This window comes from Balaenoptera ricei, chromosome 20, assembly GCF_028023285.1.
Source record: "Balaenoptera ricei isolate mBalRic1 chromosome 20, mBalRic1.hap2, whole genome shotgun sequence".
Taxonomy (NCBI): Eukaryota; Metazoa; Chordata; class Mammalia; order Artiodactyla; family Balaenopteridae; genus Balaenoptera; species Balaenoptera ricei.
Genome location: NC_082658.1, coordinates 35,848,424 through 35,920,512, shown reverse-complemented (window position 1 = coordinate 35,920,512; position 72,089 = coordinate 35,848,424).

Below are 72,089 nucleotides of genomic sequence, written 5' to 3'. Positions count from 1 at the left end.
CATGGGACTCAATCCAAATGAAACAGATAGGGAGAACTGCTCTTGTTGAAGAGCTGAGAGGCTTTAGTGGATAGCTTAGAACACTGTTCCCTTAGCTTCCCTCTCATTCTTCTCAGTACCTCTCCAGAACCTTGGGCTCCACAAAATGTGGTTGAAAACATTGAGGTCTTTCAACGCTTCCAGTGTTAATATTCGGGTATTGTTTTTTATATTGGCCCACACTGCTAAAGAACACTCTGGCCTCCCAAGAGCTGAATTTTGTTCAGTAGTATAGTCCGGTAATTATTAACATATCCCAAGGGCATGAACAACCACGGAGCTCCAGCAAAGTCACAGAACAGTGAGCAAAGCAATTAGATTTTTGCCCTCCTCTCCCAAGAGTTTCTACTAGCCTCCTGAAAGTGTCAATTTCACCCCTAAAACCAGCCTTGCTGAAGCTGAAACTACCCTCAGATGGGATCATTAACCTTTCGTCAGAGGTAAGGCTGTGTGACAACAAGGTTCAGCTTTGGTCTGGTCTTTTCAGATTGGGAAGCTTGCTTTTTTAATACAAGAAATAAAGTTGTGCTTATGCTTTTCTGAAGAATTTCATAACATAGAAATTAGGTCAAATGGGCAATTCTTCCTGGGCTGTGTAACATTTTGTTCCTTGCCAAAACCAGAGACAAACATCAATTCCCCAGTTCAATGGGGCCCTAGTTTTTCATTCTAAGGGGATAAGTTGTGCAACCTCTGAGAGTTATGCAAAGGTTTGGTTTGACTGTCTTTCTGGCATATCCTTTGTAGAATGTGCCTCTGAGGTAATGGCCTATATCTCAAAATCATAATCTGCCCTATGAACCAAAGCCTCTTCTTTCCTGGAACCCAGAAGGGAATGGGGTGGAACTAATCCTCCTTTCCCTTGCCTATACTATATCCTGGAAATCCTAGTGCTCTCCCAAGATTTCCTCAAATTCCCAAGGGAACTTAGATTTTCATGATTACCTATGGTTCTAACTTCCTGCCTCTCCCAACTCTCATTCTCTACTCTGCCCCAGGGCATTGTCAAAAATAGTAGAGGAATCAGCCTGCAATTAGTGCAGTCAAACATTGATTTCCCTATTTCTCCTTTCAATTCTATTGACTTACTTTATACATTTGAAGCTCTACTGTTGGGTGCATACATATTCAGAATTTTTGTATTTTCTTGGAAAATCAAACCCTTTATCATTACCTACTGTTTCTTTATTTTCCTGATAGTATTCCATGCTCTGATTTCTACTTTGTTTGATGTTATTAGTATAGTTATTCCCACTCTATTTTGCTAGTGTCTATTCCAGCTCTTTATTTTCAATGTATTTATGTCTTTATGTTTAAATTGGGTTTCTTTTAGATAACATAGAGTTGGGTCTTGTTTTTTATCCATTCTGACAATCTGTGTATTTTAACTGGTGTATTTTGACTATTTACATTTAATATGATGCCAATGTGACTGGATTAAATCTACCATATTGTTAGCTCTTTTCTATTTAGTTTATCTGATTTTTTTCTTTCTGTTTTTCTATTTTTATAGCATCCCTTGGGTTAATGGAGCATTTTTTTATAATTTGATTTTATCTTCTCTCTTGGCTTATTATTTAAATATTTTTACTTAAATTTTCTTTTTGTGGTTACTCTAGGGTTTACAGTATACAACTTTAATCAGAGACTACCTTCAAATAATATGCCATTTCATGTGTAATTTAAAAAACACAGAATACCTTATATTCCTTCCTTTCATTTTTGCTCTATTGATGTCATAATTTAGTTTTGCATTTGTTATAAACTCATAATACATTGCCTCTATTTTTCCTTTAGACAAATTAATTTTGAGAGTGATTAAATATAAGAAGAAATCAATTTCATTTTACCTTTATTTATTCTATTTGCAGGGCTCTTCCTTTCTGTTAATCCAAGTTTCTGTCTTATAGCATATGTCTTCTGCCTGAAGAACAACTTCTTTGAACATTTTTTTTGTAGAACATTAATTCTGCTGGCATCGAATTCTCTCAGTTTTTGTTAGTCTGGATAAGTTTTTACTTCTATTTGAAGTCAAAGTAGTCTGTCTGTAATTCTTATATTCTTTCCTCTGTGTAAATATGTATTTTTTCCTTTAGCTGTCTTCAAGAACTTCTCTTTGTCTTTGTGTTCAGTGGTTTGAATATGATATGAATGACTAGGGGTGTGTGTGTGTTTATGTTAGGTACTTATTCTGCTTAGCTATTTCTGAGTTTCTTGGACTTGGAGTTTGGTGTCTCTCAGTAATTTTGGAGCATTCTAATTAGAAATGCTGGGTCTGATGGTGCTATGTTCACTCTCAGTGCACCGCAGGCTTCAGATTTCTCTAGTGATATCTTGTGTTTAGGGTGTGGGCTATTTGCAAAAGGGTGTATCTCAATGTCTGCTCTACCATCAGTTTTAGGTCTCCTTTTTGCACCATGACTCAGAGAAGGTTTCGACACTTGTGATTCTCTTCCATCCTTCTCCCAGCAATGTTCCATTTTTACTTGTTACTTCACACTAGTTTGCCTGGTAGTGGTGGGAGAGGTGTATTCTCTGTACTTCTGACTAAGCCTCAGTCATTTAGCAGGCATCATATCCCAGGGTCTCAAAGATGTGGTCTCCTCCTCTTCTAGCTATAGCCTGTTCCCCATACCAGCCCTGCTTTCCCTCAGGTTGGGAGTTTTTCCTTTCTATTCCTTTCCCCCAGCTGTGGTGAATTTTCATCAATGCCCTAAAGTGTGTTTTTGTCCTTCCTGCTACAGAGTTAGGCTTTTGCTCTACAGTGAGACTGGAGAGAAGGGTCTCAGTAGAGTTCCATGACCCTCCTTCATTGGCTGTTCTTCCCTTCCCCCACATTTATACCTCAAGGGACACTTTCATAGGACTCTCACCAATCTTTTCTGAGAGCACCCAGTGGAGTTCATGGAGAAAAACACAGGAAATTGTAGAATCCTCCAGTTTCTGCAGTTCTCCAGTGGTTTTGCAACCTCCCCTTGGTGTCCAGTTTCATCTTTCCTAGCTAACCAACTGCTAATGAGACAGGAAGGAAGAGGGCAGGGCACAACAATGAAAAGAATGACACAGCTGTTGAGAAAAACAAGATAGGACAAAAACTGGTTAGAACTCTCACTAGGCCCAAGATGGTAGAAGATTTGACTTTCAGTAGATCTTGAGCCTCATTATATGCTCATTGTAATATATTAGCATATGCTAAATGGCACACCCACCAGCATCATGACGGTTCCAAGGCTGACCATAAAAGGCCAAAAAGTGGGCAGTGGCCCAATTCCTGGAAATCCCTTCCCCCTTCCCCAAAATAGTTAGAATATTCCTCCCACTTGTTAACATATGCAATTACCCAGCCCATTAAAAACTAAACACCCCCACAACCCTGGGCTGCTCTCACTTTTTGAGAAGGTCTACCTTCTTCCTATGGCATGTGTATCTCTCTAAATAAACTTGCTTTCACTTTGGTTCACTCTTGAATTCTTTCCTGTGCAAAGCCAAGGACCATCACTTGGTGGTCCATCCCAGGGGCTCGTGTGTGTCCCAGGATGTGATATTTTCTTCTCCTGCATCACTAGCATACCTCTATCATGGCTGGCATCTGTTTCTTCTTATATTTTGGGGCCAGTTGGTTGGCCTGCAACCTCAGTGCTCCTGTAGAGTCAAGAAAAGTCATGAAATTGTCTGTTTTTTTAATTGTAAGATTGAGAGTGATTTCTTTTCAGTTTTCTATATCCTCCAGTAAAAAACAGGAAACCAGTACTTTTAATTCTTGTCTATAAATTAATTCTTTGGGGTATAAAATAGTTCCCCCATTTTACAATTAAGGAAATGGATACAGAAATGTCCTGTGTGTTGGTATACTGGTGGGGGGTGGGGGACGTGAGGAAGCAGATGATAAAGCAGAAGCAGGGTAGAAACTTCCAGGTGTGTTGTGCCCAAATCCATGTGGGTCTACTTAGCTGAGGAGAAATGATGAGGACGAGGATGATGAGGATGATTAAGGATGATGATATTAGATAAGATATGGAGGTATTAAAATATGTCTTTATTTTCTGCATATTTTATTCTTCACCACACTTTTGCCTTTTCCCTTTTTGGACAATGACATTCAATGCCTCAAGGACAGAATGAAAATTTTAAAATTATCATATTTTTGGTCTTTGAATTTTAAAAGTGATGACAAAGGATAAGAGAAAGACTTAGAGTAGGCAGAACTGATTTTGTCTGTTCTTGAAATGACATAAAATTAGCCTGGGCTGTGGGGAGGAAAACTGACTCAGAGCTTGAGATGCAAGTATTCAGAGAAATGGGCCCTTCCCTTGCTTCCCTCATTCAAGCTTCCAAACCAGCCTAGAGGTGCACAGAAACTACAAGTGCCTTGGTGATTTCAAAACTGGTTCCTCTCTTTCTGGGTGGCATCTGGGAAAACAGTAAGACCTTATAGCACCCCTTTGCCCACATCCCAGCAAGGTCCAGGAGAAGTAGAATAGAGATGGCACAGTGCCTCTGTGTGCATTGGACTGAGGCATATTCCCAGAGTTCCATGCACCCCAGTGAGAAGCTAAAAACAGTGAAACAATTTCCTGTGCTCCCTAGGGAACCACAGGAGCAGGCTCTTACACAAATTCAATGTATTTCCATGGTTCAAAGTAGGTCAGGACAGACCTGATTTTCTCTTGGGTCCCCAAGGGTGGCAAGGAAGCTGAATGGGATGTGGTCATATGGTTTGGAATGACATAGCAGTGACCTGCTTGGATTCATGACTGAAGGCCAGTCACAAATACAATCTTGGTGGATACAAGTGTAGATAGTTAATGACCAAGAACTAATGAGATATCCCTGAACACCATGCTAAGCACCACACAAGTCCCTAGAAAGTAGATGTACCTTGAAGAAAAGGTGGTTGGATGGGGACTGAATTGACTTGATTTTCTTTTTTGTCAAGTGATAGAATATATACTCTTAAGAGAAATTGAGTCATATAAAAATAGACAGATTACAGTTTTTGCCACTGATTCTGTTGACCAAGTTTCTTACTTGTTAAGATTTTAATGACATTACTTGTTACACTTCAGCTATGTTTCAGGCGTCTAGCTAAGCACATTGTTTTATCCTCTCAACAAACCTAAGAGGTAGATCTTACTACCATCTCCATTTGAAGGACTTTGGCTTATTGAGGTTAAGCTAGTTGCGCAAGATTTCACAGGTAGTAAGTGGCAAGGCTGGAACTCAAAAATAACAAAGCCCATACTTTTTTCCTTTTCTTTTTCCCTTTTTTTAAAAAAATTGAAGTATAGTTGATTTAAAATATTGTGTTAGTTTCATGTGTACAGCTTAGTGGTTCAGTTGTACATATACATATATTTTTTTCCAATTATTTTTTATTACAGATTATTACAAGATATCAAACATAGTTCCCTGCACTATACAGTAAATTCTTGCTGTTTATTTTATATATAGCAGTGTGTATCTGTTAGTCCCATACTCCTAATTTATCCCTCGCCCACCCCCCACTTTTCCTTTTGGTAACCATAAGTTTGTTTTCTATGTCTGTTAGTCTGTTTCTGTTTTTTAAATAAGTTTATTTGCACTATTTTTTAGATTCCACATATAAGTGATATCATATAATATTTTTCTTTCTCTGTCTGGCTTACTTCACTCAGTATGAGTGAGATATATATATATATATATATATATATATATATATATATATATATACACACACACACACACACACACACATATATAAATAATGGAATATTACTCAGCCATTAAAAACAGAATAAAATATTTCCATTTGCAGCAACATGGATGGATTATCATACTGAGTGAAGAAAGCCCATTCTATTAACCACCATAACTTTAGAACTTAGTAACTATTCAGGGTCAGAGATAGGTTTTCTTTTGTTTTCTTTCTGAACTCAAGAGTATAAAAATGTATTCCCTAAGATAATCATATTCCTTCTGTAAAATTGCTCTAGCTTCTCTGGTCTGCTTAGAAACAAAATAATCACTTCAAATAGTATTATTTTGGATAAAATTATTTTGAATTATAAAAAAATGCCTTACAGATGTTTATAATACTCAATATCCTTTGATATCACAGCTAAAAGGGTTTTTTAGATAATCTAGCTCAGAAGTTCTCTAGCCCAGCAACATCAGCATCATATGAGAAATGGATATAAATGCAAATTCTCAGGCTCATCTCCAGACCTACTGAGTCATAAACTCTGGAAGTGAAATCCATCAATCTGTTTTAACAAGCCCTCCAGCTGATTCTAATGTACCGTGAGGTTTGAGAACCACTATTCTAGTTCAGTATCATGCATACACCATTTGAGATATACTGTGCACCAGAATCTATAAGTGTCAAGAAGTGAACTTAGAAAGATTTTTAGGGGCCTCTTTGGGTCTCCTGGACCCAATTTCAATGTGTGGAGGGGGTTCCCCTCACCAGCAAGCAATTCTCAGGGCACCAACTGGGTGTCCTACAATTCAAATCATTCTGACACTACTTACCTGGAGATAACATCAGATTCCACAAGTTAGTGGTTATTTCCTCCAAGACTGCTCCACCCACTGACTTCAGATGCCAGTCGAAAGTCGAGGTTGTCACCTGCATTTCTGACCCACTGTTTATAAATCAGAGGTTCCCATGATGCCATCCTTGGGGTTGGTTTATTTGCTAGAGCAGCTCATAGAAATCAGAGAAACATTTTACTTACTAGGTTTACTATAAAAGTATATAGCTCAGGAACAGTCAGTTGGAAGAGCTACATAGGGCAAGATATGGGGAAAGGGCCAAAGCTTTTATGTTCTCTCCAAGTGTCACTCTTCCCAAATCTCCACGTGTTCACCTTGGAAGCTCACCAAAGTGTCCTTTTTGGGTTTTTATGGAGAGTTCATTACATAGGCATGATTGATGAAATTGTTGTTCACTGGTAATCGATTCAACCTACAGCCCTTCTCCCATCTCTGGAAATCAGTGGGTTATAACTGAAAGTTACAACCCTCTAATCACACTGTTAGTTCTCCTGGCAACCAGCCCCCTTCCTGAGGTGGAGTCCAAAAGTTACTTCATTAACACAAAAAAAGACACCTTCATCCTCTCAACACTTAGAAAATGCCAAGGGTTTTAGGAGTTCTTTGCCAGAAACTAGGATGAAGACCAGAGGGTCCCGATTTATGATTTTTCAACTTTAAGATGGTACGAATCAACAAGCATTTTGTAGAAATTATACTTCGAATTTTGAAATCTGATTTTTTTCTGGGCCAGCAATACACAGCACTATACCTTCTCCTGAGCCTGGCAAGACAGCAGCCCTGTCACAGGATCACAACAGTAAACAACTGATACATTGAGAACCATTCTATTTTTCACTTTCAGTGCAGTATTCAATAAATTACATGAGATATTCAACACTTTATTATAAATTAGGCTTTGTGTTAGATGATTTTGCCCAACTATAGGCTAATGGAAGTGTTCTGAGCACGTTTAAAGTTGTCTTGGCTAAGCTAAGATGTTTGGTAACTTAGGTAATTAAATGCATTTTCGACTTATCAGGATGGAACCCCCTTGTAAGTTGAGGAAGTTCTGTATATGTCATTATAAATCACAATAACACAGAGCCAGATCAAGTTAGAGGATTTTAGCTTTAACACGTACATAAAGGGGGTGGGGATGGGGGGCTTTAAGCAGGGGAAGGCATCGTTTGATTGGCATTTTATTATTCATTAGATGTACTTATCCATTCATTCATCCACCAAATATTTATTGAGCACTTATAAAGTGTGAGGCTCTGAGCTACAAACCCAAGATAATCTTTCTCTCAATAAGGTTGGGTGAGTAAGAATAACAGCATTGGAAGCTAATAAGAAGGCTATTGTGATAGGTCAGTGGAAGATGACAAGAGCCTGAAGGGCATGGCAGTGGGAGAGTGGATTGACTGGGAAATTCTTGGAATACTACATGCATTTCCTAAAGTTTTCATTTGTACCCAATTTTCTATGAGAAGGTGGAATAAGACTAAAATGCCCTTTCGACTCCCAATTTAGGCAAATGGACAGTGTGTAGTGATACCATTAGCTAGATCAGAATACTGAAGGAGAAACGTATGGGATGGTGAGGTGACCAAATATTATGTAGTATGGGAGTTTCATCCACCCAATTGCAGTGGCATGATCTCTCATGGGTGCAGAAGGTAACCAAAGCCATTGAAAATATTTTTAATGGCTAGAAAAAATTACCTTTACCTTGAAATGAAATACTGACTCTTTGAAGCTTCTACTAACTGATCTTATTTTCATAAGCAACTCAGAATCAATCTACTTTGCAGGGTCCCTGCAGCTGAATTCCCAAAGAAATGTCTATTAGTGAGTGTTTACATATCTAATCCTACTGATTTCTATTCTCATTTGTCTTCACTTCTGAGAGTCTGAAATTTGGCAGTGATTCTCCCCCACCTTATTTGTTCCTTTTTCCATCTAGTTCTTCTTGACAGTCTTAATGATTAAAAAGTGAACATTATGTGAATCAATAAAGCTTGCTCTTAAGGAACTCTAGAATCATCTTTTTGAAAAGTGAGACATCACCCCCTTCTATAGGGATTTTGCAAACTTCTCTTTTAATCAGGCTTAAAATTAACAAACAAACAAAACCCTATGCTCAACCTCATTGAATTGTAGGCTGTTTTCTCATCCTTTGGCTTTTTAACATGCACTTCTCTTAGGTTTTTATTCACACCAAGAGGTCTGTGTCTGACTGACTCAGAAATATCATTATCGCAATTTTTTCTTTCAAAGCAGCTCAGTGCAGACCTCAAGTTACCATTTATCCTTCTATCCCTAACATTATTTTTACTGTACTCCTCATCCCTCAGCCAGAGTAAAATCAACAGTTAAAGGTCTGCCCTTCACTTTCTCTCAGATCTATGGGTTATTCAAGTTTAAAGGCCAATTTTTTGCTGCCTCATTTTGTTTTTGGGGAAGCTACTAATACTATTGAATAGAACTCCCATCTGAAAAACACCTATTCCTCATACTTTTTCTTGTTTTTAAAACAAATGTTATTTTCTGAGATTAATATTGACACATACTCATCGGAGAAAATGTGCAAATTGAAGGGTAAAGGAAAATGTCAAGATTGCCCATAACCCCACCACAAAGAAAAACAACTACATTTTATTGCATTTTCTTCTTACATTTTATTGAATTTCTTCTAAAGCATATATTTTTACAGTTAAGACTAGGTACCTTTCTATTTCTGGCTTTTTATATGACACTGTATTTTTGCATGTCCCTTAAAATTCTTTTTCAACATTATTTTTAATAGCCGAAAAATAATCCATCATATGAATATGTCAAATTTTATCTTAACAGTTCCCGAATTTCTGGTTATTTAGTTAGTTTCCAGTGTTTTAGATGTAACAAATAATGCTGCAGCAAATAATGCTTCAATAATGTCTACCCTTTGGATGAGAAAATTCAGATTCCCAGGTATGGAATTTCTGATCTGAAGGAAATAAACTTTTTAAAACATAGAGCAATTTCTGTGCCTTTTTCCTATGCATTTTTACTAAGTTGAGATCATACTACACATATGTACCTCTTTTGCTTTTTTTATTTCACATTATATTTATTTTACTTATAAGTTCCCCAAATGTGGGACATTCCACTTTTTTTTTTTTTTAACATCTTTATTGGAGTATATTTGCTTTACAATGGTGTGTTAGTTTCTGCTTTATAACAAAGTGAATCTGCTGTACATATACATATATCCCCATATCTCTTCCCTTTTGCATCTCTCTCCCTCCCACCCTCCCTATCCCACCCCTCTAGGTGGTCATAAAGCACTGAGCTGATCTCCTTGTGCTATGCGGCTGCTTCCCACTAGCTATCAGTTTTACCACTTTCGATGATACTTTAATGAAAATCTGTGAGCATAAATTTTGTTACATCCTTATTATTTCCATAAGATAAAAACAACAGAGGTGGAATAATTTAGTAAAAGGGCCTGAAAGAGAGAGAGCGAGAAAGAGAGAGGTGGTTTTATTGCATTCTCATTGTTATGTCTTTAGTTTCTATAATCACTAAAAAAAATTGGACATATTTTTCATGAGTTTATGGTGTATCGTTTCCCAGTCTGACTTTACTTTTACTTTAATTAAGATATGGTTCCTGGATGTCAGAACACATAGAACAATCATATTATTTTTTAACAGCTGTGTAGTTAACCCTTTGTATGACTATACTATAGTTGATTTAACCATGAATCTACAGGTTGACATTTGTTTCTAGTTTTTGATATTTCAAGTAATGCTGCAATGAAATCTGTATATGTATGGCATATGTATTTTTTTACATTCCTGATTATGACATCTGCCTATAGTTTTTTCTGTGGTTTGTTGTTATTCTACATTGATTTGTAAGAGCTCTCAGATACACACACAGAAACACACACACAGAAACACACACACTTCCCACTCTGTTCTTTTTTTTAAAAAAGTATTGGTTTATAATATGTTTCACTGGATAAATGTTTAAACTTCTATGCAGTCAAATCTGCTGGTTTTTCCATTTAAGGCTTTTAGTTTTGAATCATGTTTGGCAAAGATTTCCCCTTTTCAAGATTATATTACTATTCTCCAGTACTTTATTCTAGCACATTTATAGATCTAATTTTATATTTACATACTTGGAATATATATTTGTGCATACATAAAATAGAGATCTAACTTTATTTTCCTCCAAATGGTTAGCCAATTATCTCCACATAATTTATTGAATAATACATCCTTCCCTCACTCTTTATTATGCCTATATTTGCATATACACTTGGACTTTTTATTGGGCTCTTTTTTCTTATCCACTAATCTATTTGTCTATTCTTTGTACTTCTTTAAATCATATAAGCTGTAGAGTCATTTATAATCTGATTAGGCAAGTCTTGAAGTTTAAATATTCTGTTTCAAAATGGTTTGCCTAGATCCATCAGGGAGTGCTAAAATTAGTAAGCCAAATTTAAACAGAAATAGAATATTTGCATGGTCTCAAAGTATCTCCTCCCAAATATTTAGTAATTGAAGGAGGCAAAAAATAAATTTATAGTGGAGAATCCTGGCAGATAGCACTTACCCAAGTGATCAAAGTTCACATCACCAATAATACATGTCAACATCACATACCCCAATATGACACACAGAGAAGTGCAAATCACCTCTGAAGCATCCTTCCCATTAACGCATAATCTCAATCTAATCATGGAAAACATCAGACAAACCCAAATTAAGGGGCATTCTAGAGAATAACTAACCAGTAGTCTACAAAAGTGTCAAGATCACAAAAGATAAGGAAAGACTTAGGAACTGTCATATGTTGGAAGAAAGTAAAGACACATGCACATAAATGCAATGTGGGGTCCTGAAAAAGCAAAAGGATGTTAGTGGAAAAACTGGTGAAATCTGAATACATTCTGAAATTTTAGTTAATAATATTATAGCATGGTTAATTTCTTAGTTTTGGTAACTGTTCTATGGCTATATAAGTTGCTAATGTAAGAGAAAACTGGATGATGAAGGCTATAAAGGAAAAACACCACTATTTTTGCAACTCTTTTGTAAGCTTAAAATTATCTCAAAATGAAAAAAAAAATTTTTCTCGTCTATTTTAATTCGTGTATTCTTTCCAGTGAAATTTTACTATCCTTTGTAAAGCTCCCCTCTCACTAATGCAAAGTAAACACATAGGCCTTAACATTCTCACTGTGACTGTGTTGAATGTGTATGCTGATTTAGGAATATTTGGCATCTTTACAGTGTTTAAGCTTCTATTCAGAAGAAGCATATTTATTCTTCAGATTTTATTTTATGTTCTTCAATTGAACTTTCATCTTCATAATACTACTGTATGCTTCTTTTTAATTTACTTATATAAGTTTTGCTGTAATTTTAAGTTGAATAACAGTAGAGAGTGTAGGTATTTCTGTGTTATTTATGACTTTAATGAGAATTCTTATAGCTTTAAACCACTAAATAAGTTTATTATTTATTTCTGATGAGACATTATCTTCTGTAAGAGGTTTCTTTCTATTTACCTAGAGATGTAACATGAGTTAATACCAAATTTTATTTTAAAAATTCAGCTTCTATTGGATAGGATCACAGTCTTCATTTTTCTCTTTCTTTTTTTAATATAACAAATTATGAGACCAGATTTTCTTTTCTTTCTTTTTTTTTCTAGTCACGCCTTGTGTCTTGTGGGATCTCAGTTCCCCAACCAGGGATTGAACCCGGGCCATGGTAGTGAAAGCCCAGCATCCTAACCACTAGGCCACAAGGGAACTCCCCACATTTTGTAATGTTGCACCTCTGGGATAAAGCATCGTTAATCAATTTAATCACAGTGTTCTGTTCGTTTCACATTTTATTTAGGATCTAGGGAACTTTGTTTATATGTGATAGATATGCATTAGTGCTTGCTTTTAAAAACTTGCTCTTGAATAAAACTATCGGTTTCTTGAGGGCAGGAATAATATTTGGCAAACAGACTCCAGACAAATATTTTGTTAAATATTGAAGAGTCTCCCAGTTTTTTCCAGATGTGGGAATTGGGGGCATTTGCTGAGTTATTGAATGGATGTTTGTTCCAGAGACTTTCTCACTTCCCAAAACATAATCTTCAAATTTTTAGGGATTCTCTCTTTCAGAGGTCTCAAACACAGCCCATGAAATAAATTTGTCTTGTCAATGTGTTACATGGCCACACGGTGTTTTGAAAATGTTTGATCTAACTGCTAACATTTAAAAATAAGAAGATCTTACAAATAAATCTAGATCTCTGGTTTCTCTTGAAAAATCATAGATATGGAATGTAAAATTACTGGACTCCTATTATTCAAGAAATTGTAGTCCAGCTGAAAAATCTAAGTGTCATGCACAGGGACACTTAGTCGTAACTGTCAGTGGTAAAGGTTTGCAGAAGAGAGAGATTGTCCTGGACAGGAGAGGTGAGACAAAATTTCATAGAGGAGGTCAAATTTTGTAATCAACAGTGGGCATGAATAGAACCTCATGAATAAATAACTTCTTCATCATATGGCTGAAAAAAGCAACACATCCTAGATGAGCTACAGATAAGACATTTGCTGATTTATAAAATTTGTGATTAAATGGCCTTTAATGTATTGAATAACAGTGGAATGCTTAAGTTAGTCTTGATTTGGGCTTTAAATATTTTTTAAGCCACAGGATATCCAACTGGTTGACTCTCGTTCTCATGCAGCTGTACCCAAAAAGGCATACAAGACTAAGACTGGAAAGGGCTTTTGAGGTCACTTATTCTAATTCCTTCCTATTTTACAGATGAAGAAACTGACAGTCAGACTGGTGGAATGACGTCAGTTCACACAGTTTGTGTGTCGTAGAATAAGGCTCGTGATTTTATTGCTAACCAGTCATTATCCATTCCAATGACATCATTGCTGCTCTACAATGGGGGTGGAGTAAGTAGATTTCTAAGGTCCCTTCCATTCTAAGACGTGGAAGGAGAAAGCCAACCAAAATTGATAGCTCAAGCCTTTATTAAAATCTTCGACATGGGAACAACTCAAGATGACTGTTCCGCAGAATGCCAGTGGTTTGAAGAGTTTATAAGGAAATCAGGGAAGGTCAGTGAGTGTTCATTTTTGTTCCAAGAATTTTTCACTGAGGAAAATAAGATTGTCTTGGTCTTGGGACAAGATGTAGGGATGGCAAGACTAGGGCTGTAGTTTAATAGTTCTTGTGGGTCAGTTTGGGTTTAGTGAGCAGGGGGCTAGGTAGAAATGTTCAGTCCTTCAGTATATTTTTACAATGATAAGAAGCACTCAGGACTGTGTTATATTATGTACTTATTTATGTATTTTCTCTTTCCCTGACTAGAATGTACATCAGCAAGGGTGGAATATATTTGTTTCCTAGGACTGCTGCCACAAATTACCACAAACTTGTGGCTTAAAACAACAGAAATGTTTCCTCATCACTCTGGAGGTCAGAAGTTGAAATCAAGGTGTCAACAGGGTTGACTCCTTCTGAAGGCTTTGGGGGAGAATCTGGTCCATAGTGGCTACCAGCAGCCCTTGGTGTTCCTGGCTTATGGACACATCACTCCAACCTCTGCCTCCATCTTCTCAGTGCTCTCTTCTCCCTGTGTGTTTGTGTGTCCCTTTCTGTCCCTTATGAGGACACTCTCATTGGATTTAGAACCCACCCTAATCTAGTATGGTCACATCTTGATAATTACAACTACAAAGACGCTAGTTCCCAATAAATTTACCTTCTGAGGATCTGGGTGGACATGAATTTTGGCGAAGACACTATTCAACCCAAGACAGAAGGGTTTTATTTTCTTAACCATGGAAGTCTCAGTGCCTAGGAGACTGGCAAATATTTGCTAAATGTTGAAAAAAACTTAATTGGAGCCAGGTATTGGCTGCTCCCTATACATGACATTGTCTATGGACCTCCTTGTATGACCTGCATCTCTCATTCATGTCACCTGATGGGCCTTACAGGCTATGGGTTTAAGACTTCTGTTCATCAGGTTTAAAGTACTGCTCACTTTTTCTCCCAATAAAATAGAGAGAAAGGATGAAGGGCAGTGGAGAGGGGAGGAGTACATTTGAGAACACAGGAGGGTCATTGTAAACCACAGCCAGACAGCCTGGAATCATATCCTGACTCTACCACTAACTCATTGTGGGTCTCACCCATCTCAGTTTCTCCATCTGTAAATGGAAATAGTAATAGCATCTTGAGTTTGGTTGTGAGGATTAAAGAAGTTGATAGACAAAGTACACAGTCTAGAGGTACTAGTAAAGTGCTATAAAAATGTTAGCTATTATCCAAATGTCTCAGTGCCCAACTTTGAGATAATCTCACATCCTTCAAGCAACATTTACATTTTAAATGAGGACCACACCAGCTTGCTTCCTTATAATCACCTCCAAATGAGAAAGGGATTTTCCTTTTAACCAAATAGTTATTCATATTACAATCATATTTTAATTACTCTAGGGAAAGGTTTTTGTATAAGAAACCAGAGAGCAAAGTGGTTGGATGATGTGTTTGTATTTCCTATTGATATTTTCACCTTTTAAATTTTTCAGTGTCTATCTCATCCTTTTTTTTTTTTTTTTTCACCTCTCACTCCCAATTTGCCAATTATTAACTTTAGAAGCAACTTGGTGGAGGCTGAAAGGAAGGAGAAGAGAATAATATTTGAGTACCAGACATTCTGTTTAACAGTTTGCTAACATTTTTCATTTAATGCTATAAAATGTGTATTATTACTTTCATTTTACAAATGAACAATGTAAGACTTAAAGTTGCTCTGAGATGTAACTTGCCTGAAGTTAGCCAAATATCATGTGATGAAGCTGTTCTTTGCTATAGTCTGTCTGATTCCAAAATCTCTTGTATTCCTAATATAATGCAATGCCCAGAGGTTATGATATAGTGCTATAGGTGTAATTACACACACACACACACACCCAGCATGGATTTTACCCTAGTATTTTGGTGCATTGGAATGCAACTTCTGTTATTAAGCTGATTTCAACCAGTTGCCTTATATTTGAATAAAGATAAGAAAACACAAGAAAGGTTAGAATGCTAGCTCGGGCAATATTTATTTTGCAAAGAAGATAATGCGCATTTGAGATTAGCTCTTTTTGTCAAGGTGAAACTAAGCTAGGTCTCATGTTCCAAAAGCTTTATCACATAAACAGATTAATTTTAATAGGGCACACCGGCACATATTGCTATTATTGTGCAAATATGTTTTGGGTTGCCACTTTAAAAGGAAACAATCTGGTTTTCTTCTCCCTATCCTTCTTCTTAATTTTTTTTTTTTAATTTTTATTTATTTATTTATTTATTTATGGCTGTGTTGGGTCTTCGTTTCTGTGCAAGGGCTTTCTCCAGTTGCGGCAAGCGGGGGCCACTCTTCATCGCGGTGCGCGGGCCTCTCACTATCGCGGCCTCTCTTGTTGCGGAGCACAGGCTCCAGACGCGCAGGCTCAGTAATTGTGGCTCACGGGCCTAGTTGCTCCGCGGCATGTGGGATCTTCCCAGACCAGGGCTCGAACCCGTGTCCCCTGCATTGGCAGGCAGATTCTCAACCACTGGGCCACCAGGGAAGCCCCCCTTCTTCTTAATTTTCTCTATGCTGGAAACAAATGTGCTAATACTGAATATATAAAGGAATCAGAGAGAACCCCAGAACCACACCTTTCTAAACTTCCAGTTAGAGGAGCCAAACTCTTGGACCAAAAATGAGCAAACAATATAATTAATACAAAGAATTACAAGCGATGGGATAGCTGTCTGTAAATTAAGTCATGTGGAAAAGTTGCTTATATTTATTTCCTGAGGCCTGCCAAAGAGGACAGACTAGGAATACTAGTTGAGCTAAATTTACTGGGACTCAGAGTCCTTATTACATGTATATGAATATTTGTACTCAATAAAAGTACACATTTAATGAAAATTATCTGTCCAACAATAAAATAGGCTGCCTCGGGAAACTGCCAGTGTCCTACCATTGAAGGTGCTCAAACAAGGGCTCTTTACCTTTTGGGAATGTCCTGTAGGGGAAGCAAATACTCTGTGAAGGTTATTCAAGGCCAACAAAGACTCTGAGATTTCTTCCAACCATAAGATTCTCTAATTCACACACCAGTGGGCACATGGTCATCTATGCCAGTTTTTAATTTATCACTCCATTTTCATTAGCAACCAACTGCCCCTAATGATTTGATCCCTTCACTGTTAAACCTCTAGATCAGGGACCTGCACACTAGAGCCCATACTCCCAATTTGGCTGGCCACTGTTCTGGTACAACCTACCAGCTAAGAATAGCTTTTACATTTTCAGATAGAAATAAATCATAAGAAGAACACTATTTTGTGGCATGTGAAAGTTAGGTGAAATTCAACATTCAGTGTCCATAAATAAAATTTCATTGGAACACAGCCATGCTCATTTGCTTATGTATTATCTATGGCTGTTTTTATGTTACAACAGAAGGGTTGAATAGTGGTGAAAGATACTGAATGTCCGGCAAAGTGGAAAACATTTATTATCTGTCCCTTTACCAAAAATGTTTGTTGACCCCTGCTTTAGAAAATCAACTTCTGAGAGCAGGGGTGTAGTCTTTTTTGTTTATCTCTGTAGCCGTAATGTTTGGCACAGAGTGCCTTCAATATTTGGTTGTTGAATGAATAAATGAATAAAGGATGATTGTGTTCAGAATTTATGGAAAGTCATTAAATTTGCCTATAAATAATTTCTTCTTCTAGAGACCAACAGAGGTTTATATCCCTGTTCCCAAACAATGCAGAGGTACATTGTATGTGAACAAAAGACTCAACCAGGGCTAATATTGAGGTATAATGGACCTGTACAGAATAATGTCTACCTTCTATTCTGATTGGTCTGGACCATACTTCCCTAGTCATTAATAATTTTGGAAACCACCTCTGGACACACTATAGGTTATTACCTTCAAAACTTATGACTTATTCAGACTTTGGTGAATTCCTAAAATAACCTTGAGAAACTTTGTCTTTTCTTGTCTTAATCAGTTGGAAAATGTAATGCTCCTTGGAGGAATAATCGTGGGGAATTAATCTTTCCTTTCAACACAAAGAAAGCCAGCTCAGCAATTCAATGACATTTGATGCAGGTTAGATGAATGTCAACACCTTGCTCCCTCCTCCACACAAAGAGAACATTACTACGTTAAGTCACATTTAGAAAAAAATCCCCCAAACATTTCATCTGCAACATAGTTGGAAACCCATTTTAGAATGTTAAAGTTTGTTAAAGATGCTTAAACTGATTCTCATCCCCCATCCCATATTTTTTAAAACTATTAGCCATACAGTACTAATTATCCAGCTGGAACTTCTTTCAGCAGAGGGTTTCCAAGTTGCCTCCCCAATTTGAAGCTGTCAGGAGAAAGTCTGAAGACTTGTTCTTCCTCCTACAGCTTCATGCTCTAATTAAAGCAGTAAATATTGTTCCCTCCAAGGGAGAAGTAGGCAGGGAGGAAAGTAGTTGTAGGATTTAAATTCCAATTGGCATAGAACAGTGCAAGAACCTGTACACACAGACAGAAGAGGAAATAGAGGAAGCTGGTGGGGTGAGGAAGGAGCAGAGCAACCTCAGTCCCAAGGCCAGAGCAGAAAGTAGATGGGATGCCCTCTGAGGGGCAGAGACAGATGTCTCATGTGTTTTCCCGTTTCTCATCAGTTAAGACCAGCCTGATAGGATTTAGAATTAGAGAAGTCTCGACAGTCATTAGGTCACAATTTAGCCTGCGGAATAAGCCACACAATTTTATTTATGTGTTTGTTTCATAATTGGCTTATTTTAATTTTGAAGAAGAAGGAAACTTGGTTAAACTGCCTGTAAAGTTATTATGTGATTATTATAATAATTTAAGCCATGGAGAACAGTACAAAGAAGAAAGTTCCCATGTCATCTTAAATCTTCCACCAAGAAATAGCCATTGTTATTAGGGAAATACCATTTCAGATATCAGTTTTTATATATACAGAGAATAAGAAATAGATATGAAACTTTATAAGAATAGGAACATGCTATGATATTTTTGCATAAAAGCCTTCACTTAATTTAACTTGATTTTAATGGAAAGGAGAAAAGTACAAAGTGACCTTATTTCTTATTTTCCCCAAATATCTCTGTCAGGCTGATAAAAGATATTATGAAAATTATTAAGTTGTTGGAGTCATTATGTCTTTGATTTTTTAAAATAAACTTCAATTTTTACCCTATTAATCAACTCTGTCAGAGAACAATCTCATTCCTCCTCCTACTTCCTCTGCTTCTTTAATTTTAAATGTAATTTTATTATCTTTATTATTATTTTTATTATATTTTGTCATATGAGTAATCTGTTATGTAAATACAATTTACATAATTGCTCATATTAGTTTTAGTTTTAAAATAATTCATTATACACACTAATATTTTTACTGTGCCTCTTTCAGTTCTGATTTAAATTTTTTGCTTCATTCTTTTCATTAGTTGAATTTGTCATCAAGCATATGTGTGTGTTTGTTTGTGATAGGAAGTGTCGCTGGGTGCTAAAATGCTTCATGTTTGAATATATCTAATTGTTGTCTTTATATTTGAAACAAATCTTGGCTGGATTCACTTTTCTTGGTCACGCCCTCAGAAACTTTGTAGGAGGCTTTTACTGTTGAATGCTGCCATGGGAAAGAGTAATGCCAATGTGATTTCCCCTTCTTGGCTCCTGCAGATATTTGAGTTTGTGACATGTGACTTTAGTCCAGCTTTTTCCTTAAACAAAAAATATAGAAGCCAAATAATTTTCCATATGGATTCTCACCAAGTGTATAAAATACTTAATCTATGCCATTCTGATAAAGAAAACCATTTAACACTATTGGTTTAATTTGCACGTTGTTGATTCCTAGGATGGGATGAACATCTTTTAGATGTTCAATTATAATTTTACAGTAATTGATAACTGACTATAGATCTTTACTAAATTTAGCAGATCCCTGTCTGATCATTCACACATAGATTATATATGTAAATTAACATAATAATAATGTAACTGGATCAATTTAATGGAGCCACTTTGTGAAGGTTAGGGTGCCACGTTAACCTGACAAGATCATGCTGACCCTTACAGGGTGATTTGGGGTTTTGCTAATAGCAAAATACATAGAATAATGGTATTCCAAAATTGGAAGAACGGCAGGATATTCAAGTTTACTGGATTAGAAACAACCAAATTCTTTTTTAAACAAAAAACTTTTAATATAACACCTAATAAATAAGCCAAAGTGGAACTGCTCTAGATAAAGTGAAGTAGGGCAGGGGGTAGAATAGAATTCAGCCTGTGTTTTTTTTTTTTTTTTTTTTTGACTCCCAGGTGACTTGGAAAACCACAAGACCCAATGTCTCACAACCTGAAAACCAACCAAGATGGCATGATAGTTTTTTTTTTTTTATAGTAATCTTTTTAATTTATTTATTTATTTTTAGATTTATTTTTTTTGGCTGTGTTGGGTCTTCGTTTCTGTGCGAGGGCTTTCTCTAGTTCCGACAAGTGGGGGCCACTCTTCATCGCGGTGCGTGGGCCTCTTCACTATCGCGGCCTCTCTTGTTGCAGAGCACAGGCTCCAGACGCGCAGGCTCAGTAGTTGTGGCTCACGGGCCTAGTTGCTCCGCGGCATGTGGGATCTTCCCAGACCAGGGCTCGAACCCGTGTCCCCTGCATTGGCAGGCAGATTCTCAACCACTGCACCACCAGGGAAGGCTGGCATGATAGTTTTATACTTTGAAACTGTCATCTGCTTGGAACACAGAAGAAGGATAGATAAATCATTTAGAACATGTTCTCTGACAACAGTAGAATGAAGTAAAAAATTAAAAAGAAACATCACTAGAAAATTCCCACTCTTTGAAAAATAAGCAATGTGTCTAAATAATCCAAATGTCAAAGAAGAAATAACAAAGAATATTAGAATGCATTCTGAACTGAATAATGATGAAAGTACAGCCATCAAACTGTGTGAAATACAGCTAAAGCTGTGCTAAGTGTGAAATTTATAGTCAAAGTGCATACATTAGAAATTATGACAGGCTGAAAATCAATTACCTAAGTATCCAAACCCAAGAAACTGAAGAAAAAATTAACCCCAAGAAAGTGAAGGAAATCATAAAAATAATGTGAAGAAATTAATAAAGTAGAAAATAAATTTATTAATACAAAAATAAAAAAACAAAAATTGTTCTTAGAACAGACTAAGACAATTAATAGACTTCTAGCAAAGCTGATCAAAAAAGAGAGATGGGAAAAATCCCCTAATATCCAGATATTAAAATGAGGACATCATTACAGATATTGCATATATTAACAGATAATAAAGGGATATTATTAAAGATTTCACGTGAATAAATTTGAAAATCTTAGTGAAATTGACACATTTTTAGAAGTTTCCTAATTGCCAAACTGAAACAAGAAGAAATAAAAGATACAAATAATCCCATATGTATTAAATAAATTGAATCTAGTATTTAAAGCCTTTCCATTTTAAAATCTCAAGGCCTAGGAGGTTTTACTAGTGAATTCTCCCTAACATTTAAAGAAGGAGTAACAATTTCTCACACTCTCCTCCAGAGATTAGGGGGAGAAAATATTCAGGGTTGGGGGTGAGTGGGAAAATTCTCTTGTCAATTTGTTTACCAGCATTATTTGATATTAAAACTTAATAAGAATATTACCAAAAAAAGGGGAATTTAAAAGCCAACATCCCTAATGAAGACAGGTACAAAAATCTTGATCTAAATATTATCCACTTGAATTCAGTGATACATAAAAGGCTAATATAGTATAATCAACTAAGGGTAATCCAAGAATGCAGGCATATCAGTTATAAATTGTGACAATAATGATGTTTAACAAACGACCCTGAAATTCAATGGCTCAAAGCAATAACATTTGTTTAGCTTACAAGTCTGCTAGTGAGTTTTGTAGTTCTTCTGATCTTGGCTGACTTTCTAAAATGTCTCCAAAAACTGCTGGTGGGAGTGTGGATTGGTAAAAAGACTGATTGTTCATAGCCATACTAACTGCAATAGCTACATCATATAAATTATCAAAATACCCATCAAATGTAGAATGAACATATAAATTATGGAATTCATACAAGAGAATTCTATTTATCAATAAAAGAATTGCTATAAACAACAATACCTATTATTGAACAAAGGAAGTCAGACTACATTTCTACCCCCTAAAAAAAGAAGAAAAGAAAAAAAGTATCATTTCATTTATATTACATTCAAAAACACAAAAATTACTCCATGGATTGAGAAGTAATGTTAGTGGTTACCTTTGGAAGCCTGTGACTAGAAAGGGATGCAAAGGAGACATGATTTACTCATAATGTTCTGTCTTTTATCTGGGGTCTGAGCCCATGGTTTTGTTCAGTGTGTGAAAATTTGAGTTAAATATTTACATGTGCTTCTCTGCCTATGTGTTATGCTCAATTTTTAAAAGGTAATTTTATATCATTCAAAATACATGGAAAATATAAAATAGAGAAATATATAGAAAAAGTCCTACAGAGTAAAAAAAGAAAAAAAAGATGCTATGAGGGATTGAAATGGCAAAGCACCAACTGAAGGAAGACCAAGTGAGGAGGAGGTATATTTTCTGAAATATACATCTGTTAAAGAACTCATGTCTAAAATATACTAAAGAACTCTCACACATCAAAAGGAAAAGACAGAAAACTCCCCTCTCAAATAGCTAAAGACTTGAACAGGCCCTTCACAAATGAAGAAATCCTCATTCCAATAACATGAAGAAGATGTTCAACTTTATTAATCATCAGGAAAATATGTATTAAAGTCACCATGAGATTCTACTACACACATATGCCAGAATGGCTCAAATGAAAACAATTGTCAGTATCAAATGGCAACAAGGCTGTGGAGCAACAGGAACTTTTATGCATTGCTGGTGGGAGTGTAAATTGGTACAAAAATATGGAATACTGTATAGTACTATCTAGTAAAGATGATATATGCATATCCTATCACCAGCAACTCCATTAGTAGACATATGTCATGCAGAAGTGTTTGGCTTTGACAATTTCTCCAAAAATACATAAAAGAATGTTCATAGAAAAACTATTTGGATTAAACAAAAGCCATGTCCATTAATATTTGAAGGGATAAATAATCTGGGTATAGTTAAAGGACAAAATATTGCATAGTAATGAGAAGGAACAAGCTATTACTCCAAGCAAAACACAGATGCATTTCACTAGATGTATTGAATGAAATAAGTCAAAGGAAAATAATATTGTGCTTTATTCCATTTAAATGAAGTGCAGAAGACAGACACAACTAATTAACAGTGTTAGAAGTTTGAATAAGGGTTACCTTTGAGGGGAGGTCATGATTGAGAAGGAGCAGGATGAGGCCTCTGGGGTGCTGGCTACATAGGTGTGCTCATAATGCTCTGTTCAATTTCCTGCACATAGTGTTTCAACAAGATTTTTTGAAAAGTAGATACTTGTGTAGGAACACACACACACACACACACACACACACACAAAATTAAAAGACAAGCCATGAACTGAGAGATAATATTCATACATATAATCGACCACAGTTTAATATCCACAACATATGAAGAATTCTTATAAATCAATAAGAAAAAGACAACTACTACTCTAAAAATGTACCAAATATATAAACAGGTAATTCACAGAGGGTAACCAAAGGGGCCAAAAACATATTAAAGAATATTCCATCTCCCTGGCTATTGGGGAAATGTAAATTAATACCATAATTAGGTATCTTTTTATATTGGTTAGATTGGCAACAACCAGACAATGCCAAGTGAATGTGGAATGAAGATATGGGGCAATGAGAAGTTTCATAAATTGCTGGTGTCTTAGCTTGAGGTGCTATAACAAAATACCATAAACTGGGTGGCTTAAACTACAGACATTTATTTCTCACAGTTCTGAGGGCTGGAAGTCCAAGATTAAAGTGTTAACCTACTCAGTTCTTGGTGAGGGCTGCCATCTTGTTGGGTGTTGACATGACCTTTACCTTGTGTGCATGTGGAGAGAGAGAGAGTTCTCATATCTTTTCCTTTTCTCGTAAGGGCAATAATTGCATCATGAAGGTCCTACCTCCATGACCTAATCTATACCTAGTTACCTCTCAAAGGCTCCACCCCAAATACCATTACATTGGAAGTTAGGGCTTCAACATATGAATTTTAGGGTGGGGGGGAACACAAGTATTCAGCCCCTAATGGCTTGTTGGATTATAAATTGGTACAACCACTTAGAAGAGCAATTGGCAATATTTAGCAAAGTTGAAGATGTGCAGGTTTGTTTATTCAACCAACAGTTCTTCTACTCTTAGATGAAGATACTAGAGAAACACTCATATATGGGTAGAAAAAACATAAAATGATGTTAAATACACTAGGAATAAGTGATTGGAAACAACCAAAATGTTCATCAGTAGAACAGATAAATTAATTATGGTATAGTAAAATCCCTCTATAACAATAAATGATGTCCAAATATTCAGCCAGGTAAAATGAGGCAGCTAAGCTATGAGGTCTTGCAGTTCCTCGGATCTACTGTCTAGTTTGACAGTACATGCTGGAGTTGTCTGATACAGTTTAAATATCAATAAAAGTGATTCGAAGTCCTATGTTTGGAGAGGAATTCCGGGAGAGTGGTCACAATGTTGAGATCTTCCCAGTTAACTGTAACATTTTATGAGGACCATGTTCAAGGAAATTAGGCTGAAAGAAACTGGAGACAAGGGGGCATATTTTGGTCTTATTCTTCAAAGATAAATCCCATTGTACCTGAATTTCACACTTATTCCAAGGTTTCCATGTATATTAATGAAACAGAATACTACACAACATTTAAAATGTACAACTAGAGCTGCAAATGTCAACATGGAAATATTTCAAAAACATAAATTTGAGTGAAAATAGAAATTGCAAAATAATATGTAAAGTTTGATACAATTTGACTCAAATGCTAAAACCAGTAGAATAATACTGCATTTTGTTTATTGATCCGTAATGTGTAATCAAGTCTAACACAATAATGGAAGGACACATACTACCTCCAGGATTGTGAAGAAGAGCAGGAAATGAGATCAGGATAATACATAAAGGAATTTTCAACTGTAGTTAATTACATGTCACTTCTTTTAAAAAGTCAGATGTCAATTAGGTTTGTTGATGCAGATGAGGACTATACATGGGTTCATTATATCATTTTGTATGTTGAAAATATTTTGAAATTAAAAACATAATCAGAAAAGAAAACCATTGCTTTGATCCAACACACCCCTTAATTTCATCATGAAGGAAACTGAGAACCCAAGAAGTAAAGAGTTTCCCCCAGCCTGTATTTTATTTTCTGTCATTCTTTAAGGAGACATGTCATATGTATGCATTTTAAAAGCAGCTACCATTATATGTTCATTGTATAACAGGCAGTTTAACAAGCACTTATGTTCATGATTTTGTTTAATCTTCCAAAAAGCCACACTCCTATGAGACATATACTATCTTTTATTTTATAGATGAGAAAACAGATTGAGATATTAAAGTGATATAATTTGATCAAGATTACCAACTAATTATAATCTATATAATTTCAGAGCATGGTTGCATTATGAATTAGCTATTAATCTTATTATTCACCTATATGTGGTAATTCTCCCCACCCCTTATCCCCAAGTCATTTATAACTTTCTCTTTATTATTCTTTTTTTTTTAAATAAATAAATTTATTTATTTATTTATTTTTGGCTGTGTTGGGTCTTCATTTCTGTGTGAGGGCTTTCTCTAGTTGTGGCAAATGGGGGCCACTCTTCATCGCGGTGCGTGGGCTTCTCACTATTGCGGCCTCTCTTGTTGCGGACCACAGGCTCCAGACGCGCAGGCTCAGTAGTTGTGGCTCACGGGCCCAGTTGCTCTGTGGCATGTGGGATCTTCCCAGACCAGGGCTTGAACCCGTGTCCCCTGCATTGGCAGGCAGATTCTCAACCACTGCGCACCAGGGAAGACCTTTATTATTCTTTTAAAAACGTTTTTCTCTTTGTCTTTCAGCAATTTAAATATGTTGTGAATGTGTGGTTCTCAGCCCTTCTTCCTGCTTAGGATTTGCTAGTTTTAATATTTAAGATTTGCTATTTTCATCAAATTTGAAAAGCTATTATATAAAAATATCATGTGAGTTTTTTCAGATATTATTCTGTCTCATTCTTTTTTTGGGACTCTGATTACACGTATATTGTACTGCTTGATATTTTCTCATAGTGATGACATTCTGTTCTGTTTTTATTTCAGTCTTTTCCCTTTGTGCTTCATTTTGGGCATTTTAAAAATTGGACTGTCATCAACTTCATTGATCCTTTCTTCTGCAGTGTTCATTCAGATGTTTAATCCATCTAATGTATTCTATAGTTTAACATTTTTTTGTTTTGATTTATAATCTTTTTGGGTTAATTTTTGTATGAGATGTAAGTTATTATCAGGGTTCATGTTTCTTATCTATGAATAATTGTTTCAACACAATTTTTTGCCACTGAGTTGCTTTTGCAACTTTGTCAAAAGTCTGTTAGCCATATTCATATGAGTCTATCTCTGGACTCTCCTTGTTCTATTGATCTATGTATCTAATGCTCTACCAAAATTATACTGTCTTAATTGCTTTAACTATATAGTAAATCTTATAATCATATAGTGGGATACCTTCAAATTTATTCTTCTTTTTCAAAATTGTTTTCAGCTATTCTAGTTTCTTTGATACACATTTTAGAATCAGCTTGTCTTTATCTGTCAATATGTTGCTGGAATTTTTCATAGGAATTGTATATCAGCTTAGGGAGAATTGACATTTTTACTGTGTTTTATCCATTCATAATCACAGTATGCTCTCTCCATTTATTCAGGTTTTCTTTTACTTCCTCATTTAGTACTTTGTAGTTTTCTGCATATGTATTCTGTACGTATTTTTTTATATTTATATGTAAATATTTTATTTGGTCAGGGCTATTGTAAATATTATTGTGTTTTAAATGCTCATTTCATTTTGTTAATAATATTAGTATATAGAAATATGTTTATTTTATACACTCACAACAAACTATCTAAAAAGGAAATTTGGAAAAGAATCCCATTCACAATAGCACCAAAAATAATAAAATATGTAGGAACAAACTTAACTAAGAATGTGAGGCATGCGCCCTCTGGTCGGCGGCGGCTGCCGCTGTGGCGGCTCCGAGCGACTCCGTTTTTTTTTAAAGGGAAACGCTGAGGCACCGGGGGTGACTGTGGGGGAGGGGGAAAAAAAAAAAGAATGTGAAAGCCTTGAATACTAAAAACTACAAAATATTGATGCAAGTAACTAAAGAAGACACAAACAAATGGAAAGACATTGCATGTTCATAGATTAGAAGACTTATTATTGTTAAAATGTCCCTACTACCCAAAGCGATAAACAGATATACAGATGCAATTCCTATCAAAATCCCAATGGCATTTTTTCAAAAATTGCAGCACTATTCACAATAGCCAAGATTTGGAAACAACCCTAATGTCCACTGACAGATAAATGGGTAAAGAATATGTGGTATATACACACAACGAAATGCCATTTGACTTTCAAAGGGAAGGAAATTCTGAAATATTCAGCAGCATGGATGAACCTTGAGGTCATCATAAGCCAGTCATAGAAAGACAACTACTACACAATTTCACTTATATGAGCCTAAAATAGTCAATTCATAGAATCAAAGAGTGGAATAATGATTGTTGGGCTGGTGGGAGAGGGAAATGAGGAATTACCAAACAATTGACATAAAGTTTCAGGTAAGGAGGGTGAATAAGTTCTAGAGATTTGCTGTAAAATACTGTGCCTATCGTCAACAATACAAGACTATGAGGAAACTTGCACAAGCCTCTTAGATAGCCTAATCCAGAAGAAGACAGACAGCAGAAGCAAGAAGAACTACAATCTTGCAGCCTGTGGAACAAAAACCACATTCACAGAAAGATAGACAATGTTAAAAGGCAGAGGGATATGTACCAGATGAAGGAACAAGATAAAAACCCCAGAAAAACAACTAAATGAAGTGGAGATAGGAAACCTTCCAGACAAAGAATTCAGAATAATGATAGTGAAGATGATCCAGGACCTCAGAAAAAGAATGGAGGCAAAGATCGACAAGATGCAAGAAATGTTTAACAAAGACCTAGAAGAATTAAAGAACAAACAGACAGATATGAACAATACAATAACTGAGATGAAAAATACACTAGAAGGAATCAATAGCAGAATAACTAAGGCAGAAGAACGGATAAGTGACCTGGAAGACAGAATGGTGGAATTCACTGCTGCAGAACACAATAAAGAAAAAAGAATGAAAAGAAATGAAGACAGACTAAGAGACCTCTGGGACAACATGAAACACAACAACATTCGCATTATAGGTGTCCCAGAAGGAGAAGAGAGAGAGAAAGGACCCGAGAAAATATTTGAAGAGATTATAGTCGAAAACTTCCAAACACGGGAAAGGAAATAGCAACCCAAGTCCAGGAAGTGCAGAGAATCCCATACAGGATAAACCCAAGGAGAAACACACCGAGACACATAGTAATCAAATTGGCAAAAATTAAAGACAAAGAAAAATTATTGAAAGCAGCAAGGGAAAAACGACAACTGACATACAAGGGAACTCCGTTAACAGCTGATTTCTCAGCAGAAATTCTACAAGCCAGAAGGGAGTGGCATGACATATTTAAAGTGATGAAAGGGAAGAACCTACAACCAAGATTACTCTACCTGGCAAAGATCTCATTCAGATTCGATGGAGAAATGAAAAGCTTTACAGACAAGCAAAAGCTAAGAGAATTCAGCACCAGCAAACCAGCTCTACAACAAATGCTAAAGGAACTTCTCTAGTGGGAAACACAGGAGAAGAAAAGGACCTACAAAAACAAACCCATAACAATTAAGAAAAAGGTAATAGGAACATACATATCAATAATTACCTTAAACGTGAATGGATTAAATGCTCCAACCAGAAGACACAGGTTTGCTGAATGGATACAAAATCAAGACCCATATATATGCTGTGTACAAGAGACCCACTTCAGACCTAGGGACACATACAGACTGAAAGTGAGGGGATGGGAAAAGATATTCCATGAAAATGGAAACCAAAAGAAAGCAGGAGTAGCAATACTCATATCAGATAAAATAGACTTTAAAATAAAGAATGTTACAAGAGACAAGAAAAGACACTACATAATGATCAAGGGATCAATACAAGAAGAAGATATAAGAATTATAAATATATATGCACCCAACATAGGAGCACCTCAATACATAAGGCAACTGCTAACAGCTAAAAAAGAGGAAATCGACAGTAACACAAAAATAGTGGGGGAGTTTAACAGCTCACTTACACCAATGGACAGATCATCCAAGCAGAAAATTAATAAGGAAACACAAGCTTTAAATGACACAATAGACCAGATAGATTTAATTGATATTTATAGGACATTCCATCCAAAAACAGCAGATTACACTTTCTTCTCAAATGCACACGGAACATTCTCCAGGATAGATCATATCTCGGATCACAAATCAAGCCTCAGTAAACTTAATAAAATTGAAATCATATCAAGCATCTTTTCTGACCACAACGCTATGAGATTAGAAATCAAAGAGGATATCAAAAATACCTAGAGACAAATGAATGAAAACACAGTGATCCAAAACCTTTGGGATACAGCAAAAACAGTTCTAAGAGGGAAGCTTATAACAATACAATCTTACCTCAAGAAACAACAAACATCTCAAATAAACAATCTAACCTTACACTTAAAGGAACTAGAGAAAGAAGAACAAACAAAACCCAAAGTTAGTAGAAGGAAAGAAATCATAAAGATCAGAGTGGAAATAAATGAAATAGAAACCAAGAAAAGAATAGCAAAGATCAATAAAACTAAAAGCTGGTTCTTTGAGAAGGTAAACAAAACTGATAAACAATTAGCCAGACTCATCAAGAAAAAGAGAGGACTCAATCAATAAAATAAATAAATTTTATTTTAAATAAATAAATAATAAATAAAATAAAATAAATCAATAAAATTAGAAATGAAAAAGGAGAAGTTACAAAAGACACCACAGAAATACAAAACATACTAAGAGACTACTTCAAGCAACTCTATGCCAATAAAATGGACAACCTGGAAGAAATGGACAAATTCTTAGAAAGGTATAAGCTCCCAAGACTGAACCAGGAAGAAATAGAAAATATGAACAGACCAATCACAAGTAATGAAATTGAAACTCTGATTAAAAATCTTCCAACAAACAAGTCCAGGACCAGATGGCTTCACTGGTGAATTCTATCAAACATTTAGAGAAGAGCTAACACCCATCCTTCTCAAACTCTTCCAAAAAATTGCAGAGGAAGGAACACTCCCAAACACATTCTATGAGGCCACCATCACCCTGATATCAAAACCAGACAAAGATACTACAAAAAAAGAAAATTACAGACCAATATCACTGGTGAATATAGATGCAAAAATCCTCAACAAAATACTAGCAAACAGAATCCAACAACACATTAAAAGGATCATACACCATGATCAAGTGGGATTTGTCCCTGGGATGCAAGGATTCTTCAATATATGCAAATCAATCAATGTGATACACCATATTGACAAATTGAAGAAGAAAAACCACATGATCATCTCAATAGATGCAGAAAAAGCTTTTGACAAAATTCAACACCCATTTATGATAAAAACTCTCTAGAAAGTGGGCATAGAGGGAACCTACCTCAACACAATAAAGGTCATGTACAACAAACCCACAGCAAACATCATTCTCAATGGTGAAAAACTGAAAGCATTTCCTCTAAGATCAGGAACAAGACAAGGATATCCACTCTCACCACTATTATTCAACATAGTTTTGGAAGTCCTAGCCATGGCCATCAGAGAAGAAAAAGAAATAAAAGGAATACAAACTGGAAAAGAAGAAGTAATGTTCATTGCAGCACTATTTACAATAGCCAGGTCCTGGAAGCAACCTAAATGCCCAGTGACAGCCGAATGGATAAAGAAGATGTGGTATATATATACAATGGAATATTACTCAGCCATTAAAAGGAACGAAATTGGGTCATTTGTAGAGATGTGGATGGATCTAGAGACTATCATACAGAGTGAAGTAAGTCAGAAAGAGAAAAACAAATATCGTATATTAACGCATATATGTGGAACCTAGAAAAATGGTATAGATGAAACTTTTTGCAGGGCATAAATAGAGACACAGATGTAGAGAACAAACGTATGGACACCAAGGGGGGAAAGTGGTGGGGGTGGTGGTGGTGTGATGAATTGGGAGATTGGGATTGACATGTATACACTAATATGTATAAAATGGATGACTAATAAGAACCTGCTGTATAAAAAAATAAATAAAATACAATTCAAAAAAAAAAAAAAAGAAATCACAGACTTGAAACAAGACAGAAAAGATGAGATTAAAAAAATACAAGACTATATTGTACATTTAAAAAATTGAGGGTAGATCTTATGTTGTGTTCTTAAAATGAAACAATTTTTTAAAAGCTAAATTGAAAAAAATGAATTTATGTATTGTCATTGTAAGTAAGATCCTATGATAAAATTTTTTCAAATTGAAGAACAAGTTAGAAAAATGAAAAGAATGAAATACGCTTGGTATTTGTGTTGATATTGTGTTCTGTTACCTTGCTAAATTTACTTATTTGTTTTGGGACTAGAAGTTTTTTTTTTTTGTAGGTTCTTTGAGACATTTTTTATGTACACAATCATGTCACCTGTAAACTGGGACAGTTTTATTTCTTCTTTTCCAATTGACTTATCTTTTGTTTCTTTTTCTTGCCCTATTGCACTGGCTAAAACTTCCAATACCATGTTGAATAGAAGTGATGAGTGCAGACATCCTTTTTTTTTCCAGTCTTTTGGGGAAAGCAGTCAGTGTTTTATTATTAAGTATGATGTTAGTTGTAGCTTTTTTATAGATGTCCTTCAGCAGTTTGATGAAGTTTCTTTTTATTCTTAGCTTTCTGAGAGTTTTTGTCATAAAACATTTTGTCCAATGTGAGTTTTTTTTGCATCAATAGATCTGATCTTTTAAACTGTTTATATATATATAAACTTTCTTATTTAAACTTATTTATATATATTTATAAATATATATAAACTACATTACATAAACTAAAATCCAACTGTATAAGTTGGATTATACTGTTAGATTTTTAAAAATTCTGAACCAGCCTTATGTTCCTGGAATAAAATCTTCCTGGTTATGGTGTATTTTTTAGTGATGGGTTCAATTTGCTAATCTTTTTTTTTTTTTTGGAGAACTTCTGTATCTACAATAATGAGGGATAGGAGTCTATGGGTTTGTTTGTTTGTTTTGGTGCTGTCTATGTCTGGTTTTAGTGTTAGGGTAATGTTGATCTCATAAAATTTGTTGAGTTTTCCTCCTATTTTCTGAAGGAGATTGTGTAAAATTAGTGTTATTTCTTCTTTAAGTTTTTGGTGGAATTTGTCAGTAAAACCATACGGACCTGGAAATTTCCTATCCAGTCATATAACATGTACTTTTAAAAATTTTAGCTATTGTATTTCCCAACTCTAGAATTTCTATTTTGGCTCTTTTTCATAGTTTCCAAATGTCTCCTGGGATTCTTTGCCTATTCATTTACTTTCTTTATCTTTTCCCGTACATCCTCAAACATGATTACAATAATATAAAAATCCTTGTCTTCTTGTTGCAACATCTGGTTCATCTGTGGGTCAGGTCGGGTTTTTAAAAAAATTTTTGATGATGAATATTTTTATCTAACTTCTTTATATGCCTCATAATATTTTATTGTAAGAAGTTGTATATATAATTACATGGAGATTGAATTATACTCCTATTTTGTTTGGTTTATCCCAGAGATTGTAAACTCTTTTCTATGTGTGATAGCTCAAGTCGAGAAAGTGATTGTTTACATTTTACCATGTGATACGTTGATCCAGGATTGATCCCCAGCATTAGAAAGCTGAACACATTTCTTGTTAACTCAATTCCCAACTTCCAGTTCTACTGCAGTAGGCACTGATGATTAAGTGTTAGTCTCTTCTTATCAGTGTTTGATCCTGAAGCCAGGAGGGGTGGGCTGCAGTATCACCCTTGGAGTGAACAGTTTCAGGCCTACTTCAAAGTCCCCCAAAATGCTTGAGACTGTACAAGTTCTTACTGGTTTTTGGTTCTGCTTTCACTGTCATTTTTACAACAAACTTTGGAGGTGATAGTTGGAGAGCATCATTATTTCAAGCAAATTATTAGTGCATGTGGGGTTTTCCTGATTCTAATCTGTCCCATCTGCTCCCATCAGTGCCATTATCTCCACTGGTTTTTATGGACCCAGTAAAGGGAATGCTTTCTTCTCCCGTTGCTTGTACCCAGATTCAACAGTTTACCATCTTTCCAGAAGCTACCACAACTTGCTGCTCACCTGTGAGGTACTCTCTCTCTCTCTTTGTAAGTTAGCTCAAGGCTTCCTTACATACACTCCTCTTTGACAGTCTGATAGATAATGTGATGGTTTATTTTATGTGTCAACTTGACTGGGCCACAGGGTGCCCACATATTTGGTCAACCTTGTTCTGGGTGTGTCTGTGAGGGTGTTTTGGATGAGATTAACATTTGAATCATAGACTGAGTAAATTGCCCTCCCTAATGTGGCTGGTCCTCATCCAATCAATGAAAACTTGAATAGGAAAAAAGTTTGCCTCTACCTGAGGTACCAGGAAACTTCTCCTGCTTGACTGCTTTAAGCTGGGACATCAGTCTTTTCTGGCCTTCAGACTTGAACTGAAACATTGGCTCTTCTTGGGTCTCAGGACTGTCAACCTTCATGCTGGAAATACACATCAGCTCTCCTGTGTCTCCAGCTTGCCAACTTCAGATCTTGGGACTTCTCAGCTCTATAATCATGTAAGCCAATTTCTTATAACATAAGGAACACATATATGTGTGTTCCTTATATGTGCAAGCATACCTATATATACACAGGCATACTTTGAAGATATTGCTGGTTCAATTCCAGACTACCACAATAAAGTGAATATCATGACAAAATGAATCAGGTGAATTTTTTGGTTTCCCAGTGCATATAAAAGTTATGTTTGCACTGTATTGTAGTCTATTAAGTGTCCAATAGCATTATGTGTAAAAAAAAAGTACATACCTTAATTTTAAAATATTTTATTAATAAAAAATGCTAACCATTATCTGAGCCCTCAGTGAGTCATAATCTTTTTGCAGATGGAGGGTTTGAAATATTGTGAGAATTACCAAAATGTGACACAGAGACACAAAGTGAACAAACGTTGTTGGAAAAATAACGCCAATAGACTTTCTTGATGCAGGGTTACCACAAAACTTCAATTTGTAAGAAAACACTATATCTTCCAAGAACAATAACATGAGGTATGTGAAGGGTTAAAGAAAGAAACACACCTATGTAAAAAGTTAGAGAAACGATGGATATATGATAATATAAAAAAGTAGATTCACATTTGTTCAATTATCATGCCTAATTGAATCCAAATTAGTAATCAAAACTGTGAAAGTTTCAAAGCTACATCTATGGGAATATTTAACAGAGAGAAAAGAAGAACTGGAAAATGAGAGCTATTTTCAAATGATTGTACGACTGTCCTTATATGAGATGTTAAGTTTGTTCTTTGCTGTTCTAGAGAGCAGAACTACACCCCATGAGCTAAAGTTTTGGGAAGCCTATTTTGTCTCAGTTAATTCATTCAATAAATAAGCTTTGAGAAGTTACTGTATTCCAGGCACTGTTCTTGACAGTTGAGATATATCAATGAACAAAGAAAACAAAACGTATTTCCCTGTCTAGCAAGGGAAATCCAAGTAAGGAGAAATCTAAGAAATCAATAAAAGGAAAAAGTTGAACAGTTAAAAGCGGAAAAACTAACTGGATTCCCTGGCAGAAACTTGATAATTATTTAGCATGTTTTTGAGGAGATTCCTAAATTAGAAGAGAGTTGAATCAGATGTCCTCAGAAGTTATTCTCATTGCAGGATGCTCTGAGTTTCTGACAATTCAAGTTATCTGCAAGCAATATCATGGACTTTGCTACCAGTATTCACTGAAAATTAGAATGGGTTAATTTCTTCCTTGGATGTCAAAATATGGCGTCACTGTTACCATTCTAAGTCAATAATTTTGTTTCAACCTCTGGTTTTTACACATAGTATGCTACTCCCACATACCTCCCAGTCTTAACTAAAACATCACTTCCTCATTCCTTGACTCAATTCTAAATTAGGTCCTTTTATACTTGATCTTCATTGCCCTTTATTTTTCCTGCCCAGCATTCCTCTCACTTTGTAATTACTTTCTCTCGCTGTATGATTATTTGTGTACTAATCTGCAAGCTTCGTGAGGGTAGGGACGGTGTCTTTTTCTTCACCATTTGATATGAATGACCTTAGCTCAGTCCTTGACACAAGATCAAGGGCCATTAAGTATTTATTTGGTGGTGAATAATGATTAATCAAGTAGGATCCCTGGACAACAGGAATTGTTAATCTTCAAATTACCAAGACTGTTGAGTGACTGGCTTAGTTGGGAGAAACCACAAAGAAAAGAGGAATTTCCCAAGGGTTGGATCTTTTTCATAGATTTCTCTATATTCTTGAATACCTAGAACTCTGGAATGCCAGAGCTGGGAACTTATCTAATGCCGCATTTGACAGAGAAGAAATCTTGAGCCTACCCAGAGAAGAAGCTATGAATATGCATGAATCCATGGATAGACTGGGAGCATTTTAAGAGTTACTTTCAGAAATATTTTGGAAAACACACACGCAAACAAAAACAACTATCCAACTTAAGTTTGAAATTCACGCTCAGCTGTTGATCTAAAATTGGCTGAAGATGGGAGAATGTGTGTAGAGGGAGTGCGGAGCCAGTGACCACTGGAGGCCCAGCCCCCCACGAGGACAGGGTTTCCCCACATGCACAGGGTCCTCCCCCACGTGCACAGAGTCCCTAGGGGCTGGGGCGCTGAAGGAGCCTGCAGGGCCTCCCGGTGCAGAGCTGAAATGCTGACAGCCTTCTGATTGCAACGGTCACCACAGTAACTTTCCGAAACCTCCCACGGCGGGGGTGGGGGAGGGGAAACCAAAAATCCCAAATATAATTTAATTTCCAGGGTAAACACTTTCATGCAAAAATGGCCAAGGCTTTCCTCGAGGCGAGGCTGCCTTCTTCGGCATGGCCACACTGCCCCCTTGAGCATTCTGCTGAAACCCTGCACAGAGACGGCTCCAACTCCACAAGCAACTGTCCAGAGCCGGGATCTGGCAGGAGAGGTGACGAATGACAGGGAGGAGGCTGCAGTGGCTTCTCCCTCTCAAGAGAGCCAAATGCGGATAACCAAAACGTGAATTGTTAGGAACATTCGCTTGATCTTGAAAGACCTATGAGCCAAGCGCATGGTAAGTGGTCAAAATCAGGGATGCCGACTGGCAGATCTAAAAACTAAACGGGTCACCCTGCTCCAACACCTCCCCCGGCATCCGGCTCTAGTAAACTGTTCAGCATTTAAGTGTTTACTACATGTCAGAGGCTGTGTGAAGTCCATTATATCTATTCCCTTATTTAATCCTCATAACAATGCTGTCAGGTGGAAGCTATCATTTTCTAGTTTTGAGGGAGAACAAGGCAGAGGCTCTGGAAGCTTAAGTGGTTTTCAACAACCATGTGAGCAGTAAGTCGCTGAGTGGGGGTTTGAGCCCAGCTCTGAGGGGCTATGCTGTGAGGTCCGGGAGAGCCCAATTGCTAGTTCTGCGTCTGTCAGCTCCATGACTTTGAGCTGGTTATCTTCTATCTCTCCACCTTCCATCTCTCCTCTGCAAAATGAAGGGATTGCATTAAACCCCCTCTAAGGATTAAAACTCTAAGTTTCTATGAAGCTATGGCATTGACAGCCTAACAAGAATTAGATCAATATAGATTAGCAAGTCAGCTAACAGCACTGAAAGGAGACAAGATAGGAAGCGATGAGCAGTGGTGGAGGGAGGGATGCCTGCTTTACACTGGGCACAGTGGTGGGGAACCCGAGCCTGGGAAAATCAGGTATGGGGTGGAGTGCTAAACAGAGGAGCCAGGGCCAGGTGTGTGTCCTATAATCACAGATTCCACCTGCTTCCTAATTTGGACACAAAATAGCCTTGCACACATACAGATAATGTTGTTAGCTGGTCCATCTTAGATCAAAGGCAAAATATTCTGCCATGATACAATTTGATCAATTCCATTTATAGAACAGTGATTTGAAGTGTTTAAAAACTGTGGAAGTAAATGAAATCAAAAAGCTATTTATCTCTCTCCCTGCCAAATCTATCTGTCCCCTGCAGTGTTATGGAGAAGACAGTACGACCCAGTAACTGCTCATAATGAACTGCTGAGGTTGGAAAATTCCTTCTTATAATAATGGTTATGACTTATTGAGCCTCATCTCTGTTACTAGCATTAGTTAAATGATTGCCAAGAAGCTGCCAAGTTTTCATTCCTTTGCTTATGGATATTGAGACCTTCAGTGCTTTAATTCAAACTTTATCTCACTCTGTCTCTCTGTCTCTCTCTGTCTCTGTCTCTCTTTCTGTCACACTCACACACACACACACACACACACACACACAGTGATCCACCATATATGCTGGGCACTACAATCCTATTCTAGAAGCTGTGGTATAAGTTCATTTCAACTTTTCCCTCAAGAAATTCTTAGTTTATAGCATAAGAAAACAAAAAGGGCAACCATTACATGACAAACTGGCCATGAGAGAGTTATGCAGGGTGCTGTGAGGCTCAACAACTCAACATAGCCTGGAGGATAAAAAAGGTTAGAAGAACTATCATGAGAAAGTGACAAATCTAGCCTAGTAGGTGAGAGTAGGAAGCATATTCTAGGCAGAGGAACTATAATGAGCAAAGATACTGCTGCATAGAACAGTGTGAATTATTCAGGGAGATGCATGAGGTTATTCTGGGAGCCAGGAGGAGGACTGTGGGAGAGCAACAGAAGATAAATTTGGAGAGGTAGGCAGGGGACAGATCAAAAGGACTTTGTAATATTTTATAAGCCATTTAGTTCATCCTAAAGGAATTTTATCCTAAAGAAATCTGGAAGCCACTGAAGGATTTCCTGCAATGCAATCATCCTTAAATAAAATCGGAAAACATTTCAAAGGCCTCGGTGCTCAAGACCTAAAAGAAACAAAACTGAGACTAAGAGAAATAAGATAATATGACAATGATAATTAATACGAGTGACTAGAATTTTTTTAAGCTGTTGACAATTTCTGCATTTTATCATTGTAGATAGTATGTGTAATATAATCTGTATTTGATTTTTAATGTGTTTACAGGGTGGTGATAGCATCTATGAATCAGCTTCTTCAGTTTAGAATACTTTCTTACAAACAGTAAATGATTCCATCTTCTTTGTATCATCTCCACGTTGACAGGATGTGGTCAAACCACTTGCACTTTCCAGGGCCCATCTTGTTTATGTGTCTTCTCCACTTTACAGTTAGCTGGTTAATCAAAACAATTGTTCCCAGGATTTTGGACAGGGTGAGCCCTTCTTTCACCCACTTTATCTGTGAAATTCCAGTATCATCTCTAGTTTGTGTTTGGAAACAAAAGCCCATAAAGAATATCTTTAAAGAGTCTGAAATTCATAAAAAAGATAGCAACATAAACTGAAAATAGAACCAGAAAACTTATTTGTTCTTTCCCTGGAGCTCTTTTCTTGTCTGTTTTTGTTTTTTGAATTTTATTTATTTTTTTATACAGCAGGTTCTTATTACTTATTTATTTTATACATATTAGTGTATATATGTCAATCCCAATCTCCCAATTCATCCCCCCTCTGCTGGAGCTCTTGTGCAGACAAGGAATTATGATGCAACCTCACAGGCTGACCATAAATTGTCCAATTTCTTCACGCCTCCAAGCTGACGCCAACCTGTCATCAGGATCTGGTCTTGATCTTTCCAGTCTGGTTCTTCACTTTTTAAACTAAAGGCTGGCTCTTTCCAGTCTCTTTCTGATTAACTTAGGATCTGGCTTTTTTCAGGCAAACTTCTGCCCTTTCAAGAACTGATCTAACAATGCTGGGTGTCCTGGGACTTGCAACAACTCAATGAAAGTCAGGCAATGGAAAAATCATGTAACTTAAACCAAACAGTTACCATTTGCTCTGAGACTTCGGAGCCTCTCCTGGATAATATACACTCCTACTTAGGTGTCACTTCACTGAGGACTTTCCTGATCACCTTATTTACAATTGCAACCTGCTCCGCCCCCATTCCACTTGCTCCACCCTAATTCTTGTGTACCTTTTGTTGTAACTTGTTTATTTTAGTTATTGCTTGTTGGCTGTTTCCCCCCCATATACGTATATGTGTGTATTGTAAGAGATGTATAAATAGACACACACACTCACACCTATATTTCAATAAAGACAACTAGCTAGATAGATAGAGATGAAGATATAGGTAGCTAGTAGGTAAGTAGGGAGAGATATCTTTGTGTTTATGTGGGTGTAGAGGAAGTGACATAGTGAGAGATAGAAAACATTAAAACAGAGTCAGCCAGAATGAGGATCACCATGTGTATGCTTCTAGACACAATGGTTTCTGAAGAAATAATAAACATATCCAATCTAACAATTACTTATGGAGTCCCGGGAGAGGATTTGGAACTGGGACTCTTCCAGGAAATCCAGGCTGGTCTCTGGTGCTCATTACTTAGACCTCAGCTGAGGTATGGCGGCCCCATCCTCACCTGGGATATCAGGCTGAGATATACAGAGAGCAGCATCCAAACCACAGACCTTGTCATCAGTCTTTGGTGGCAGGGTGAAGTGGAGAACTGGAGGACTCTTCTCGGTGGCAGTGCCAAAGGGTGGCTTGGGGGACTTTTATCATACTCCCATCTCTAACACAGTAAAAATGTAATCGAAGTAAAAACCATGGTGAGACTTCAAATATTCTGGGGCATCCCCATGGGTACCAGACCCACCCCAACCTTCTCACCAGATGGTCACTCTAAACCTTTCCTCTATGGAAATTCTAGAACCACAGTGCTCTTCTATTTTCCCTGAGTGGTCCACAACCTACAAGGTAGTTTCCACTCTGGTAATCTCTGGAGCATCAATGACACAAGTACTTCAATAATCACTTTGGAAACTTGAATCCTGAAAGGAGGCCACTATTTAAGTGGATTTCCCTCCAGAAATGTCCACATCTATGATTCTATGATTGCTTTCTATGTTGCTGTCTTTCTCTTTTTCTCTGTCTTACTCTCTCTCTCTCTCTCTCATACACACACACGCACACACATACAGACACACACCAATTATTTGTTATTTTTCTATGGCCTCAGTGAGCACATCATTCACTTCTGGCTGTCATAGATTCACTGGAACAATCATCTACATGGATGAAGAGCCCTGTTTATGCAACCATGAACTAGAATTATACAAGCTTTTTCTCTTCTTAAGTAAAGTTGCACAAATGTACAGTTTATTCCATTTTCCCCTAGGGAATCTACATATTCATGTTGTGCGCAATGAGCATGTTGCTATGGTAATGATTATGGCTTTATATTAAGTAACAAGAAAATCAGCATCAAGAAAACTGGTTTTATTTACCATTCAGTCATGCTCCCTCCCTCCCTCCCTTCTCCCTCCTTTTCTCTCTCCCTCCCTCCCTCTGCAATCCCTAGACCCCGAAGTCCGCCAGAATTCCTTGCTGCAAGTATAATTCAGCTAGGACCCTGATCTGGGTGGCCATTTTTGGCAATTGTGGATGGTACAAAATACAGTCTGTTAAGTTACTGCTCCTACTCTTTCTCAAAGGGTTAAAATGACACATGATAATAGAATAAACACAGTCAAGAGGGGTTTAGTTTCTATCTGTGCTCTGTTGTGGATGCTCTATGTGAATTTATATGTGTTTTTATTTTCTTAACTTTGTGTCTCAGCTTCCTTCTCAGCAGGATGGCAGTGTCCCCATATGCTTTCCAGATACCCTCTAGCCTTAACATTCTGATATATTAGAAATGGCACCACCTGCAGAAACAGACCTGGATTTTAATCCTGGATAGACACCACTTATCAACTCTATTATCTTTGACAAATTCATATCTCTGAGCTGAAGTTTTCCTTATCTTTAAATTATAAAAAAAAAATACTAGTTTTCCAGGTTCTGATAAAGCCTGGGTTAAAATGTGTAAAGTGCCTGGTCCATATTAGATATTCAACAAAAAACACCATTTGATATGTGTTTATTTAGTCACTTTTCATTCGACAAATACCATTGAGGTTCTATGAGGATCTGGGCTACATGGTGGAAAAAAAGACAAGAAACAGTTACTTCCCCCATGGAGCTTGCAATCTAGTGGGTGAAAGAGAAAATAATGAAGGGAGATAAATACAAAGTTGCAATGGCAACAAACACTAACATGGAGCTGAAAGATGCTCTAAAAGGATTCGACCTGCTTGAAGAAGTCAGAAGAGGCTCCTTGAGGAAGTGACCCTTGAACAGAGAGATGATGTAGGAATATAAGTTAACTAAGTGAAGAGAATAGAGCAGAGTATTTTGAGCAGAGGGGACAGCGGAGACAGAGTCCTGTAGCAAGAGAAGTTCCATGCAGTCAGCGGACTCAGAGAATTCACTGTGACTGGAGCAGAGAGAGATGAGGCTGAGGGAGGGTTAAAGACTAGACATTGAAGGGGCTTGGAGGCCATGTTAACAAATTCTGTCTGATCTTGAGAGCAAAGAGAGTTGTAATGCAGGAAGGCGACATGATCAAATGTGCATTTTGAAAAAGTCACTCTGGTGTGAAGATCAGATGGGAGGGGAGTGGGCAGAGTGGGGGTGACTACATGAGAGAAGAAGCAATGGTCCTCTGGGCAAGAGGTGGCTTGCACAGATGGCGGTGACAGAGGTAGAGAGATATGATAGATTTGAGGACTATTTGGGGGGTAAAATAGACATCTTTGGTGAAGGATTTACAGTGGGAAGTGAGAGAGAGAGAAAGAAATTCATGGATTATGGATTGCAAAAGCAAATGCATGTTCATGCTATTTGCCAAGACATGCAACCCAGGTTTGGGATTTTATGGGAGGAGGAACATGAAGAACACCATGAGACAGTTTTCAGACACATTGAATTTTAAGCCTCTAAGTCATCCAAGTATTGCATTTTACTAAAGACAAGTATCATCATAGATACCCAACAAGGGTAGGTGCCCATTGACAAGACAACATCACACGAGTGCACCGTAAGAATCTTGCACCATTCATTCCTCTCCACAATCCAATATGCACACAGAGCCAGAATAGCCTTTACCAATGCAAATCTATTTGAGTTTTTACTTGTTTAAAATCTTGCTATTACCACCCACTGCTTGTAGTATTATGGCACTTAGAATATGGGGCAGGGTGACAGGTCAGTAGGCATGGAAGGGCTAAAGAACACTGTATTAACTTCCTAGGGCTGCCATAACAAAGTACCACACACTGGATGGTTTAAAACAACAGAAATTTATTATCTCAGATTTCTGGAGGTAGAAGTCTGAAATCAAGGTATTGGCAGGGCCCTACTCTCTCTGAAGAGTCCAGGGAAGAAGCCTTCCTTGCCTCTTCTAGCTTTTGGTAGCCCCAGACGTTCCTTGCCTTGTGGCCACACTAGAATCTCTGCCTCCAGCTTCATATAATTGTCTTCCTTTGGTGTCTGTGTCTGTGTCCAAAATTTCCTCTTCTTATAAGGACACCAGTCATATTGGATTAAAGACCCACCGTACTCCAGTATGATCTCATCTTACCTTAACTCATGACATCTGAAATGACCCCATGCTCAAATAAGGTCACATCCTGAGGTACCAGGGATTGGGACTTCAACATATCTTTTGAGGGGGCAAGGAGGGGGACACAAGCTAATCCACAGCAAACACTGACCTTTTTAACTATCATCTGGTAAATTCACTCTTTGTATTCCCCTGTTCTCTTTCCCTTTTCCATGTCCTCTCCACCTTTCAACAGAAAATTTCCTTCCAATTCATGGTCCTCAAACTCCGTCTATCAGGTTAACTTCCAGCCATCCCCTCTTCTCAGAAAACTATCCATTTACCATCCACACCATTACAAGTGTGGGGCTCCCAAAGGCCATGTTCCTGCACCCAACACACAGGTGATTGACTTCAGGTGAAGAGCTGATCCTACCTGGGCTGAAATCCCCTTTCTGAAACTTAGAACTGAGACTGGGAGAGACACACAGGCTCTTTCCTGGTGGCTGGACCTGTTCCATCTGAGAGCTGCAGCCTGTAGCCAGCTTCTCCCATGGGACTGAGAAGCAGAGAAAGCCAGTGTTCAGCAAGAAGGGAGAACAAAATGGGTTCCTGGAGCGGAGCAGGGACAGGAGGCAAGCAGGATGGCTGTGGGCATTCCAGTCCCTGGTGGACAATCCCCCCCTTCCATTATACTGCATTCTCCCACTGTTTCTTTAACACTAGCTTCAATAGGTTTCAGTTACAAGCAAGCTATAAATACATTATAAATACATTCTATCAAAATCTAATCTTAAAGAAAATGTTGTTTAGGTTGTACAAATTGATATGTGAAGGATTTGAAGGCTCAACACGCTTTATATTCCAGGATATCCTAGAGCTAGAAGTCTTAATCCAAATATATAAATCTAAGGCGTGGAAGTTCCAGGCAACAGCAGGCAGAAGGCAGGGTATTTTGGAGGATGGGGAGTAGTCTAATTGCTCCTAAAATCACATTGTGTAAGGAGAGACCAGGATTGTTCAGTGGTTCTCAAACTTGAGCATGCATGAGAGTTACCTGGAAGGCTTGTAAAAATTCAGAGAGCTGGGACCACCTCTAAGTTTATGACTTGGTAGGTCTCGAGTGGAGTGTGAGAGTTTGCTTTTCTAACAATATTCCAGGTGAGGTTAATGCTGCGGGTCAGGGACTACACTTTGAAAACTACTCACTTTGAAATCCGGCGTTACGTCAGAGCCAGATGCTGTATCAGAGTGGGGGCGTCCTCAGGCAACCCGATAGGGGAGGATGCCTCCCTTACATGGGCCAACATCGCAGATCAATTGTTCGTTTTTTAAAAAGCATTTGGAGAAATTTAAAGGAGGTGTGTAGGAAGCATGATTTAAGTTCCTTCTCTGATTATTCCTAGAAATAGAAATCAAAAACTCCTGGAGGGTCCTGGTGGTATTCAGAAAAGAGTGCCGGCTTCCAAGTTTACATATATGTCTTTGGGTCTCAGGTTTCTTATTTATCGAATGACAGGGTTGAATTATTTTATCTCCTAGGTCCCTCTTGGCTCTAACCTCCTAAGGTCCATGGTTTTGCTCAGCCTTTGCTCCTGAAACTCTCATGAGTGATTTTTCCTAAGAGAACACATCCAAAAACCAACTTTAACTGCCTCAGCCTGCTGAGGGCCAGAGTGGCAGTCAGCGTGAAGCGTGTAGTACCATGCAGTAGTCTCTGGGGAACACATGACAGAAAAGTAGAACCAAGAGGAAACGTTCCCTGAGGGCAACAACCGTCTCTTCAAACTCCTGAACCATTTACACTGAATTGTGATGAAGCTGTTACAGCCCTTTAGAGCCCCCCAAACACTCAGCTTAGCTGGTGGCCCTGATCAAAACACATGTTTTGCTGTAAATCACACTCCAATGGCCTGGGCCCAGCAGAACACGGCAATAATTGATAACTAGCAAAATTTTGCTACCCCACCAAACCTACCAATCAATGGAATATTCCCCTGTGCCCAGATGGCTCAGACAAGGTATAATTTGATAGAAGCACAGGTAAGTCATATTCTTAGGAAATACACACAGCAGTCCTCAAAGGCCTAGGAGCATAGCACATCTTGCACATTTAGAAAATGCACTCAGATTGAGTCCACATTGTTCAGCCAGGCAGTCTTGCCTTTGAAAGTACCACAAAGCAAAGTGACAACACAAATGTGCATGCAGGCAAGAGACTTCTAAGAACTGGGACTGGGGAGAAGGAGAGGAAAACAATTTGCTGCTTGTTCTTCATTCCAAGGCTTCCTGGACTAGAAGTTTCTATTCCTCTTTCCCTCTTCCAATGTCCTGAGACAGTAACCATATTAGAAGAAGAATGAGTCTGAATGTTAAAAATAAATAAATAAAATGGATAATAATAGTGTACTCTGTGCAAGATGATGTTCTAAACACTAGGGAATCACAGATGATTGAGACATAGACCTTGCCCTCAAAGATCTCATATCCTCACCTAAGAGAGACATTTAGAGATACTCCAGGAGGATAATGACGGAAGCATTACAGCATGTCATAAATGCAGAGAGGAAAGAAAGGGACCCAGCTTCCCTGGGGTGTGACTGACTCAAAGGCAAAATGTCTGATGCAAGGGGTTAAAATACTCCTCTTGTAACTGAGCTTAATGTGTTGGCTGCTGAAGAAGGAGGGGTGGCCGAGATAGCTGCTCTCAGGCTGAAGTTCTAATTGGCTGGGAGAGGGCTTCTCAGAAGACAGCCATGAGCACCTGTTCATGGACATTTCATTCTGAGACCTGGGCAGTTATTCTGAAAGAGTGGAGGAGCACACATCAACTGCACCAGAATCACCAGGGGTGTTTGCTAACCACTCAGAGTCTTGTACCTCTCCGTAGATCCAAAGAGTCACACAATGTACAGGAGAATGAAACCTTACAAAGAAGTGAGAGGCAGAATGGGGAACAGAAGGATCATGAACATGTATCTCCATCAATCCCTCAGCTGCATGACCTCAATCAAGAAGGCTGGAAGCAAAGTGAAGATCAGAACTTGCAGTGGTTTTTTTTTGTTTGTTTTTAAAATTTATTTATTTATTTATTTATTTTTGGCTGTGTTGGGTTTTCATTTCTGTGCGAGGACTCTCTCTAGTTGTGGCAAGTGGAGGCCACTCTTCATCGCGGTGCGCGGGCCTCTCACTGTCACGGCCTCTCTTGTTGCGGAGCACAGGCTCCAGATGCGCAGGCTCAGTAGTTGTGGCTCATGGGCCTAGTTGCTCTGCAGCATGTGGGATCTTCCCAGACCAGGGCTCGAACCCGTGTCCTCTGCATTGGCAGGCAGATTCTCAACCACTGCGCCACCAGGGAAGCCCACTTGCAGTGTTTTAAAAAATAAATATTTTCATTCTCTTTACCCTCTCAAAGACAATGAAGAAAAGTACATACTGCTAGACATAAAGAAAAAATATATGCTTTCCATGACGAATTTTAACAGCATGAGTGTTTGAAGTATAAAATGTATAAGAATAGTCAACCTAAGATATAGACCTGTGTATATAAATTCATTCAGTTTGAAGCATACTAGGTAAAATAGGTTTCTTTACTACCAAAAATCTTAGAACATTTAACAGGTTTTATGTTTCTTGTGAATACCCAAGAGGCTATGCCTCAGTCAAACTCAGCTGCAGATAACAGAATCACTCTGGTCATTTTAATTAGCCAGGGATTTGATACAGGGAGCTGGGAACTTACAATGTTGCTGAACACTAACAAAGCAAGCTCCATAGTGGGCCTCCAGGAACAACTTTCAGAACCACAGCAAGGGACCTGGCTTGCTAAGGGAACCCAGGCACGGTCAGGAAGCCAGGCATTCAGGAAGTTGCCACCATGACCATATACCATGCCATTTAAATGGATGTCTCCCTGCCCAGTTACTTCAATCCCAGGTGCACAAATGCATCTTACTGGGAGCCCAAGTCATATCTGGACTCTAGTGCAAAGGAGTTTGGGAAATGTAGTATTAAAGTAATAAACCAGAAGGCTGCTGGGGCAGACACTTAGTGAAGCCATCTATTACCCACACCACAGGCAGGCCTGGTACACAGTATTTCCAGAAGTTATTTAAGACTATGGTCATTAAATAACCATTTTCTGCAGAAAAATCATGAGAGACAGTGTTCCAGGGAACACAGTTTTGGAAGTGCTGACTCAGTTCTGCCTTCTCATTGATGACGAAGGAAACTGGTGCCCAGAGAGGCAGCTGCTTGGCTGACACCACCCAGTGAATTAGCAGCAGAACAGGGATAGGACCAGGTCTCCCCGTTCCTGGGTATCTAGCCTTGCAGCTTGCACTGCTTTCTGCAGCCCTCCCTCCATCCTGAAGTTTTCTGCCGAAATGGACCATTTGGAAAAGGGTCTTTTGAGACCAAAAGCAAAGAAAAGGCTGTTAAGGAAGCCTGAACTGAACTCCTGAATTATGCAACAATAGAGCAAGCTAATAAGCTCTCCTGAACCTCCAATTAAGTACAAGGGTAATTACACCCTGGTGTTAGGAAGGCAGCTGAGACTGGAAGTATTACAGGAACTGTCAGTAATTGAACCACTTTTGAAATCTGGCGTTTCATCCTTGCACCTTCTGGGGCAGAAGGAGGAGGAGGAGAAGAAAGTCATTTGGTCTCAGCTCTCTTTGGCCAGCCTGTAATAGACTAAATGAACTCTTCTCCTGTTTAGGCTGAAGGGAAGAAACCCGCTGCCCCTGCTCTACAAACTGAACTGGAAGAGAAGGCACTCACAGCCAACAAGAAGGTTTTCTGTTAAGAACACATCTGCCTTTGTACCATCAGTTTTGACCTCAAGCTTTTAACCACTCCTTTCCAAAGTCTGAATTATCTCCTACAGGGCAGTTTCACTGCTGCCTGGTAGCAGCCAGTCTGAGTGGCTCAAATGTTCCTAGGTGTGTTTAAACCCTCTCCCAGGAATCTTCTCTCATCACGGCCACCTCCATCTACCCCCCTTCCCCGAATGATTGATATTCTTAGTCTTTTTCTGCTCAGCACTTTCAAATGTGTTTTGCACAGCTGCATTTATTCTGATTTATTTATATCATGTGTTATCCTACAGTGCAATTGTGGGCCTCCTAAGATACCTGAGATTATTAAAAAAATAAAAGCAATTGTTTCAGTGGTGGAAAGGAGACCCTGCTTCGGATTCACAATAAAGATGTTATTTTTCCCATCAGAATTCAGAATTTCTCAACTAAGTTTTGTTTTTAAGATGACAATCGCAATTTCATGTTGCAAGCTGAAAATGATCAATTAGTTGATCAAACCTGACAAAAACAAAGTGAAAAAAAATCACTGAGTAGCCAGAAAATCAGACTTAAATCAGCATGTTCCTAGCCCATGGATAAAAATTGTGCTGCAGGTAGCAGCTGTCAGAGGTAAACAAAAAACAGAAGAGATAAAAAGGGAGCAACCCAGCCATCAGGCACAGCAGCAGGATTTCCCACCAACACACACCACACCATTAAGTCTCCTGGGAGCTGGGAAAACACTGATGTCCGGATCACAGCCTAGATCAACTAAACTGGGATCTCTGGTGGGGGGAGTGGGGGTGGGTAGGACCTCGATGTCAGTATTTTTTTAAAGCTTTGCAGAAGTTTCCCATGTACAGGGCTGGTTGCTGATCACAAATTATTATCAATAGCAGTTCAAGTAATGTCAATTCTCATACTTAATTCAACATGTTACATCTCTTTGATATTATAAAACAAATAGACATGCCTGAAACTCTTTACAAATATAAAACACTTTACAAAATAAAAAGCAATTTCACATGTCATTGAATCTTCCCATTAACCCCATGACTCATGGCCCGGTTTTGTAGATGAGAAAGCCAAAGCTCAGAAAAGCTGAGTGCATTGTGTGAGACAGCACAACCAAGAAGTGGGAGAGCAAATACCAATTATGGATTCTGGCCCCTATCACAGCAGCAACCCGAAACTTAGAAAGCTCTTTCACAGCCTTGCAGAGGGTGTGTGTGTGTGTGTATGTGTGTGTTTAAAATTATCATTCAAGTTGTATAGATGAGGCAACGGAGGCTCAGAGGTGGAATGAGATTTGCCCAAGGTCACAGAGTTTGGACTTGAACTCTTAGAACCCCTGTACTGAACTGTCTGACTTTGTAGATAAAATGTAAGCACATAATATTGTTTTCCCACTTACTGTCCCTGAAGGTCCCTTCCCCACCCCTTGATCACTTCTTGGGCAAATCCCAGACCTGTATGTCCACTCAGGTTTCACAAAGTCTGGTTCAGTCTGATCCAGTTTAACATGTCAACCTCATACTAAGCCCAGCCCTTCCTTTCACCTCCCTTCCCTCTGCTGTGGCTTTTCTCATGGCTCCAGGACCCTCAGTGGAGATTGGGACTGTGGCCTGATCCTTCATTCCTGGAACACAACCTCTGCTTCCTGTGTCTCTTTCACCTCCAACATGTAGGGTCTGGGAGGGAAGATTGAGGGAAGGTGGCAGGAGTCATTTGACCTAACTGGGGCCGTTTATAGTCCTCTCTTGGCTATTACCCGACATGAGGCAAGAGTCCCCCTGCTGGTTTTCTCGTGGTGCATTTGTACTTTCTTCAGGAAGTGCTGAAGGGCAGCATGACCTCTTCCCACTCCCCACCTCGGCTCCTGCCATAGTCATAAACCTCTCAGCTCTTACTGCTGGGTTCCCTCACCCAGCAACCAACCTTTTGGATACTGTTTTGGGTTGGATTCTCTCCCTCCGTTCCCCCCGCCCTGCCAAGTCCTAACCCCCAGTACCTGTGAATGTGACCTTATTTGGAAACAAGGTACTTCCAAAAGTAATCAAGTTAAGATGAGGTCATTAGGAGGGGTCCTAATCCAATGACGGTTGTCCTTAGAAGAAAAGGGAAATTTGGAAACCAACACACAAAGAGAGGAGAACGCCATGTGAAGACACAGAAGGAAGATGGTCATGTAAAGATGGAGGCAGAGCTGGGAGTCATGCTGCCACAACCCAGGAGCATCTGCAGCCACCAGAAACTGAAAGAAGCAAGGAAGGAGACTTTGCCAGCAGCTTCAGAGGCGGCATAACATTTCAGATGGCTTAGTCTTCGGAAGTGTGAGACAATAAATGTTGGTTGTTATAAGCCACCCAGTTTGTGGTAGGTTGTTACAACAGGCCTAGGAAACAAATACAGATACTGTACAGGCAAAATAGTTCAAGTCCAGCTACAAATTTCCCTCTCCCATAAGGAACCTATATACCTCTTTGCCCCTCTAATGAATTGTGGAAAAGATTAATAGACTAATTTTCTGTCCCTTTGTCTACCATCACAGACTGCTCCAGAAAGCTGCCTTCCTTCAGAATTTCCCAAGTGAGGAATAGGCAAAAAGCTCTCTTTGAACTTAACATTCTCAAATTCCCTGACATGAGTCAGCTTCTGTCAAGAGCTCTTCCATCATGCTTAGCTCTTTGGGTAGCAGTGGAGTGGTCCTATGGGATATGCAGTTCAACAAGACATGGAGTGAGATTCTCGGTCCTCTTTCCTGCAGGTCCTCTCTCCCACCGCCGCCAATGTCTACAAAGTAATTTTCTCAGAACTTCTCCTTAATTGGTCTGGGCTATTAGTGGAAAAACCTCTGATCTTTTCCCTGAGGGGCAGAATGGAGTGAATTCTTACGAAGAACACCCTCGAAGCCTCTAACTCCTGATCCCAGTAATGCCTCTTCTACTGTAGAAATTTCTGGTTTGGAAGTAGAGCCAGTTCTGCCACTTCCTTAGTAACTCTTGCTGGGGTATGTCTAGTAGAGCTCTTTAAAACGTATGTGTGTCAGTTAGCTGATGCCACATGACAAGCTGCCCCAAACTTTAGTACCTGAAAATAATAAGTATTTACTAATGCACACAATACCATCTGCTGGTATTCTTGCTGTTCTGGGCCAGGCTTAGCTGAATTCAGCTGTGCTTACACATGCTTCTGTGGTCAGCTGATGGGTGGGCAGGGGGCTGGCTGAATGTTGAACTAGGATGGCCTCACTCACATATCTGGGGTTGGTTGGGGTGCCTGGACCTCATGTCTCTCTTCATTCAGCAGGTTGAGGATTGTTGTTGTGGTGGCTGGACAAGATCCTAAGAGTGACAGAAGCAGACAAAACCTCTAAAGGCCTCAACTCCACAAAGAATGTTCCTTCTTTGCATTCTACTTGGTAAAAGAAGTCACAGGTTTGCTCAGATTCAAGGGGTAGGGAAATAGATTCTACCTCTTTATTATGAGAAAGTGCAAAGCTGAATTGCAGAAAGCCTGATGCAAGGAACTGTGAAGCATCTGACTGTTTTTTTGCAATTTCCCACTGGAAGGATACTTACCATATGTTGTTGTGTATCAGTCAGGCTAAGTCACATTGAATGCTATAACAAACAAGCCAAAAATCTCAGTGGCTTTTTTTCTTGTTCACAACCCAGTCCAATAAAGGCTGGTGTGTGTTGGAGAGAGAAGGATCTCTGCTCTATGTAATTTTTCAAGGTCCCAGATTTGATTCCACTTTCTTCTAAAACCTCAGAGTTACTCTTTGATTTTCCATATGTAACCTCAGGTGAGAGAAAAAGAGTGCATAAAAGATCATGCAGGAAGTTTCAGAGGTCAGACCTGGCTTACATCATTTCCATTGGCCTGAACTTGGCTCGGATTCCATTGACTATCTAACTGCAAACGGCAGCTTCTTTGGTGCCAACGAAGAAAATGAAACAAGTTATTTCCATTTTCTCATCTTTAAGGCTTCAACCCAAATTCCAAGGCAGCAGAAGTCCCATTCTCTATTCTGCCCATTCTCTATTCTGGCAACCAAAATTAGTGTTCTTCCTCTCAACACCAGAGGGACTGCTAATGCTGTGCTTAGATCATCTTTTTTTTTCTTTTCTTCTCTTCATCCCCTTGCTGAACCTCACTTTCCTCATTTCTCATATTGGGATGACCCCACCTTATGGCGTTATAGAGAGGACCACCATGACAGTTAACCACCTAGTACAAAGTAGGCAAGCAATCATAGTATTTCCCTTCTCTCCTCACCCCGACCCCAGGTACCATGTGAGTGGAACAGCAAGAAGAGGAAAGTGCCTGGAATTAGAGTTTTAATGATGCTTCTGTGAAGAGACAAGGCTGTGGACAGACACAGGGAGGGGTGCTATAGATCTTGGTCTCTGGTAACACCTGAAATGTATTAGGGAAGGTGGAGTTGTATTTAAAGAAGCCAAGTTTAAAAAAAAAAAAAAAAAGAAACCAAGTTTTTGTTCCAATGAAGTTTTAAAAACAAATCAGAAATATCATAGACAGAGAGATTTAGGATTTCATATGAAGCTATGCACTGTTCTCAGAGTTGTAAAGAGTAGACTTTTTCAAAAGGTACCTTCCTCTGGTATTTAGGAGCTTACCCAGATGTCACTTCCATTCCAGAGCCTGCAAAGCTGTGATAGGTGGTAAGGCAATTCCACTGTCTTTGTAGCAAAAATATGACTCTTCACCTTCCCCTGAAAGCCAGGTGTAAAATCATCACTAGATGGCAGTAACATCCAACACTTAATCTTAATGAATGCATCAAACCATTTCATTTTCTTTTTTTTTTAACTTTTGCTTCTCTATGTCAAGCAAGCATTTATTCAAGATAAAATAGAAGCAGCCTTAGGATAGTCTCATCCTTACTTTGCACTTGACTTGGAGAATCATAGAATTATAAAATAGAGGGAATGGCCATTCCTCAAACTATAAGGAACAGGCTATTCATTGGGCTCTCAGAGCTCATACTAAGAGAATTCAACCCTCCTGGACACGGATGAAAAGATAAATATCTAGTACTATCTGTACTTGACAAAGAGTCACATACTTGGCCCAATTGCTCTCTTTCTTAAATAAGAAAAAAAAGATGAACAAAAAATATTTACACAAAACCCACCAGACCTAACAAATGAAGAGGAAATAGGCAGTCTACCTGAAAAAGAATTCAGAATAATGATAGTAAAGATGATACAAAATCTTGGAAATAGAATGGAGAAAATACAAGAAAAGTTTAACAAGGACCTAGAAGAACTAAAGACCAAACAAACAGTGATGAACAACACAATAAATGAAATTAAAATTTCTCTAGAAGAATCAATAGCAGAATAACTGAGGCAGAAGAATGGATAAGTGACCAGGAAGATAAAATAGTGGAAATAACTCCTGCAGAGCAGAATGAAGAAAAAAAAAAAAAATGAAAAGGATTGAGAGCAGTCTCAGAGACCTCTGGGACGACATTAAATGCACCAACATTACAATTATAGGGGTCCCAGAAGAAGAAGAGAAAAAGAAAGGGACTGAGAAAATATTTGAAGAGATTATAGTTGAAAACTTCCCTAATATGGGAAAGGAAATAGTTAATCAAGTCCAGGGAGCACAGAGAGTCCCATACAGGATAAATCCAAGGAGAAACATGCCAAGACACATGTTAATCAAACTATCAAAAATTAAATACAAAGAAAAAATATTAAAAGCAGCAAGGGAAAAACAACAAATAACACATAAGGGAATCCCCATAAGGTAAACAACTGATCTTTCAGCAGAAACTCTGTAAGCCAGAAGGGAGTGGCAGGATATACTTAAAGTGATGAAGGAGAAAAACCTACCACCAAGATTACTCTACCCAGCAAGCATCTCATTCAGATTTGATGGAGAAATTAAAACCTTTACAAACAAGCAAAAGCTAAGAGAATTCAGCACCACCAAACCAGCTTTACAACAAATGCTAAAGGAACTTCTCTAGTCAGGAGACACAAGAGAAGGAAAAGACCTACAATAATAAACCCAAAACAATTAAGAAAATGGTAATAGGAACATACATATCAATAATTACCTTAAATGTAAATGGATTAAATGCTCCAACCAAAAGACAAACTGGCTGAACGGATACAAAAACAAGACCCATATATATGCTGTCTACAACACGCCCACTTCAGACCTAGGGACACATACAGACTGAAAGTGAGGGGATAGAAAAAGGTATTCCATACAAATGGAAATCAAAAGAAAGATGGAGCAGCAATTCTCATATCATCAGACAAAATAGACATTAAAACAAAGACTATTACAAGAGACAAAGAAGGACACTACATAATGATCAAGGGAGCAATCCAAGAAGAAGATATAACAATTGTAAATATTTATGCACCCAACATAGGAGCACCTCAATACATAAGGCAAATACTAACGGCTATAAAAGGGGAAATTGACAGTAACACAATCATAGTAGGGGACTTTAACACCCCACTTTCACCAATGGACAGATCATCCAAACTGAAAATAAATAAGGAAACACAAGCTTTAAATGATACATTAAACAAGATGGACTTAATTGATATTTATAGGACATTCCATCCAAAAACAACAGAATACACATTCTTCCAAAGTGCTCACGGAACATTCTCCAGGATAGATCATATCTTGGGTCACAAATCAAGCCTTGGTAAATTTAGGAAAACTGGAATCGTATCAAGTATCTTTTCTGACCACAACGCTATAAGACTAGATATCAATTACAGGAAAATATCTGTAAGAAATAAAAACACATGAAGGGTAAACAAAACACTACTTAATAACCAAGAGATCACTGAAGAAATCAAAGAGGAAATCAAAAACTGCTTAGAAACAAATGACAATGAAAACACGACAATCCAAAACCTATGGGATGCAGCAAAAGCAATTCTAAGAGGGAAGTTTATAGCAATACAATCCTACCTTAAGAAACAAGAAACATCTCAAAGAAACAAACTAACCTTACACCTAAAGCAATTAGAGAAAGAAGAACAAAAAAACCCCGAAGTTAGCAGAAAGAAAGAAATCATACAGGTCAGATCAGAAATAAATGAAAAAGAAATGAAGGAAATGATAGCAAAGATCAATAAAACTAAAAACTCGTTCTTTGAGAAGATAAACAAAATTGATAAACCATTAGCCAGACTTATCAAGAAAAAAAGGGAGAAGACTCAAATCAATACAGTTAGAAAGGAAAAAGGAGAAGTAACAACTGACACTGCAGAAATACACAGGATCATGAGAGATTACTACAAGCAACTCTATGCCAATAAAATGGACAACCTGGAAGAAATGGACACATTCTTAAAAATGCACAACCCTCCGAGACTGAACCAGAAAGAAATAGAAAATATGAACAGACCAATCACAAGCACTGAAATTGAAACTGTCATTAAAAATCTTCCAACAAACAAAAGCCCAAGACCAGATGGCTTCAAAGGCGAATTCTATCAAACATTTAGAGACGGGCTAACACCTATCCTTCTCAAACTCTTCCAAAATGTAACAGAGGGAGGAACACTCCCAAACTCATTCTAGGAGGCCACTATCACTCTGATAACAAAACCAGAGAAAGATGTCACAAAGAAAGAAAACTACAGGCCAATATCACTGATGAACATAGATGCAAAAATCCTCAACAAAATACTAGCGAACAGAATGCAACAGCACATTAAAAGGATCATACACTATGATCAAGTGAAGTTTATCCCAAGAATGCACAGATTCTTCAATATACGCAATCAGTCAAGGTGATACACCATATTAACAAATTGAAGGAGAAAAACCATATGATCATCTCAATAGATGCAGAGAAAGCTTTTAACAAAATTCAACACCCATTTATGATAAAAACCCTCCAGAAAGTAGGCATAGAGGGAACTTTCCTCAACAAAATAAAGGCCATATATGACAAACCCACAGCAAGCATCATCCTCAATGGTGAAAAACTGAAACCATTTCCACTAAGATCAGGAGCAAGAAAAGGTTGCTCACTCTCACTACCATTATTCAACATAGTTTTGGAAGTTTTAGCCACAGCAATAACAAAAGAAAAAGAAATAAAAGGAATCCAAATCAGAAAAGAAGAAGTAAAGTTGTCACAGTTTGCAGATAACATGACTATACGCAGAGAATCCTAAAGATGCCACGAGAAAACTACTAGAGTTAATCAATGAATTTGGTAAAGTGGCAGGATACAAAATTAAGGCACAGAAATCCCTTGCATTCCTATACACTAATGATGAAAAATCTGAAAGAAAAATTAAGGAAACACTCCCATTTACCATTGCACCAAAAAGAATAAGATATCTAGGAATAAACCTACCTAAGGAGACAAAAGATCTGTATGCAGATAATTATAAGACACTGTTGAAAGAAATTAAAGATGATACAAATAGATGGAGAGATATGTGATGTTCTTGGATTGGAAGAATCAACACTGTGAAAATGACTCTAGTACCCAAAGAAATCTACAGATTCAATGAAATCCCAATCAACCTACCACTGGCATTTTTCACAGAACTAGAACAAAAAAATTCACAATTTGTATGGAAACACAAAAGACCCCGAATAGCCAAAGCAATCGTGAGAAAGAAAAATGGAGCTGGAGGAATCAGGCTCCCTGACTTCAGACTATACTACAAAGCTACAGTAATCAAGACAGTGTGGTACTGGCACAGAAACAGAAATATAGATCAGTGGAACAGGATAGAAAGCCCAGAGATAAACCCACACACATATTGTCACCTTATCTTTGATAAAGGAAGCAAGAATATACAGTGGAGAAAAGACAGCCTCTTCAATAAGTCATGCCGGGAAAACTGGACAGCTACATTAAAAGAATGAAATTAGAACACTCCCTAATACCATACACAAAAATAAACTCAAAATGGATTAAACACCAAAATATAAGGTCAGACACCATCAAACTCTTAGAAGTAAACATAGGCAGAACACTCTATGACATGAATCTCAGCAAGATCCTTTTTGACCCACCTCCTAGAGAAATGGAAATAAATACAAAAATAAATAAATGGGACCTAATGAAACTTAAAAGCTTTTGCACAGCAAAGGAAACCATAAACAAGATGAAAAGACAACCCTCAGAATGGGAGAAAATATTTGCCAATGAAGCAACTGACAAAGGATTAATCTCCAAAATTTACAAGCAGCTCATGCAGCTCAATATCAAAAACACAAACAACCCAACCTAAAAATGGGCAGAAGACCTAAATAGACATTTCTCCAAAGAAGATATACAGATTGCCAACAGACACATGAAAGAATGCTCAACATCATTAATCATTAGAGAAATGCAAATCAAAACTACAATGAGATATCATCTCACACCGGTCAGAATGGTCATCATCAAAAAATCTACAAACAATAAATCCTGGAGAGGGTGTGGAGAAAATGGAACCTCTTGCCCTGTTGGTGGGAATGTACATTTATATAGCCACTATGGAGAACAGTATGGAGGTTCCTTAAACTACTAAAAATAGAACTACCATACGACCCAGCAATCCCACTATTGGGCATATACGCTGAGAAAACCATAATTCAAAAAGAGTCATGTACCAAAATGTTCATTGCAGCTCTATTTACAATAGCCAGGACATGGAAGCAACCTAAGTGTCCATCAACAGATGAATGGATAAAGAAGATGTGGCACATATATACAATGGAATATTACTCAGCCATAGAAGGGAACAAAACTGAGTTACTTGTAGTGAGGTAGATGGACCTAGAGACTGTCATACAGAGTGAAGTAAGTCAGAAAGAGAAAAACAAATACCGTAAGCTAACATATATATATGGAATCTAAAAAAAAAAAAAAAAAATGTGGACATGAAGAACCTAGGGGCAAGAAGGGAATAAAGATGCAGACCTACTAGAGAATGGACTTGAAGATACGGGGAGGGGGATGGGTAAGCTGGGACAAAGTGAAAGAGTGTCATGGACATATATACACTACCAAATGTAAAATAGATAGCTAGTGAGAAGCAGCTGCATAGCACAGGGAGATCAGCTCGGTGCTTTGTGACCACCTAGAGGGGTGGGATAAGGAGGGTGAGAGGGAGGGAGATGGAAGAGGGAAGAGATATGGGGATATATGTATATGTATAGCTGATTCACTTTGTTATAAAGCAGAAACTAACACACTATTGTAAAGCAATTATACTCCAATAAAGATGTTAAAAAAAAATATTTACGCACTTGGTGGGAATGTTGCCCAGCAGGTGGCTCTTTTCCTAAGTTAAGAGCCATCTGGTTTTCTAGACAAGCTTCTTCTTAACTTCACTTTCACTTTCTCTCCCAAATTCCTCTTTCCCATTTGCAAATTCATTTGTACATCCAAAGTCAGGTTTTTTCAATGAACTGTTAGAGTAGGTGTGAAAGAAAAATATGGAATCATTAAAAAGGACTGGCGATGATTGAAATCCATGCCATGCTCTAGGAACACCAAAGAATCTGGAGCTGTGGATCACAGGATATTCCATGAGAGGATTTCATGGGGTCTTGAATCAGTCCCAGAGAACTTCCAGGACCCTCAGCTTCCAAAGTCTTGACCTCCTTCAGGGAACTGGGATAAATATGAAGCCTAGGTCTGTCTATTTCTATGATTAGGAACCAAGTGACCTACAGAATGTGTAACAGCTAAAAAATGTTGGCACCAAAAACTTCCCTCCTTACCATGAGGTAGCTCCAACAATAAATTACCACTGTTTGATATTTGGTCCTTAGAATCTTTATACTGATGTCTACAGTATTGTCAGGTGGGCTGGGAATGGGGCAGGAGTTAGCCTGAGACATGCACACTGAGGTGAGACAAGGGATAGATCCAAAAGTGCGAGAAGCCGAGTCATGTTCAGTGCTGCTCGGGCTGTACCTGTCTCCATATTCACTTTGGAAATGTCTATACCAACAACTTGCATCCAGTTGATGGAGTTAGAATTAGACTGGTGGACACTGAGAGTCTAACAGGCCAGGTGGACACACTCTACAAAGTCCTGTTCAAAGCAAGAATATCCAGGTCAGGAGCTGGGTCACTACAGCTAGAATCTGGACTAGTGAACTAGACAAGTAAACTAATTGGACAAAGGAGAGGGCATAAAGGCTGCAGCTCTAGTCTGTGGACTGGGTGAATGTAAGGGAAGAAGGTAGAAGAAGTGAACTGCAACTGATTCTTACCCATCCCTCCTGAACCAATCCTGCTAGTTGATCTCAGATCTAATTAGTGGTAAGCAGTGTGAGAGCCCCTCAGTCATCCGGGGTCAAGAATCTTGGGTCTGGGATAATATAATCCCAACCTGGAATGGGAGTCATGCTGCATTATTCATCGCCATCTGCAGTAGGTGAGGGGGCTGAGGCTCTAGCTGGGGAGCATCAGCAGGACCATCTGTGAGCAGCTGGGGACTCAGAAGCAGTGAAAGCAAGGCTGGGGATTGCTTTCTAATGCAGCACTGAGAAATTTGGACCTGTGAACCTGTCCACAGTGATTACCATACAAGAGCTCTGTTGATAACTGCCTGGACTAGAATCCACTAAAAACAACATTTCCTACCAGAAAGCATTCGTATATGACATTGACATGCATAAATGGAAAGAAGGGGAGACTGGGAACCATCCTTTCAACTTGAAGCAAAAATACAAGGGCAATTCTTTTACAAGATTCTCTTTTATATCTATACTTCCAAATCTTGGTTTCTCAGTGAATAAAATATATCTGATGATGAGAAAGTAAGAAGAAGGAAAGACATATCCAACAAGATATAAGCACTTCCCAGTCTCTATTTTTTAGTCATGTGGGAAAAAATTATTTTAAAGATGTATCTAGTTGCTTCTCCTTCTTAGAAAATTTAACTTTGGGCATAAGGTATTATGTTAATGATAAAGAAAACATACTCCACCTGGAGTAACAGTGGAGGTTAATGTTAAAATTTATCAGCAAAATAGAATAAATATTTGTAGTACTAGGGTAAAAATTCTGACAGGGGATTACAGCTGAATATATGAGAAAAAATAATAATTCCTAGCCCTTTTTTACCAGCTCAGCAACTGACTTAAAAACTTTAGTAATTTAATATTATATCTCCCAAATGACAATGTTTTTTTTATCCATTGGAATGAGAACTCCAGGAGGACAGGGAATTTTATCTATTTTATTTACTGCTACCTTTCTAATGTATAGAATGTAGTAAACACTCAGTAAACACTGTGAATAAATGAGAGAAACCAATTTGAAAACATTATATCTGCACATGGACAGCCTCACACCCATTTCAGTGTTTCAACAAGGGCTCAGCTCTTCCCATGACATCGTCCTTGCCCTCCCCTTCCTTCCACTCAACCTATCATGGAGAGTTTGGGATTACTGACAACTAGAGGACGGCTCTCTGATCCTGAGCATCCCGTTTTTGTTCTGCTCTGATTCTAAAAAATCCAGTGGAAAAACCAAAAGGTGAGATGAGGCTATAAAAATTCCTGGAAATACTTTAGAATGCAGAGAATAAGGGTTTGGGGACTGCCATGGAAAGACAATTTCCCTTTCAGTTTCTGCTCTTTTTTTAAAATTAATTAATTAATTTTTAAAATTAATTTTATTGGAGTATAGTTGATTTACAATGTTGTGTTAGTTTCTGCTGTACAGCAAAGTGAATCAGTTATACATATACATATATACACTCATTTTTAGATTCTTTTCCCATATAGGTCATCACAGAGTATTGAGTAGAGTTCCCTGTGCTATACAGTAGGTTCGTATTAGTTATCTATTTTATATATAGTAGTGTGTATATGTCAATCTCAGTCTCCTAAGCCAGCCTCTGCTCTTGATCACAAAGAGTGGAATGGAAGGATACATTGCTTCCCTTTAGGGCTTAAATTCTGATACTTCAGTTGATTTTCACTCTCTTTCTCAAAAACTCTGTTATCATAACTGTGTTTGTAGTTAATACCCCCATTGAAATTTCCATTGAAATTTCAGAAGGTGTCATTGTGCCACCTCCCACAAAATAGTAATTGTGCCTGTGGCTTCTCGTGGACTTGGATCATTGCAAGTTGTTCAGTCACCTTTGTCTAAGAAATAAGGGGCACAGTCAAGGTACTGATTTTGCCAAGCTCAGTCAAACATCCTGAAATGTTTTCCAACATTGGGAATTTGACAAGATCCCAAGCATATTTGACTCTGGGACCCCTTTTCCCCTTAATTGCTGAGCACAAACAGAAAATGTAATCCATCTGCTTCAGAGTCATTTTCCCAAAACTCATCCAAATTTTCCTTGGTCAGAACTATTTGAAGTCTTTGTCTTCATGAGCCTAACACCTTCCTTCTCACGTTTTATTTCTTGGAACTAGGAAGCAGACAGATCCAATAGGAATAGGACTCAGTTTCAAACACCAGACATAATCTGTAAAATCAGGTTCTGGGGGTGGAGGGTCAAGAGTTTCATTTCCAGAATTACAGCTGTGATACATCTGAGGGGGAGTTAAGGGAGTCTCTACAACAAATGTGTCCTTAGAAGGCCAGAGAACACAGCTAACTGAGCACAGAGTCCTCTCCACCCCGTATCCAGCAGCAACTGGGACCCAACACCTCACCACAGTTCCCTTGTGGGAAAGTTGGGAGGCAGAGGTTTCACTAACTCCTGCTCTTTGGTGGTTGGTCATATTGTAAACACTGGACTTGCAGCACAAGAAGGCTCACAAGATCCACCTAAGAACTTTTAGTAAGCCCCTGACGCTCAAAGTGGGACAAAAATGGGTCAGAGTCCTAACTCCTAACTATTATGGTACTTACTGGTTTTGTGACCATGGGCAAGTTCGTTAATGTCTCTGAACTTATGCTTTTTCATTGTAAATAAAGATAAGAAAACCTTCCTGGCATATATATTGTGAACTTAGGTAAGATTAGAGAGCTTTGCACAGTGCCTGACATTTGGAAAGCACTCGTTAATGACGACTATGTCTATCGTTATTGGTAATTTTTAGAACAGCGTTATTGAGGTATAATTCACATACCATACAATTTATTCATTTAAAGTGTACACTTCAGTGGCTTTCGGTATATTCATAGAGTTGTGCAATCATTACCACAATCAATTTTAGAACATTTTATCATCCGAAAAAGAAACTCCATATCCATTAGTCACTCACCATTACTTCCCCATCCTAGGCAACCACTAGTCTACTCTTTGTCTCTATGGATTTGTCTATTCTGGACGTTTCATATAAATGGAATTATACAGTTTCATATAAATGAAATGATGTGGTCTTTTGTGACTGACTTCTTTCATATGACATAATATTCTCAAGGCTCATCCATGTTGTAGTATATATCAGTATTTCATTTAAATATATATATAACGTGAAAACATTTTCTCCCATTCTGTGGGTTGTTTTTACTTTCTTGATGATATCCTGTGAAGCAGAAAATTTTTTACTTTTGATGAAGTCCAATTTACCAATTTTTTCTTTTGTTGCTTGTGATTTTGGTGTCATATCTAAGAAATCATTGTGAAATCCAATACCATGAAGATTTCCCCCCATGTTTTCTTCTAAGCATTTTATAGTTTTAGCTCTTACATTTAGGTCTTTGATCCATTTTGAGTTAATTTTTGGGTATGGTGTGAGGTAAGAATCGAACTTCATTCTTTTGTAAGTCGATATCCAGTTGCCCCAGCACTGTATATTGAAAAGATTATACTTTCTCCATTGAATCTTGTGGCACCACCTGTGGAAAACCAGTTGACCATAAATGAGAAGGTTTATTTCTGACTTTCAGTTCTCATCCATTGATCTATGATTGTCCTCATGCCAATACCACACTGTCCTGATTAATGTCAATTTGTAGTAAGTTTTGAAATCAGAAGCTGTAAATCTTCAAACTTTTTGTTCTTTCCAAGATTGTTTTTCTATATTCAAGGTCATGTCATCTACAAATAGAGATAGTTTTACTTCTTCCTTTCCAATCTGGATGATTTTTATTTCTTTTTCTTGCGTCCAGTATAATTTTTTTTTTTTTTTTAAGATTTTTGAATTTATTTATTTATTTATTTATGGCTGTGTTGGGTCTTCGTTTCTGTGCGAGGGCTTTCTCTAGTTGTGGCAAGCGGGGGCCACTCTTCATCGCGGTGCGTGGGCCTCTCACTATCGCGGCCTCTCTTGTTGCGGAGCACAGGCTCCAGACGCGCAGGCTCAATAACTGTGGCTCAGGGGCCCAGCTGCTCTGCGGCATGTGGGATCTTCCCAGACCAGGGCTCGAACCCGTGTCCCCTGCATTGGCAGGAAGATTCTCAACCACTGCGCCACCAGGGAAGCCCTCCAGTATAATTTTTAATAGAAGTGACCAGAGCAGACAACTTTGTCTTGTTCTTGATTTTAGGGGAAAAGAATCTTTCATCATTAAGAATGAGGTTAGCTGTTGTCTGTTCATGGATGACCTTTATACAGTTGAGGAAGTTCCTTTCCTTTTCAAGTTTGTTGACTGCATTTATCCTGAAAGAATGTTATTGTTACTATACAAAAATGCAACTGTTCTATTTTCCCTTTTTTCTGCCTTTTTCCCCGTTTTTTGATTTCTTTCCAGAGTCTAGGCAGGACATCAGGATGACATCAGGAAAAAGGAAGCCCTGGGCTGCTGTGCATCCATTCCCTGAAGTGCCCTATGAGCAAGCATCTGCCACCCCCTCCCTCCTGTCTGCACTCCTGACCTAGTGGTACCCTTGTTGTTCTGGCACAAGCTGCATCCCTCCCACTTTGATCTACTTTTCTGGCCTACTGTCTCCTGTTTCTGGATCCCTGGCTTCCTGTCACTCTTCTTCAGTGTTCAGATCCCATTTCTACCTCTTTCCAGGTGTGCTAGGCTGCTTTGGCAGCTACTGGTGTTTGGAAACCAAGAGCCTGTTTTCCAGGCGTTAGTTTCCTTTTCACTTGTATGCCCAGTTTGATTCCACAAATATTTTATGAGAACTTTTAATGCCAGGAATTGTGCTTGTTTGATCCTGAGAATACTCACTATGACCCCATGATACTGTTCCTAGTTTGGTCCCATTTTTCAGAAGAGAAAACAGAGGCTCCATGTGGCTAATTTGTCTGAGGTTACATACACAGTAAGTGGCAGAGCCAGAATTTGATTACAGATCTCTCTGTTTGGAGCAAAAGGGAAGAGCATGTGTACAGTCATAATTGCTAAGACAGAATTCAGGACACCAGTTGCCATGTTGGAAGAGGCAGGAAAATCTAGGAAAGTGGTATGTGTTATTTCAAATACAAGGGTTCTATTTCTCTGGCTTTTGCCTATTGGCCCAGCCCCATCTTCAAAAAAAAAAAATGTCCACCCACCCAAGCCATGCCAAACCACATTAGGCTCTCTCTATTGCTGTACTTTTTCATAGGATGTACCTCTGCCTGTCTCTTCTACTCAACTGCCAACTTCTAGATGCCTGGCCAACTTGTATTCCTACTCAAGACCCAATAAAGGAATCCCTTCCCCTGGGAAGTCTTTCTGACCCACACTAGGCTATGCTCCATCATAATCCATACTCACCTATGTCATAATGCTCTCCACATTGATGTTCTCCTCCATCTTCCCCACAACCAATCACCAATAAATCATAAGCAGCTTGAAGGCAGTGGCCATAGTTAGTTTTCTGCTGTTTCCCAGGACTCAAGATAGTTCCTTGTCCAATGTTTCTTGAATAACTTATTTAACCTTCAGGATGAGCTCCTACTGACAGATGTCCTCTCTGATAGGAGATTTAAATCACCTCTCCATCCAAGTAGAGGAATGGCTGGGACAGTTTCATATTTCCTTCCATTGTGGAGAATCTGAATCCTAAAACAAGTGGCTCAAGACCCTGAAATTTGAACTTAAAACAGTAAAACTACCTATCCATTCTGCAAAACACAGCTCACAGTCATCAGGTCACCATGAGGCAGACCTTAGGAAAGATGATGATCCAAAGGAAGAAACCAAAAGCCTCACTTTAAATGCAGGGCAAGAGTATCCTAACCTTCTTGGATACTTCTCAACATCCAGGGATCCAGAGTCAGTGCCAGAGACCACCTTTAGGTTGAAAAGCACAAGACATTCATGTCTTTAGCTATTAAACAAAATGATCATTTCACTTCTGATTCAGTGCCACCTCAGAGAAAAGAAGCCAGCTTCAATAGAGGAGCTTTCTGGATTCTTTGTCACAACTCTGAGAGCAAAGCCTTAAGCAGTCAGTCACCTTTTGCTTTCTCCTCAAAGAGAAGGCTGTGAGGTCAGACCCAAGAAGACAATGCCTAACAGCCACTGAAAGGCTCTTGGTATTAGTCCTTGCCAATTTCCCTCCAAGCCCTGGCACATCTTGGGCTGAATGCACACATGTTATTTTCATTTAAGCATGAATGCTGAACCACTGGGTATTTTTTTCCTAGGTTTTCTGTTAACTCTGTCTACAAAAATGTGGTTTTAAGAAATATTACTCCTGGTCATTTATCTAACAGACCATACTGTGATCTGTAAGCTCCATCCTTCTTGACGCTTTCACGTTCTGTTAAAATGGGATCTCTTACCAGGAAATTTACTCAGACAGGGGAGTTCATTTGGGGTTAAAACTGTAAAATGGCCAATTATCTCTCAGTCATTTGTTGCATATGATTTTACCCCAAGCTTTGGAAATAAAGACAACATTTAGCAAACGTTCTGCTCCAAAGCTAATGTTTGGAAAGAATAACAGCATGTTGGGAATAAATTACATGATCTTTAGTGCATTTTAGTGTTATTGCCTGTTAACACTCAGAGTGGTGTGCCAGCTCATGAGAGAACGCCAGTCTTCTAAGGAATCGATTTCTGAATTGTTGAGCTATGGCATCCCTGTTGTAAAGTTGAACAGGCTGGGAGCACAGGGGGCCGTGTTTGTGGGAGCCCACCTAGGGGAAGCTATGAATCATAGGTTGTCCTTACACTTTGATGATATCCAGAGCAGACTCTGATTAATAGAATTTGAGACTTTTCATCTTGGACCCACTTCATCTAGTTTCCCACTTCATGGGTTATATTAATCCTAAAACCAGGTAATCTAATTATACCTAATAAAGTAACTCATTTAACTAATTCACCTGCTAGGTTCAAGTTTTTTTGTGTTTTGTTTTTTTTTTTTGCCAGACTGTGGAAGAATAGTGGGATGCTTTAACAGATCATCGATTCTGTTTCTATGAAATATTCAGAACAGGCAAATCCATAGAGACAAAAATTAGATTAGTGGTTTCCTAGAGCTGGGAGGATGGGGGAACTGCAAAGTGCTGACTTAAAGGATGTAGGGTTTCTCTGGGGGGTAATAAAATGTTCTGAAACTAATTGTGGTGAGGGTCACACAACCCTGTGTATATACTAAAAGCCCTTAAACTGTACATTTTAAGTGAGAAAATTGCATGGTATGTGAATTATACTCAATAAAGCCATTTAAAAAACCCTAAAACCTTGCCCTCACAAAGAGAGGAAAGATGTTAATACTTTCAGGTGAAAATAGGAAGAACTAAAGATAAGTACCACAGGGGCTAAGGGAGATCTACACAGCACAGCTTCCTTTTGGCTTTGGGCTTTCCTTTCATCTGGAACTGTCAGGACCTCTCCTGGTACATGTTTAGGTCTGGGAGGGTGGGAGAGAGGGACTTACAGGAACAGGAAGAGAGCTTCTAATAACTGACTAGAAATGAAACCCATGGGAAGATGGCAAAGATGTCCTGGGAGGAGAAACACCAGACTCGAACCTCTTGGTGGGGTCCCAGTGCAGATCCAACCTCCCAGAAGGCTGGTGACAAGAACAGTGTCTTATTTAAAGGGGAAAGAATGGGAAGGTGACCTTTGTTCATCTGAGAGGTGTCTCCTGTAACTGTGGCCTCTCCATTCTAAATCTCTCCAGAATATCACCATCCCCACTCTCACTCAGCCTCCCATGCTCCTGGGGAAAGGGCTCTAGAATCAGGGCTGTCCACAAAATAAATCAACAAGAACTAGCCCTGAAGCAACTTATATGTCTAAATATTGCCCCATACACAAACAACACAAACTATATTTCAGACCCCGCAAGCTGCCATAGAAATTCTTCAGGCAGACGAAGATATTTTATTGCATGTTTAAGGGATTTATTTTTTATTGGTGTGGGCTTATTTTCTTTTAAAATATCCATCACCATTGTCACCTTCACCATACACCCTCTTTGCCACCACTTTTATTGGTTCCCCCAAATTCCCATATTTAGTCAACAGCAAAATTATCAGGTGTATTTAATATAAATAGCTCCAAATAATTTCAAATGTGTTAACACTTTTAAAAATTTTAAACTGATTGAAATATTCTAAATGATAAATTGTTGTTGTAGGCAATATGAAACTGTCGAGCAGTGCTGTATAAGAATTTTAAATGAAAAGTCCATCAAGAGGCAGAAGTCGAGACACAGATGTAGAGAACAAACGTATGGACACCAAGAGGGGAAAGCCACGGGGGGGTGGGGATGGTGATGTGATGAATTGGGCGATTGGCATTGACATGTGTACACTGATGTGTATAAAACTGATGAATAATAAGAACCTGCTGTATAAAAAAATAAATTAAATTAAATTAAAAAATCAAAAAATAAAACATTGAAAAAAAATTCATCAAGAGATTATTCTGGGGTTTCCCTGGTGGCGTGGTGGTTAAGAACCCGTGTCCCCTGCCTGCCAATGCAGGGGACATGGGTTCGAGCCCTGGTCCGGGAAGATCCCACATGCCGTGGAGCAACTAAGCCTGTGCACCACAACTACTGAGCCCACATGCACACTACTCAAGCCCGTGCATCTAGAGCCCGTGCTCTGCAACAAGAGAAAACACTGCAGTGAGAAGCCCACGCACCACAACGAAGAGTAGCCCCTGCTCGCTGCAACTAAAGAAAGCCCACGCACAGCATAGAAGACTCAAATCAGCCAAAAATAAATAAATCAGTTTATTTATTTAAAAAAAAAGAGAGAGAGAGATTATTCTGCAGGAGTGTGACTCTGAGTTCCAGGTTTGGTGTCCTCTGTACCTGTGGACCCCTGCTTCTTCACTCTGGCAATGAGAATTTGCCACCGTTTTGTGCTGTTCTTGTCTCTACATTCTTGTGGTTGGAACAAAGGCTAAGCTGAGTGCTGGTTAAGGAGATAGTGGGGCATGGGGCAGAGAGCCCAATCTTTCCTCTCCTCTTGGAAGTACCTGCAACTGGGTGATAGTTGTACAGGTTTCATACTGGAATTCTTTGGAGTTTGTGGGTCAAACTAAGCTGAGTGACGTGGTGTCATTCCTGCTCCTCTGATCCCCGTTTCCCTGGAAGAACCAAGGAGAAAGAGCTCCCTTCTCCCGTGCATGCCTCCATCCACCTTCCATGACAAGGAAGCTGCCTTTGGGAAGCTACCAAGATCCTGGGGTGGGACCTGAAACCTTGGCCTCTCAGGAAAAGGTAGTGAAGCCACCAGCTGAGTGACACAGACCTACTTCCTGAGTCAGTGACTAAACACAGCCAAAGGAATGTGAGGCATTTCATTCCCTCCCCTTGACCAGTCTTGGCAAGGCTGCTGGTGCAGCCAGAGGTGCCCTCCCCTGGGAGTAGCTGCTGGGCCACTGCCAAGGCTGCATAGTGCAGAGCTGCTCCTCAGCCTGGTGGTGAGTTTCTTCACCTTCCTAACTTGAAAATAACTAGAATGAAAGTTCATTTAAATAAACTATTTTGACTCATCTTTTCCTTCTCCCTTCTTCTTTCAAACAGCTGTATTATTTTTAATGAGAGTCATGACTACATGACAGAGAAGAAAAATTCACATTTCTCTGGATTTTCAGGCTTTCTGTACCCTCTGGAATGTGTATGAATAAGCTCACACTCTAGAATAGAGATGCAAACATCAAAGATGTCATTGAAAACAAGACAGAAAAAAGTAATAGGTCTGGGTAATCCATACATTGAGTTATCTTCTGATAAGAAATATATTCAAGAATATGGGACAACATGAAAAAACACTCACTCTAGTCTATGATCACAGTCACATAAAAATGGGCAGTATATGAGCAAAGACTAGCAAGGATCATAAAGAACCAATGCAGGGGGCTTCCCTGGTGGCGCAGTAGTTGAGAGTCTGCCTGCCAGTGCAGGGGACATGGGTTCGAGCCCTGGTCTGGGAAGATCCCACATGCCGTGGAGCAACTAGGGCCGTGAGCCGCAATTACTGAGCCTGTGCGTCTGGAGCCTGTGCTCCGCAACAAGAGAGGCCGCGATAATGAGAGGCCCGCGCACCGCGATGAAGAGTGGCCCCCACTTGCCGCAACTAGAGAAAGCCCTCGCACAGAAACGAAGACCCAACACAGCCACAAATAAATACAAAAAAAATTAAACTTAAAAAAAAAAAAAAGGAGACCTGCTGCTACTAGATCTTGCTTAAAAAAAAAAAAAAAGAACCAATGCAGAATGTGAATATTTTCTTTGTTAAACTTCTTCTAATATTGCTGTAATATTGTTTAAATGATGTCATTTTTTAGTGAGGAGGGAAAGGAAAATGTGTCACAAATAATACATACACACAAAACAGCCCTGATCCTTCTGGGTTTTGTATGTTAATAACTAGATATAAAACTAATCTTCAATTTGCCATTCCTTTTCTTTTTCCCTTTCTCCTTTGCCAGGCATGACTCTGTTCTCAATCACTCTGCAAAGAGTTTCCACTATCTTCACCGGGAGGAGTGACAACCCCCATGGCTGCAGAGACACATGAGTGATTCTCATCCAGAAGTGGTGTCAGAACGCTACTAACCTAAGGGTCCTTCTCATATCTCAATGACAGTGTTGTGTATTTTCAAATACTTGGCAAAGCACCCAAATTTCCTCCCCAGTTGACTCCCAATCAGGTGGGATAAGAAGGATTTCTTGACACAGGTAACTGGCCTGGACATCCTGACCTCCAGGCCTGGTGGGGCTGCATCTCAATAACTCCATCATCTGCCCCAGAGTCCACTTGCAGTTTTCCTAAATCAGCCTTAGAAAATGGAGGTAAATGTTGAGAATTGTGACTTTGGCTGAATGAGTTCTCTTGGCAATGTTGGCAGTCGGACCTAATTTTTCAAAGTGCTTGTCTCACCTCTCTCTTGGTGCTCAGCCTGAAGATATAGGGCAGGAGAAGAATCTAATCCAGAATCCCCACATTGTATGTTTATGTATAGCTGTATAGCTGTTATAACAGCTATAAAGACAAAATTCCTGGGCTCATATCTTGGTGCTATCTTTTGTTATCTTGGTCTAATGACTTAACATCTCTGAGCAACATTTTAATTCTTTGTAACATTAGGGAAGTTAGTACCTACTTCACATGGTTGTTGTGACGATGAAATGAAATGATGCTTGTAAAGTGTTCCCATAGTGCCTAGCACATAGTGAGAACTCAAAAAATGTTAGTAGTGATGTTTGTTATTATGATCATCATCTTTATTATATTTCCCCTCCATTCTTCAGTTTGTACATCATAAAGTGGGCTAGAAGCACCTTGATGCAGCAGCAATAGCAGGGAACCTGGAATCAGATCCCTTCCATTCTCGTAGCTGAATGACTTTGACAAGTACTTAGCACATCTGAATCTACTGCCCCATCTGTAAAACATCGATAGTGACACTCATCCCACAGAGCTCCTGGGAAGATCCACTGTAATAAGATACAGGGGAACATTTGATGAATACTAACTGCTCAGTAAATAATGGTTGAAGCAGGATTTCCGTTTGGGCCACTCACTCAGTTTGTCTCTTTTTAGCTTAGATTTGCAACTAAAGGAGAAGGCATCCCACCCTCCCCTATCTGCTTCCAGCAACGAGCAGCCAGAGAGGAAGCCAAAGCAGGAGCCAGCTTTAGGCAGGCACTGGACAAGGACTTCACAACACCACTGTGCAGAACTTCTACAACTGAATGTGCAAATTATGATATTCAAGCTGGAATATCATCCAAGTGTGTTTTGGACCTGCAGTGACCACATCCCAGGTGGACTGGGGTGGTGAAGATGTCTAGCCAAGAATTTAATTATTTTATTTAAAACTGTGGGCTTCCCTGGTGGCGCAGTGGTTGAGAGTCTGCCTGCCAATGCAGGGGACACGGGTTCGAGCCCCGGTCTGGGAAGATCCCATATGCCGCGGAGCAACTAGGCCCGTGAGCCACAATTGCTGAGCCTGCGCGTCTGGAGCCTGTGCTCCGCAACAAGAGAGGCCGCGATAATGAGAGGCCCGCGCACCGCGATGAAGAGTGGCCCCCACTTGCCGCAACTAGAGAAAGCCCTCGCACAGAAACGAAGACCCAACACACCCATAAATAATAAATAAATAAATTAAAAAAAAAAAAGTGTGAATCATCAGACAAGCAACCCTCTCCATACAGGTGCTGTATTCAGATTTCACATAACAGCTACTTCCTTGGCAGCTGAGCAAGGCAAAAATGCCTGGTGGAAATTGTTCAACGCCTGGGGAGATCTCAGAGGTTAACATCTTAGTGGTTTAAGCAAGGCAACCTTGGGAATATCAAACTCTCTGTGACTCAGTTTCCTCATGCATACAATAGGAAAATAATAGGAAATACTACATAGGTTGTTGTTATCAAGACCAAATGAGATGTGTGAAAAATTCTCAGAAGAGAGCATGGCACATGTAAGACCTGAATGTGTGTTTGCTATAGTGATAATGATTATTGTACCAAGGCCTGTGGGACTTTCAAAATGCATCACATTCTTACTTCTGCTCTAATAAGCATGTATTATTTTTGGAGAAAAGACTTTGTATATAACAAATGAAATGAAGATATAGAGCTGTTTGGATTACATGACAGCTGAACAGGTTCCTTTAGTCCTTTAGGCTGAAATCTGAGCCCTCTCCCTCCACCTGTGTGATCTGCCGTCTTATGCCACTGTCTCAAGCTTTGTAAATTCAGAGGCTGCAGGACATCCCAGTACATGTGCTCCCATGGCTGGAATGGGACTGGCCTTGGCAGCTGTGGGATATGTGGGCCCACACACATGGAGGTTGGACTGGGGTCTAGGCTGCTTCCATACCTCCCACAGTGAGTCGAGGTGTGTGACTGCTGTGGTCCTGGTACCTGACTTTGATGGACCTGCACCAGCTGATCTGTGCTGGTGGGTTTGTGAACACAGCACTTGAGGGACACCAGGGCTGATTGCCTGCATTTTCACAGTTGAGGTGGGGCTGAATGCAGTGCCAAAAACAGTGTACTTTATGAGCCTACACAATGGGTGACACCACAGAGTGCATTCCCCTGTAGACAACTCTGGCAGAGAAATCCTCAGTGGCTCCTCTCCCAGGAGGAGTACTCCAATACCACCTACCTCACACAGAAGCTAAGAAATGGATCTGGGGGCTTCTACTGCAACAACTGGGGATCAGACCCTGCCCCCAGCAGGACTGTGACAACCACAGAGCAAAGAGAAGGCCCCACTCAATATCCAGTTCAAACTCTGGTCACCACAACACCAGTCACACCCCCTATCAAAGTAATAATGACCAGCACACACTGAGGAAAGACGTGGCAGGCATCCATACTAAAAACAGCCCTTGCACCAAAAATATTAAACTCATGCAGACTAAACAGGGATGCACTCATATAAAAA